At 39.2% G+C, this 72,089-nt stretch overlaps 1 protein-coding gene across 1 annotated transcript; it reads left to right on the plus strand.

Moving 5' to 3' along the window:
- Positions 1-19,359: 19,359 nt before the first annotated feature.
- LOC134497947 (prostatic acid phosphatase-like) lies at positions 19,360-48,391 on the plus strand. Its single transcript, XM_063303984.1, has 11 exons — positions 19,360-19,468; positions 29,452-29,547; positions 33,179-33,265; positions 34,174-34,326; positions 36,150-36,248; positions 38,861-38,965; positions 40,669-40,801; positions 43,546-43,625; positions 44,703-44,809; positions 45,993-46,159; positions 48,004-48,391. The coding sequence occupies exons 3-11, from the start codon at positions 33,185-33,187 to the stop codon at positions 48,222-48,224; spliced, it is 1,146 nt and encodes a 381-aa protein (XP_063160054.1). The 5' UTR covers positions 19,360-19,468; positions 29,452-29,547; positions 33,179-33,184; the 3' UTR covers positions 48,225-48,391.
- Positions 48,392-72,089: the final 23,698 nt, after the last annotated feature.

The raw sequence follows: 72,089 nt of genomic DNA on the forward strand, positions 1-72,089 counted from the left end.
TTTTAAAACAGCTGGATGCATAAACAGTTATATAGCTATAATTAAATTCTCCCTCTAGACAGAGATATGAAATATTGTATGTAGACTCCTGAAAAGCATTGTAAAAAAAGCCCACAAAAGTCACTGATTTATTGATATATGCCATCAAGTCAATGCTGACTTTTAATGACTATATGAATAGGCTTTTTCCACAATGATCTGTAGTTCTGGGTGTTCCACTGGAAGATTGGTAAAGAGGAATTGGATAATGGGGTGAATCTCTTCCCTTCAGGTACATGGTACATAGAGTTCTATATGATTTGCTGGTTCAGTATTGGACTGCAGAATTAAGCAAGCATTTTTTTAGACACTGAAGGACCACAGTTGGGTTATACTTTGTACTGCCTTGTCCTTGGTGAGACGCCTGTGTAGAATAAGATTATCTTTCTCATGTTCAGTCCAATTAACCTTGAGAAACAGATACTCTTTAACTTTGAGATGGACTCATCACCATCTGCTATAAACAAGGACTCCTTAACCTTGATGGCTTTATTCTTGGCAGGACTCCTCAATCTTGAACCTTGATAGTCTCATTCCTGGCAGGAAGGCAAAGCTTTCCAATATAAGGTACACTTATCCTCCTTGTCCTTGGTAAAATCCAGTGAAAGGAGTCCATTGAAAAGCAGATTTTTAAATTATGGTTCAAAGCCTATATAAGCTAGTCAGAAACCTCCATAGGATGAAACTATGATGCCAACCTCAATGGGAGAGTGCTGCATATTTGCTGGCTTTGAAAGGGTTCACTCATCGTCATCTGTTTGGGGTTCCCTAACTGGCATAAGGGGTGTAAGGTCTTTCTTTCTTTATAAGTATTCTTGAATGTTCTTTGGTTCTGCCTTGTATTATGTTGTATTGTTCAGTATTCTTTGATTGCTGTTGCATGTTATTACACTGTTTTCTTATACAGCTCCATATCCTAAAGAAACTCTGATCCAACCCTGCTTTGCTGGGGACAGAGCGGTATATGTTCTGACCCCAACCTGGACCTTCAGGTTTTCCAGCAATTAATATAATCAATCCTCTTCTTTTTCCTTCCAATTTTCCCAACATGATGGACTTGTCCAAAATATGCTAATTTGAGCCTTTGGGGTGATTTTTTTCTATGATCCATCTGTTTATTTATCTTGGTGTCCACAGTATTCTCAGGAGTCTTGTCCAATGGCAAGTTAATAGGTGTTCCTATCCTGCTTCTTCAAAACCCAACTTTCATTTCAACTGAGTGTCAGAGGGAAAATAATTCCCTACACAATTCTGATCTTTGTAGACACATCAGGGCATCTGAATATTTTTCCAAGGTTTCATTGCTACTCGACTGAGTAACAATAGTCACTACCCAGAAAAAAATGTAATAGTCTGCTAGGAGGCAGACCAGGCATTTCTAAAAAAAGAAAAGGTGCCTTTCACTTTTCCATCAGTGGTCTCCTAAAAAAGAAGAAAGGAAAAAAAAAACAGAAATCCCATCCCTTTCCCCATTTCACTGAGGAATCTGTAAGCAGACAGGACAATATAGCCATGGAAGGAAGCAAGCAGTAAGCAAAGGGAGAGAGTGTAGAGATGTTTGTCTACAATGAAATAAAATTCAGCAGGTGCATGGGACAGTATATTCATTCCTGGGTCTTCAAATGGCTTAATTGCTTTTTCTGTACTCTGTCCTCTTGTTTCCACTCATCCATTAATGTTACCTAAAAATAATTTTTCCCACTGGATCACAGGCATTCAAAATGTTGCACATTTTTTCCCCAAAACTCATCTCTGCTTCCTCCATTATCACAATTCACTGGTGTGTAACTTACAACTATCATCAACCTATGGATTCATACTTTCATACACACCCACAACAACAACCTAGATGACATTAAATCATACTCTTTTAGCCCTTTTATTTATAATTAAACCTACCCTTTCACCTCCCTGCATGTATTCATCAACTCTGTTCTGTAAGATCAGAGCACCTTCATTCAGATCTATCAGATCCTTTCCCTTAATCTTGTTTGCTTCCCTGACATAGACCATAGTCATTTTTATTTACTTAATTTAATTTGTTAATTCATAATTTTACTATTTACTCCTTTTACTTTCCAAGCTGCAGTCTTCCATATGCCATGGGTGTCAACAGATGCACTCACAATTATTAACCTGCATTGCCCATCATGATTCTGGTCAATCAAGGCTTTCAAATAATGTTTTTTAGTAATAAGGTGAGGGTATAAATTAGACCTCAGTCTAATTTTTAGTAATAAGGTGAGGGTATAAATTAGATTTCAGTCTTGATCTTACCCATGCTGCATGCTGTGTTCCTTTTTAATGATAGGTACAGTATCAGCAGTCTAAACACATTTTGGCTACTATGCTACAAACACAACCAAATCTCAATTTTACCTGAAGAATACTCATGCTTTTCTATGCCAGCTAGGATTCTAATCTAAAGATACATACTGCTGTTGCCCACATCACACCAGCTACAAGGTGCATGCAGCATACTGACACACTCACAGGATGCTAATGTGTTAACATGTTAATACACTAATTCTGAAAGGAGTACGTTCTTCCCATCTAATAGAAAAGGTCCATGTTATCTACTTTCCAACCTTCCAACAATAGCTGTGTTCAATAAACCATATGTGTTTATCTCTTTGATTTCAGATAAGTTCTTTCTGTATAAATGCTGACTAGTCAACATACTGTCTTCTCCACCAGCTCAGAGTTATATGCACTGTACGCTGTAGAAACAGCATGCTATCTATCAAATAAGCTGTGCTTTGCGAATCATTTTATATATCAGTAAAGTGCTTAACAGCACCCTGCTAACTGCTATATGGACTCTGTTTAGCTGTGAATCAACATGGTAATCAACATATTAATGGTGATATCAAGCAACTATTATGCACTTTGTGCTTCTTGTTATGTGAAGTGCAAATAGAAAAGTTGACGATCAAATCAGTGATTAAAATCAGACTGCTTTTCCTGATTCATCTCACAATTTAACTATTGCTTCAGATCACCTTGATATACATTAATTCAATCAATACTACAAAAAATATTCAGCTGTTAGAAGAGAAAAAGTAGCCACAAAGACTGGGGGAGGACAGCTCTCACATTTTCAATACTTTGACATACCATTGAAGATTCTTCAGAAAAAAAAAATACATTTTTAGGCAAAAACATTGGTGCATCTTAAATAACTTACAAACATTAAAATGGAATGAGTGTGCAGTTCTCCTGCCTCCTTTTTTATGGTTCCAGGCCCCCTCTTTAACCACAATGATGGCCCAAAATTGATGATGTATTCTGATAAAACCCAAGTGCTACCCAAGGGGAAGGGGGGATGGAGGGAGGTTTTCATAACAGAGAGATATTTTAAAGGTAGGCATTTAAATTAATTAAATGTAAATTAATTCATATTGTACATTGTCTGCCTGGCATGCTTATTTGTGGGATCAAAGAGAGAGAATTTTACCTCAAACATTGCCATGAACATTCCAGTCAGGTTGTTGTGCAGAAGCCACTGTTGCAGAGTTGTGTTTCATTATCCAAATGAGATACAAGGACACAACATTAAAGAAAGGGTAACATTCAAAGCAAAGCCTTTTAAGCCAATCAATCCTGGAATTATTATTTTTTTTACATCTCCAAGTTTATTCTGAGTATAACACAAAGCCGATGTCATGAGCACTGATGGTGAGCAGGAAGGGGCCCCTACCCAGGGGGAAAAATGCATGCATAGTGGAGAGAATTTGAGCTGTCATTCAAAGAGACACAGAACAGACCTGCCTTGACTTTTGGGGTTTATCTGTATGGGTTTTCCCATGCTTCTTCAGTTTGTTAGGATTTTCTGTCTACTGTAGCAGTAATAAAACACTAGAGACTTATTCCTCGTCTCGGCGTGGTTCCTGCTTGTCAGGACAGCCAAGTGGACCAGAGGAACCACAAGTGAGACGGTCAATAAAATAGTGCAGAGCGGAAAGCCACCCATTTTGTCTTCCCTTTCATCATAAAGACAGGCTCCCCATGTTTTCTTTGGTATTGTGCTACCAAAAACACTGATTCATTCTCCTCCTCCTCCTCCTTTTAGATTATACCCCACTACTTTAGGTTTCTTTTTTTCAGTGGTCATACTTCTGCCACACTTGGGGCACCCTGAGTCTGCTGACCTCCCTGTGGTGCTGTTTTGACTACTTGAGGACTAATACTTGGACAATGAATCCCCAAATCATGTATACCGACCTTCTCCAACTTGTGCCTTCCAGATGTGTTGAACTTCTTGATCTTTGGCTAGATGAACTAGAGACGATGGGAGCTATATACCCATGTAACAAGAAACACTAGGCTAAGTAAAGATGGTATGTAGGACAAAGAAACAGAAAGAGGGAAATCTTTTCATAGTAATGAAAATAATAATAATAATAATGACAATAATAATATCAGATTTGGGTTCTCTGTACAGAACTAAGTTGTAACTGTCATGTAATCCTTGGATATGTGGCTCTTTTATCCAACAGTGAGATAAATTACATCAAAGTAGGGCAGTCTATGCTCAAGGTAATTTGTTCTATTAACTGCAAGATTCATATATTGCTGTTCTCGGCTGTATAAGATTTTGAATGAAACAATAGTATCAATATTACTTCAGGAGAGGTTAGAACCCAACATGGTAAACATGAAAATACCTAAGTGATTATTGCATTGCATTTGCAATATATTTTTACAAATATAACAGAAAGGAACAATGTATTAATATTATTAATGTTCTTATTCATTTTAATTTAAGCACTGTTTAAAACTGTAAACATGAGCTTTTATACATCTGACATAAGTGAAAGGTGAAAGATATTGCTGTGCTGCCCCTGTTTATGTGAGAACTATGAAACTTCTCAAAATAAAGCATGTCTGGAAAATCAGGGCCTAATATTTTCTGCAGACCTCTACAGTCATCATGGAATCTGACTCTTTTCTCCTTCCTTCCTTCCTTCCTTCCTTCCTTCCTTCCTTCCTTCCTTCCTTCCTTCCTTCCTTCCTTCCTTCCTTCCTTCCTTCTATGAGTCAGTGTTGACTCCTGGTGACTGCCTGGACAAGTTCCTGCACTTTTCTTGGCAAGATTTCAGAAGTGGTTTGCCATTGCCTGCTTCCTAGGGCTGAGGGAGAGGAATTGGTCCAAAGTCATCCATCTGGCTTCGAGCCTAAGTCAAAATTAGAATTCACAGTGTCCCAGTTTCTAGCCTGGCATCTTAACCGCTACATCAAACTGGCTCTACTTTACATACATACATACATACTCTCAATTTATATCATGCCTTCTCCCCACAGGTAAACAATATCATTAAAACAATTAAAATCATAATAAAAACTCAGACTGAAAAGGCACAGTGTAAGAAAGAGGACTTAGCTTATTTCCTAAAAGAGGACATACTGGGAGCTCTGTCCATGCTGTAGCTTCCATTGCTGACTGTCTTGCATCACTTTCATATTGGCTTAAAGAAATATGAAGTTAGGTAGCCTCAGCTATAGGCTGAGAGGGTGATACCCTCCAATACACTAGCACACACATGTCAGCACAGTCAAAAAGAGATGGGAAAGGCACAAGGACCAAGGAGAGGAAAAAGATTTGTACTCGAGCAAGTGCCAAAACCTTTCAACACACAAGCATACTTTTTTTCATCAAAGTTGTGTCTTCCTTCCTAATAGATAACAGCACAAGAGGAATTTTGAACTTCTCATGGGAGAAGTATTTCCATAGGATTGTTTGCAAATCAAAACCAAAGTCGCTTGAGGTTGGTTGGGAGGAAATTAAAAACAGACTGTGCCCAAAAGCTATACTGTACAGAAAAAGGAATAGCCACTAGAGGTCAGTATTTTCCTTCACCTGAGCTATTATTAATGTAAGAGAGATTTTGGGCTATTCTGACTATAACAGAATTTGACTATTTGAACGCATGTCCTTTGGTCTGTATGCATGTCTACCTGTGCTAGTCTCTCTGTGAGTTAATAGTTTTAACATAAGTTTTTATTTCCCTAGGAAGAAGTTGAGCTGACAGTTCCTGTATACTGTTAGTGAATGTGACTGAATGGCATAGAGTATAGCTCATATGCATTAAATTCTTTGTGCAGACAATGGCTGATGATCAGACTTAGCTCCCAAGAAGAAAGTTAATGAGAACTGAATCCCTTTCCTTAGTACTCAATATCCCAGGTTAATGTAAGGCAGCAGAAAGCAGTCTGATGCCCTCAAGAGCAGTGTTTGTCAAACTTGGTGACTTTAAGATGTGTGGACTTCAACTCCCAGAATTCCCCAGCCACCCATATAAGGGCAATGAATGGTTCCATGCTGGCTGGGGAATTCTGGGAGTTGAAGTCCATACATCTTAAAGTTGCCAAGTTTGACAACACTGGTCTAGATAAATGGGACAACTAGTATGGCCAATGTCAAAGAATTGCAGGTGAGATTCAAAATCCCCGGAGGGCATCAGACTGCCTTGCCCCGACTTACAGCATCACGTCATGACTTGGTAGTCAAATACATATACAGTTGACTCAATGTGCTACAAAAATTCTAGCTGTGTCAAATAAATTAATAGTTTATTCATGTACTAATGAGCTTTGAGACATTTCTTTTTAGATTTAAAAGACCTCAGAAGGAAATTAAAATAGAAAGACTTCTTGAAGAAAAAGGCAATCCAGTAAATAGACATAAGAGGCAACTTCTAACATTCATCTGTTTACTAGAGGATTCTATTCAATTTTATATATGTTCTGAATGTTTCCTTCCTGTACCTGGGAAGGGAATTGGGAGTGGGGTGGGTAGGCGGGTGGTTTCATTTCAAACCAATCTCAGGTTGGAATACAATAGAATGGAGAGAAGTAGAATGGAGAGAAGCATTTCAGATTTCATGCATGGTGGAATTATGTTTGTGAAGGATTCCCTTTAAAAATACTTTGCAAGAAGATGTACCCAGTACCAACTACCCTAGCAGTGTTCTTCATGATGTACCTTTTTAAATTTGATGAGGGAGCTATAACTTGAAGGACATTCTAAAGTGGTGACTCCAAGAGAAGGTCTGAAGGGTACTATCCATGTGTACTATTTCTTTCTATGACAGCTCAACCAAATAAACAGGTTTTTTTCCTCCTTGGAGAAAAAAATAGTTTTAAGTTTGCTTATAAAGAACTGAGATCCTATCACACTAAAATGTTACACAAATACACATACACACACACAGTGTGTATGTATGTATGTGTGTTTATGTGTATGTATGTGTGTGTGTGTGTATGTATATGTGTGTGTGTATATATATGTATGTATGTACGTATGTATGTATGTATCCCTCTCTCCTGATCTTCTGGAAGAAGCTGAAGACCTGGCTCTGCCACCTTGCTTGGGGCAGGAAGGGGAGTCGTCATTCCTGGGGATGGCTGGTGCCTCAGAGTGCTCCTCACAAACATATGAACTGAATTAGATTTTTTACTGCCATCTGGATTTTATTTTTATTTTTTTATATTTACATTTTGTATTTGTATTTATATTTTATATACTATTTACGGTTATCGTTTTTAACTTGTTAGCTTTATTGTAAACCGCCCAGAGTCCCTCTTCTGTGAGGAGGTGGGTGGTGGCAAAATTTGAAAAAATAAAAATAAAGAGAGAGAGAGAGAGAGCACTTCAAGAGAACACACACACACACACACAGATACATTCTGTACCTTGAAGCTCAATATTAAAAAATATATAGTTGATTAAATTTTTTCTGTCACAACATACATTCCATGTCTGCTGTAAATGTTGACTATTTAAGAATCTTGCAGGCATATGGGGCATTGCAACTTTGGGCTGTTCACTTCCTTTGATCAATCTTAAATGTTCTTGATGGCTCTAATTAACTTTTGAAATAAGCCAGTTTAGCTTTGATACCAATGCCTTACTGGGAAAAGGCGATAGGTGAAGGAAAGAGTCCTTCAGCAAAAAGCTGCTAGTTGTCAACCTATTCAAGAGAGTATAAAGCACCTAAATTTAACTGAAACTTCCAGTAGACTAAAGATAACCATGTCTAGAGTTATTTGCTTAAACTATGGCAAAACAACCACCACCTCCACATTGTCAGGCTTTCAGAAACTGCCTGAACTACTTTTTTTTCCCCCACCAAGCACCAATTCACAGAGTTGGCTTTTCTAAGATACATTAAGATAAAACCACAGTGGTGCAAGAATTCCAGTAAGTGCCAGAACATCTCAGTCTACATTAAGGTAGATTCTTTTTCTCACAGCCTCCAGAGGGAGGGGAGGGGAGGAGAAGCACTTCCATTCCCTGATAACAAGGAAGTTATCCATTGAACAAGCTCAAAAGTGATGTCTTTTGGGATTGGGTGTTCTTCGGTGGGTCTGATATATTTCTTCAACTTTGCAGACCATGGAACAAAGGAGGAGGGGGGAACACTTATGACTTTCCTTTTTTGAAACAACAGCAGCAACAACAACAACCAAAAGTGTTGTATGCCATCACTTCTTGTGAGATGGGCAGCTATAAAAATATGATCCATCCATCCATCCATCAATAAAAAAACCCATATCTTTTAGAGCTATGGACAGAGGAGGCAACACTTAGATGCATATGACCTGACAGGAGAATGCTGGGGCAGCTAAGTCAACTTTCAGCTGCAGCTGAAGGGAGTAACAGCAGCACAGGTTAGTACACCCAGCATGTTCATTGAGGAGGAGCCAAGGTAGAACACTGCCCTAAGTGTAGCCTCAGATATGGAGGTATTCACCCCCTTCTGCCTGAGACTTTGGTGGTAGTATAGGGGTTATGCAAGGGTAAACTGGGTCTCAGGCCTGAAAAGCACTGCTTTTGGCTGAGTGCTTCTGATGAGCATTTCTGGTAACTGCACAGCATGCAAGGAGGCTTCATGCTGTAACTGGTGGAGCTGGCTGTGGCTTGACACAGAGCTAACTGTGCTATTCGCTGATGGTGATTATAAGTGTTGGGTACGCTTGTCTTCATGCCTCGGTCACCATCTCAGTGGCCACTATCTGGCCATGCTATTGCTCAACTGTGGCTGGAAGTGTGGGTGTTGAGCAATAAGCCTGTCCAAATCTTGTCAAAATAACTCAACTGCATTGCCTTGGCCGGTGAGCCCACATCTTGTGCCTTGAATGTGAGTTCTGGAAAGTGACAAAAGACACATTCATCCCTGCAAAGCAGCCACATGTTCAATCCGACTGAACAAGTTCAAGTTCCCCATTTGAAGCACCACAGTTCCAGCTATATGAGCTGATCCATAATCATTTCAGTGAATACATGCACTGCTTTGTGTGTGTAAGAGAAGCTTGGCAAGGAGTAGGAGAAGGTGCACAAAACTGAATTGTTTTTATAACCGTAACATACTTTATGGAACACTGATCTAGTAGCAACATTTTCAGATTGTCATATCAGATACTTGAGCTTTGCATGGGAAGGGCATTATCACCAGATGGATGATCAAAATGGGACTAGATATCACCTGGCAGCAGTTAATTTTGCTGGGCTGCAGAAAGTGGAGAAATGAGGAAAAGGGCTATTCCATCAGTTTTTCTTCTTTTTCTTCCATTTGGCTGCTCTTTACCCTAAATTGTTTCTAATTTCCTTAGTATAAGAACTACTAACAGCAACCTTATTACTTGCTTTGAACTGTCAGAGAACTGCAAAATTCCACCTATCTCATGGGCAGAAATAAAGAATAGTAAATAAATATTTCTGCCCTTTTCTAGAGCTTTGCTTGGACCAGTTGGCATTTCTTAAACCTTGAAAGAGCTACCGGCCAAGGTGGTGGAAAGACAAGAAGGGGATCTGATGTCAGCTTCTCCTCTTTAAGATTAGAGCCATTCTCCAAGTTTTGAAAGGAGAAATGAAGCTTCCCAGGGTCCAAAGATTTGTATTTCAATCTCTCTGGGAAAATACTATTTTGTTACATCCCCTCTTATTTGGAAGATCCATGGATTGCTCCAATAAAACTTAATGTCCAATGTATCATTCTGTATCATTCAAAACACAAATATACTGTATATAAGGTAAAGGTAAAGGTTTCCCTTGACGTAAAGTCCAGTCGTGTCCAACTCTAGGGGGCGGTGCTCATCTCCGTTTCTAAGCCTTAGAGCCGGCGTTGTCATAGACACTTCCGGGTCATGTGGCCAGCATGACGACACGGAACGCCGTTACCTTCCCGCCGAAGCGGTACCTATTGATCTACTCACATTTGCATGTTTTCGAACTGCTAGGTGAGCAGGAGCTGGGACTAGCAACGGGAGCTCACCCCGCCGCGCGGTTTCGAACCGCCGACCTTCCGATCGGCAGCTTAGCGGTTTAACCCGCAGCGCCACCGCGTCCCTGCGTATATAAAGTGGTAATTAATATATTAAACACACTGTCCTATTTCATATGAGATAATGTCATTCAGTCATTTTATTTCGGTCATTGACCAGCAAAACAAAACAAAAGGGTCACAGTTGATTAAATTACAACAAGCTATAAATCATATAACAGTACAAGTAAAATGGTAATCAAAGAACATTTTTATTACAAGTCCAAAACACTTTGCATATATTATTGTTGTAGCATTTATCTTATACCAGCTTGTAAAATAGAACTTAAATATATTTATCTCCACCCCTCTCTCTTTTTCTTAGCCTTTTCTTTGGCTATCTATTCTGGAAAGATAAACGTTTTCCTCTAGACATAAGATTCAAATTACCTATAGCTGGCTCTTATTTCAGCATTTCAGTAAGAAAAGCAAGTTTTGGCCCTGAAAATATGCAATAATAAATTAAACAATAATAATTTGCTGCCCTTTTCTGACACTCAAAATCTGAAAAGCCCACCACATTCTGCCCTACAAATCTCTTTCTCTTCAGCATATCATAGAGCAGAGAGGCCCAACCATCTGGAACCAAAGGACACATCTGGAATATTGACAAACAGTCAAAACATCACAAAGGAACTTGGGGGAGCCCCTCAAGATTTTCCTTATCCTTCCAGCCTTTTTTTTTTTTTAGGATAATATGGGCATATTTTCATACAAAGCATTGGATTGCATATAACATCAGTATGGGAAATCCAGATATATTTCTCAGAAAAAAGATTATGTTGAAGGCTGGTGATTTGTTTGGCCACCTATTTGATTAATAACAACAACAGTTGGCTGGCAAGTGCTAAGGAAGCTGTGGGCACGCTGATATCCACAGTGTCCATATTCAGAGACTCAGGAATAGAGGAATGAAGTTGTTCCTGCTTAAGGTCATCCAGTAAACGTACAGGTGAGCTATTTCCACAGCATTATTATAGTGGGGTGTGGGGGAATGGAAGGAGTACAATGTATGCTGCTTGGAGGAATAGTGAGAGGCAAATCTAATAAACAAATAAATATTTGGGCCCAGAGTTCATGGTCAGAAATGCCATACGGAAACATTTCCTCCCTTATCTGAAAGTCCCAAGGCTGTTGCTACCTCTTTCAACTGAAGTGAAAGCCTGACAGGGCATGAACCCAAGTAAATTCAGACAGAGTTAAATAAATGTATTTTAAAATAAAGTAAAATGTGGGAGTTTCCTATGGCAGGAAGAGCTTTGTATGTTTTTAGATAAGGATCAGGTTAGCTGCTAAGTTAAATGAAACCTCTGTTCATTATGAATCACAGTCTAAAAAGCAGCAATAGGGCTTTACAGAATGAAGAAAATACTTTTACTTCCTTGTGCCTAGGTGAATTATATGGTGACTGCACCCCAGATTTTCTGCTTGATAGGATCCTTGTTTGTTTATGTCATAAGAAAATAATTAGAAGTCTCCATGAAGAGATCCAGAAAAATCTAGGTTGCCATCTTGTTAAATGCCACAATGGAGTACCATGCAAAAATGTCAATTTAGCACAAAAAGCTTCTAAGTTGAAATCTTATCAGAAATCTGGATAGAAAAACTGGGCTCCCAAGGATTTCTAGACAGGACAGAGGATTTGGCATTAAAAAAAAGTGTTGCAAATCAGAAATACTAAGAACTATCGCTGTAAAGGAGAAACAGCCATCCTGAAACTATTAAACTTGATCTTAATATTTACAATTAATGCAACTGTGAATGAAGTTGTAGAAAAAGATAGAAATCAAGACTTCCAGCAGAACTAAACATTTTACCAGAAAAAGAAGAGCAATATCAAAGACCTTCCTCTTTGAAATTAAAATTTCAATGAAAATGAGAAATGAGTTTTCCAAATAATCCTAACACAATTTGGGATTCTGTTCTCAGTTACAGTACAAGGTAAACATCTAGGGCTTATTTAAAAGCTTGTAATGATGGGACCTGGTGGGCATCAGTAAGAACATAGGAGCCAAAAGGATCTGTTCCTTATGTCTCAGTGACTTTTGATAAAATTGATCATGGTATCCTCCTGGACTGACTCCTGAGGATAGGAGTAGGGGACATGGTGTTGCAGTGATTCTATTTTGTCCTCCAGGACTGGTTCAAGTTGGTGTTGGGGGCAGCAGGAGAGGTCAAGCACTAGGCCCTTGCTCTTCAGGATACCCCAGGGTTCCATCCTATTTAACATTTACATGAAACCCTGGATAAGGCATTCCACCAACTTGGGATGAGATGTCATCAGTGTGCTAATGATACTTAGTTATATATCTTCATCCCTGGTCAATTAAGTGATACTGCCAAGGTTCTTTTTCAGTGTCTAGAGCTATTGGATCTGGATGGTTAGGAACAGGCTTAGACTCAACCCTAGTAGGTTGAGTGGCTGTGATAGTAGAGTGGCTGTGTGTTTTAAGGTCTCCCCGTACTGAGGACTTTCCATCTTTAGTTTTGGATGGCGTGGCACTTCCCAGGCAGAACTGGTGTGCATTTGGGGAAACCTCCTGGACTCCCAGCTCCTTCTGGAAAAGCAGATGGTAACCATGGCAAGGAGAGTCTTTGCACAAATCCATATCGAGCACCAATTTTGCTCATTTCTGGATCAGGAGAGTCTGCTCAGAGTCACTCATGCCTTAGTCACTTTGGATTACTGCAAAGCACTCTACATGAGGCTGCTGCCCTTGAAGACCACTTGGAAGCTGCAACTTCAAGGTCAAGATGGTGGAGTGAGCTAGGTGTTGAGCACAGATATGGCCAGAAGATCAGAAGCTGTCTACATGTGCCTGTGATGGACACCAAAGCCCTTAGTTGAAAATATTACAACCTAGATTTTTGGTTGTTCCATCAGACTCCTTTCTCCCTCCCTCCCTTCCATTTTTGTGATTGTTCAAGAAGGCTATTGCTCCTAGGCTGGGATACTGATTGGGTGTCATTGTTTGATTTATTTATTTTTTACCAAGAAGCATTTGACATTTTGCCTAATGCCTCTGAGCATTCTTCTTTAGGGTGTAATTAGGGACTGTGATTAGGAAGCTGTGACAGTTAAATTAGCTGCCAGAAAGAAATAAAAAGGAATATCAAGAACCAAACAAACATGAGGCCTACTAAAGCAAGCTCCAGGTTGCTGGGCATGTGCTGATTTTTAAAACCAGATTAATTACTAAAGAATTACCAAAGAAGCCAGTCCCAAGAACTAGCTATGTTCATCTGTGGACAACTAAGAAAAGCTTTCAGCTAGGCTGGCAAACATCTGTCTTCTGCTTTGCTCATTCTTTACTTACTTTTTCATTTAATTAATAAGTAGACAGGACTGCCTTCAAAGAGAGGATACAGAATTAAGCATTGGGCTTTTTTAGATTTATAAAAAGCTTCACTTGTCCTTTTACTTCTATCCTGTGTGCTTATCAGTAGAATTACATGAAAAGTCAGCAAGCATAAATGAGTGATCTAAATGTCTTTCCTCTTTAACCCTGCTGGGTTGGTAACCAAAAGTTACTAGGATTCACCTTTTTTGCTTTTCTCTCATAACTCAACAACACATATCCCTTAGGGAAAACCACCCGTAAGGGAAAAACAAAAATACTATGATAACTGAAGAAGTCCACAAGTTCCACAGGCAATTCAAGCACCCCTATAAAGCCCTTTATGGAACAGGGCGGGGTTGTTGGCAAGACCACCTGCCTCATACTAATTCTGCCAGAAGTGAAGATCTGACAGAGTTCATATACTCTGGGTCCCTTCTATTAGGCAAAGTCTTTTGATGGGATCCAGGAAGTGTTTGGTGTATAGATAGTCCTCGTTTAGCAACTGCCTCATTTAGCAGCCATTCACAGTTACAACAGTGGTGGAAAAAGTAACTTTATGACCAATTCTTGCATTTACAACCTTCACAGGTCTGTAAAGCAAAGGAAACCTGAAGTAATATCATAAGCACAGTTGTAGTTTCACTTAGTGACTGCTTTGCTTAATGACTGAGTTGCTGGTCCCAATTGTGGTCACTAAACAAGGACTAACTGTAGTGGTTAAGAGAGCCAATTAAGGCACCAGGCTAGAAACTGGGAGACCGTGAGTTCTAGTCCTGCCTTAGGCACGAAGCCAGCTGGGTGACCTTGGGCCAGTCTGTCTCTCTCAGCCCTAGGAAGTTGGCAATGGCAAACCACTTCTGAAATTTTGCCAAGAAAACTGCAGGGACTTTCCAGACAGTCACCAATAGTCAACAATGACTTGAAGGCATGCACATAGACTGGAAGAATACCTACTCTGTCATGGCAGCTGCCCTGTGGAGCAGCTTACTCCCTAAATTCAGATTGTTCTGACCCTGTTGGCCTTTCAAAAGACACAGAAGACTTGGCTGTTCCCATAGTCAGTGGGCCAAATATTGAGTGATTTCAACTCAGAGAAAATTTTTAAGAATTGTTCTGTGGAGATTGTCTTTGGTTACTTTGTTTTGTTTTTGAGGTTTGATGTTTTTATATTGGTTTTTAAATTGCTGTAAGCTGCCCAGTCATTTCAAATTGGATAGCCATATAAACTGAAGAAACAAAGAAATATATCTCAAGCCCTCCAAATAAGTTGGGCTCAAAACCATATTGATAACCCAATCCTATTTCTTTCTACTCAAAAGTAGATTCCACTGAGTTTAGTAGGCATTCTCCCAGGTTCCAGATTAGTGGGTGTAGGATTATAGCTTTAAGTCTTGAAACCAACTCTTTGGATTAATTGCATTCAGAAATAAATAGTATTATCTTCTTATTGTGCCCATGCCGGTACTGTAACAATATTGAGTCACCTTGTAAGGTGAGGTGGCATAACTTACATCATCTTAACCACCATTTGTTTGCAATATGTATTCAGAAATGATGGATTGTAAATCTTTTGTTGTATTAGAAATATAAAACCACACCCCCAACATGAATTTCTGAATGTATATGTGGGAGTGACCTGATTCACATATCATATAGGGCTTGCTTATCCACCAGTTGGTTGGATTCACTAAACCATAATTCAGAAGTGAGCAATCTATAGCCCTCAAACCTTTTTTTTTTTGGGCCCTTTGATTTCCTCTGGCCATACAAGCAGTCTTCACTTAACGACCACAATTGGGACCGGAATTATGGTTGCTAAGTGAAGCAGTCATTAAGCGAATCTGACCTAAGTTTACGGCCTTTTTAAGGCAGCCGTTAAGTGAATCACGATGGGTTTAATTGAACCATGTGGTTGTTAAGTGAATCACATGATTCCCCATTGATTTTGCTTGCCAGAAGCCAGGTGGGAAGGTAGAAAATGGAAATCATGTGATCACGGGATGCTGCGACGGTCATAAATGCAAACTGGTTGCCAAGCACCCAAATTGTGATCATGTGACTGCGGTGACACGGTGACGGTCGTAAGTGTGAGAACCAGTCTTAAGTCAGTTTTTTCAGCACTGTCATAAGTCCGAACTGTCACTAAACGAATGGTTGTTAAGCAAGGACTACCTGTAATTACTGAAACTAACAGAATTTTCTAGTATTTTGAGATGACTCAATTATAGTGCAAGCCCTAAAATAGTGCCAAAAAGTCCTAATGTTCCAAAAAAGAAAGAAAAAAATCGAAATTTTCTCTGCCTAAAACCCACAGGTGTTTCCCACTCACTTTGCAATCACCAGTATGCACATGTCATATCTTAAATACAACTTAATTATAGATAAAATTCTGCATGTAAATCAACCTAGATGTATTCCAGTTACAGTTGGTGGCTGCCAAGTTATGGTTTATTAACCACAATGGCTAGCTTCACAGAACACACTAAAGCTAAACAAACCATACTATGGCCTTTTGTGGTAGATAATTCTTGCCACTATGTACTCCAGCCTGGTGGGGATTAGGAAAATTGTAGTCCCAAACACTTGGACAATCTCTTTTCCCATCCCCTAAAGGCTTTACTGTGTTAATAAAACCACCAGCATCTCTTGTCCAATATTAGACTTTCCTATTTTACTTTCCTGCCATCTGGTGAACATCTGGATTTGTGTAGCACAAATACGGTAGCCATACAGTCCAATTCTGTTTTAAACAGGATTAGTTGAAAGCACCATTCTAGATTCCTCACAGCCCACACTCTAATTACTGGCAAAGGAAGTCCTTCTAGGTCTATTAGTTTCGGGTGATCAAAGAAGGCCAACCCCAAAGGGATTGTAGTTTCTGGTTTCTTTGAGGCCAATAGCCCTGAGAGGTTTCATCCAGAACAGCTATGCAATACTTCAGTTTTGATTCCAAAAACATGCTCCATGAATGCAGCACCAGCTGCTGACTTACTAAAACAGTTGTGTGACCTGAAAAATAGGAAGCACCTTTCGGTATTCTGTCTGGAGCACTGCACAGCCCTCTAGTTTATTAGGATAACACTGGATGCTCACCACTCTATTGGTTCCCTTTTACCTCCATATAAATCCATAATTATGCGTCCTGACTAAGCAAAGACCACGCCGAGACGAGGAGAAAGTCTCTAGTGTTTTATTTACTGCTATTATAGACAGAAAATCCTACCAAACTGAAGAAGCGTGGGAAAACCGACAGATAAACCCCAGAACTGAAGGTGGGTCTGTTCTGGGTTTCTTTGAATGACAGCTCAAAGTCTCTAAACTACGCATGTGTTTTACCCCCTGGATAGGGGCCTCCTCCTGCTCACCATCCATATTCATGACATTATGTTTACCCTATACACTATATTTTGGCCTACATGACGTAGCTATTTGTGGTTTATTCACCATGATTTAACATGTTTTTAACATGTTTTTATTAGACTTTTTATTATTATAAATATGATCTGATTATAAATTTGATTATATTTATAATCTATTTATCTTTATAACTTATAATCAGGGAGCAACAGACCTTCCTCTGAAGAATCATCCTCCAGTTAGATCATCTCCCAGTTTATAAATTACAAAATATAAATATGATTTATATTTATAATCATACTTATAATATGATTATAAATATATTTGTGTCTTATGCTTTTTTAACTTTTTAATAATGACTGTTTTTGACATGTTTATTGTTTTATATCTTTGTTGTACACCACCTAGAGTTGCTTCTTGTGAGATGAATGGCCATATAAATTGATTTATAAATAAATAGATTATTCCCCTTTTTGGGCCTGTTTAGGGAGCATGTGTGTAGTTCTTTGACTTCTTGTTTTAAAGCCCAGATATACTACCCCAGGATCTTCTTTTCATGCTTTGAAAGCTGCCAGGCACATTTGTTTATTATTAGATAAACAATGACATTTTGTTCCCAAATCACATGAAAAACTGAGATTGTGGAATAACCCACATTTGAAAATAGCAGGAAGGATGTTTTATTGAAACATTTAGGCTAAACAAAGAATCCACCATTTAAATCAGTTGATTTCTAATGGCTGTTTTAAAGATTTTAAGAGATTGTGTGTTGAATATAACTTATTCATAATATTGGCTTGGCAATATATACAATTGAAAAACATGTACTAGTTAAACAGTAATGGTCCGGATGCTCCAGCAGCATGTGAGGTATCTACAACTTTTGGCTTCCTTGAGAGATGCAGAACTTGAACAGAAACCAACAATTCAATTTCGTAAGGAATGTAGGAGTCTTATGCAGTTATAACCTTGTTGTGGTTTCAAATGGTTGCACATGTCAGTACAATTTTGGGAGAAAATATTACAGTTAAGGATCTCAATGTGTTGTCAAACTATATACCTAAAATATGGAATTTGTCATGTCACAAAGTGCATCGTCTCTACTGGTTCTGGAACATGGCAAAGAGGATAATTTTATGCAACTGGAAAGAAACTCACTGCCCTGACTTTAAGGAATGGATCCAAGACATGAATTCATTATCTATTTTTTTGAAAATTCTGTGTTATGAGAATTAGAAGATGATGTTGGTATATGGTCTAGATTTAATGATAAGCTTAAGAATGGAATTAGCGTTATATTGTTATCTATAGTTATTATACTGGATGGAACTCTTTTTTCTGTAATTGGGATTTTGTTTTGTCATGTTTAGTTTATTTTAATCACTATAATATATTTAGGTTTTCATTCTTCACTGTATAATCACTATTTACCTTTTTTCCTTATTGGCAATGTTGCAAGTAGTTTTGCATTTCACTATTAATTTTTTTTAATGATTTAATATGTTACACAAATATGTGTCGCATCTGTCAGTTTGGCTCCAACATACTTCCAATAAAAGATTACCTTTTTAATTTATGTTGCTACAAATTAGAATGGAAAGGTTGATAGTAACAATATGTGCAGTGGGCACACTCCATCTAGATTCAATAGCCTTGTGAAGGTCAAAGTGGAGGTAATTTACTTAATGGCCTCACCTTAAAGAAAGAGGCTCCCACGCATGTACAGAATGTCCTTTTGTTGGTTGAGAAGCAGTAAAGTTCCTGATCTTCTCAAAAGAGACACTTCATAGTTTTGTTCTGATGATTTTGCTCAAATCATCATCAAAGTAAAGCACTCCCTTAAACTTCCACAAAGCCCTAATAGACAATCAGTGGAGAACAGTGACCTGGTTCATAGAATTGTCCTAAGCTTTGGTTTGCTTAATCATAGATGAATAAGGAGTAACTGACCCACTTTACAAAACACGCTAAAGCCATGATTTACAAACCACAAAGATAGATTCACACATGCTAAACCAAACAATTACGGCTTACTGCAACGTGTAAATCTGTCCACCTCTCCACATCATACAGAAGCTGAATATATTTTGGAAAGAAGTCTGATTTCATCAATTCTGTGTCTGTGGTTTTCCAGGGCTGCAGCTGACTAGAAAATCCTAAGTTAAGAAATAGATCTATATATGTAATTGTCACTTCCTCTTTGAATTACCAGTTAGGTATCCACCCTTTAGAGTTCCTTAAAAAGCATGTGGCCTACTGACAGAGTGTTTATATACAGTATCTGTTGGCAGAATGGGAGGAACATGTCTAACGAGAAGCTCCAAGAATCTGCACTTTGCGCTGCTGGTCCTCATTGTTTCTCTTCTCCAGTCAGCATTTGGACGGGAGTTGAAATTTGTGATTTTAGTAAGTACAGGAAGGGGAAGGGGTTCATGTATGTATATGGTTTAATTTAAAATGAGCCTGGCATGATTAATCTATGATCCTGGATATTTCAAAGCTTCCCATATTTTTCCTTCCTCTGTAGGATTATGAAATAGATGCAGTTTGTTCAGGCTCATGTTGCTGGGCTCTGTGTAAATATTCAAGCAGATATGATAAAATCCAGTTTCCTCAGAATGTTGTCTTTATAAGATTATCTTCTATATCTGACTTTTATTAAGGGATTTTTCCCTCTTCAGTGGAGAACTGTTTATAACCCTTTAGAAGCATAATAAGTGTCAGCCCCAGCCTACAAGAGTTAAACATTTTGTGGCCATGTGTAAGAAGATCATCTGTAATGAACATGGCTAGTCATGACATGTAAACAACATTCCAAAAAGGATATCTTATTTGATAATTAGGAAATAAATGCTACATCAGATAAGAAAAGATGTTGTATGTACACTTAAGTGTACAGTGATAGAAAAGACAGACGATCAAGTTTCCAGTGGTTTGTCAAGCAACATAAGAGACTATTGTTCACAAAAACAAAAAAATCAGAGGACAGTATTTCCTGTATTACTTATTGTTGTATAATTGATTTTTATACTGGATATTAACTGGATGAAGTAGCTGCTTTTACTGTATAATTTACTCACATGTGATGGATATATGGGGAGAGAAGTGATGATCTGTTGCATTAAGTAGGACTTGTGCTTACAAGTACTTCATTACTCAGAGGAGTCCAGCTATGTGCTCTCCATGAGAGCAGGGAGGGTATCTGAGGGTGAGGGAGGAGCAGTTGTGAGTAATAGCAGTATGATTGCTGCTGTGATGCTGTGGAGGAGGCAGTGTGCTGCATCTCCAGCATGTTCGCCATCCTCAGCAGATTATGATGTCACTGGCAATGCACTGCAATCTCCACTCTGCTGTGGCACTAGTGAAAGCACCAGTGAGTTCAGCTGAAAAAAACACAAGTCGTTTACCCTAATATGTAGTAATAAATAAAATCTGAAATCACAATCATGGAGCAGTATGACAATGGAGTTGAATACTTCAGAGAGGTGGGGGGATGTCCCTCACAGAAGGTCTTCAGGCAATAGCTTGCTCATAGTCACTCATGCCTTAGTCACCTTCCTTTTGGATTACTGCAACACTGGTTACATGGGGCTGCCCTTGAAGACCATCCAGACTACAACTGGTCCAGAATGCAGCAGCATCCAGTTTTGGATGCCTGGCAGTTCACCACTGCTGTGTGAGCTGCCCTGACTCCCGTTGCTTTCCAGGTGCAATTTAATGGGCTGGTTATCACCTTTAAAGCCCTACCATAGCACAGGGCCAGGTTATCTGTGGGACTGCCTCTCCCTGAGGGTATCTGCCCATCCTACTAGGTTAGGGTGGGTGCGCTCCAGGTCCCCTTTCTTAAATGTTGTCACCTGATGGGACCTCGGAGGTCACCCCAGCCCTTTGGAATAGCTTCCCAGTTGAGATCTGAGGGATCCTACGCTTTTAGCCTTCTAGAAGGCCACAAAGACTTGCTTTCCCCCCAAGCATTGGACTAGGATGTGGGTTTAGTTGGGAGTCTGTTTGGTCTGGCGCCTGAGGGGAAGGTATTTATTTTTTATCTCTGTGGTTATGGATTGTTGTGATCCGCCTAGAATCATTATGTGAGATAGGCGGCCATATAAATCCTGTGGATGGATGGATGGATGGCTATCTGTTGGGGAATTATGCTTAGCCTCTGATTCTGCATTAAAGATTTAGCACCCAAGAAGACCTCCTCCATCCTGGGTTTGGCCTAGCTTTGTATGTAACACCAATTATTGGGTTTCTAAGCCAGGTTTGTCATTCGTGTTGTATGTGGTAACTATGGCTTATTAAACAAACCATGGTTCAAGTAATAGTTGAGTATAAGAGTCAGCCTTCTACTACTAATTGGCCAGTTAGTAGCAGAAAGAACAAGTACCGACAGGGTGATCTTCAGTATGCAGTGATTACCTGAGATGCTTTCTGTGGCTCTAGTCATATAGCTAACACCAAACTGAAAGTATTTCCAACCTACAAATGGTGAAATCAATATGGAGAAAATGCAAGTTGGACTTAAAGTGATTGGAAATAATTAGCAAATTGAGAGGCTGGTTGTGTGACAGACCTCAGTTTCATGGAATCTCAGCATTAATAGAATTTGATTTTTTTTAATCATATAATATTCTAGGCTAGAAAAACCATTACAAACATAACTGAAATGAGGAACATCAAGATTTAAAAGGCAAAAGACACAGCATTCATATACTACTTATTATACATAGATTGGTGTACTATACTCATTTTGTAGCCTGCTTGCAGACATTTACTCAAGCTAAAAATAGGGAAAGGCTCATAACTCAGTGCTACAAGTGGTTTTCAGCCTTTTGTTACTCTTCCACAGCTGTATTCATTGTGATTTAGCAGTTCACCCTTATCAGAAATCCTACTGAGTCTCATGAGTCTTATTCAAAAGTATGTGCATAAGATTGCAGTCTAATTCCCTTGTAGCTGCTTTTTTTATATCTCATCCTTCTAGTGCTAGAACATCAATCAGAGCTGTTCAGCACCATTTAAAATTACAATACAATATAACATTATACATACATTAAAAAAGGTAATAAGCCTATAAAGACAAAGACACACATAAATCACCTTCACATCAACACATTCTACAGTATATATCAAAGATCTAATCATTATCTAATTATAAGAAATATAAGAAAAGGGGATCCCTAGTTTCTGCTCTAAGATTTCCTGAAAGCTCTCTTGTCATTATCTGGAGCTAAATCTAAATACTGTACATAATAACTAGCCAGCTGAAATAGTATCATTATTTCAACCATCTTTAATTCTTTCTACCTACCAGTGACCTCAGAAGCTCACTTGAGAGTAGAAAAGTGGGACTGAAAGTTAACAAAGCCTATTTATCCACATCTTAAAACAATCAGCTAAATATTCCATTGCCTTTAGCACAAAAATTACCAGCCCAACATTACACCAGATAATGCTGAATGAGAAAAAGACAAAAATTCTTATGGTGAAACTTTGTTACCATCACAATTGCAGCACATACTTTGGTAATACAAGAAAGGCAGGATGGTAGAGTTGGCGGAAGAGGTAACATACAGATTTAAGGAGCTCTTTGTGAGGACAGCTAGCCTCCTTGTTGCTTTAATTAAACATATATGTGCAAACTTGCTTTCTGAGTTGTTGTTAACACAAATTAAAGCAGAGAATAGCTGGAATTTCCCAGATAACACTATTAGTAGGACTATGGGTAGAAGGCATGAGATGAAGCAAGCAAACTTGCTAAAAGGAAGCAGGCCTATGCCTTGTAAACAAAGGCTAGGTAAGGGAAACTATTAGGGAACCATTTGAAAAAGCTGGATTGAATATTTGTTGTAAGCAATAGACCAGGCACATGTCCAAACCAGTGAATCTTGGTCACGGACAAGTGAAAACAAAGGGTAAGAATCTCAGACAATGCTAACATGGGAAGAGTTCCTTGTTCTTGGGGCCACTAAACAAAACAATGGTTAATGACACCCCTAAAATTCAATTAACCAAATATCTACCATAAAATTGATCAGATAGTCAAGCTAATAGGGAAATCGGTTTCTGACAAGTTCCATGAAAGAGTTGGGATTATAATGGTGGGAGTCAAACATCACCAGGGAAGACACCAAAGACAACAGGCTGGCATTCCTAGACTGTGAGGTTCTTATTGGGACTGGTGGTAAGCTAGAAATAGGGATTTACAGGAAACCCACACACACAGACCAATACCTGATGTTTAACTCCCACCATCCACTGCAGCACAAACTAAGAGTCATCAGGACATTACTTCACAGGGCAGAAACCCCACCTCCATGGATGCCAGAAAGAAAGAAAACCAGCACCTGAGGACAGTTCTGAAGGCCTGTGGGCATCCAAATTGGGCCTTCATTAAATCTAAGTCTACCCCTAGACCCAAAACAATGGCAGACAGGGCTGAGACCCAGAGTCAACGGAAGAACCTGGTCATTCCTTACATGGCCAGCATGTCGGAAAGGATAAAATGGATATTTGGAAAACACCACGTACCGGTATTTCTCAAACCCACTAACACACAGAGACAGAGGCTTGTACACCCTAAAGATCCAGCACCAAAACATAAGAGGAGCAACATAGTATATGCAATCCAGTGCAGTGAGGAGTGTTCTGAGCTCTACATTGGGGAAACCAAACAGCCTTTACCCAAAAGGATGGCCCAACACAGGAGGAGCAACACCACAGGACCAGAATCAGCAGTTTACCTTCATCTAAAAGAAAAAGGACACTCATTTGAGGACAACAATGTCTACATTTTGGACAGAGAAGATAGGTGGTTTGAGAGAGGGCTTAAGGAATCTATTCATGCCAAAGTGGACAATCCTTCCCTCAATAGGGGCTGAGGCCTCAGACACAACTTGTCCCCCATTTTTCATGCTGTTCTTTCATTAGTCCCCAGGAAGATTAAGACCACTTCACATGTTCACCAGGAAGGCAACTCTTCATGATCCACTTGGGGATGAACAAAGGATCCAGGAGTAAGACATCCCAAAGACAATCCACACCTCCATGGCACAATTAACAAGCCATTCAGGTGTAGGGACGATGCAGCTACCCTGGAAGACATATATGGGGCCCCCTTACCAACCTTCGCCCAGACTGAAGCAGCTCCTCGGACAAGCAGCGAAACGTTTCAACCAAAAAGAAGGAAGTCCAGTTGCCATGACTCAACCTACAGACATACCTAATACTCCTTCCTCCTCCTATTTTCCCCACAACAACAACCCTGTGAGGTGGGTTAGGCTGAGAGAGAGTGACTGGCCCAAGGTCACCCAGCCAGCTTTCATGCCTAAGGTGGGACTAGAACTCACAGATTCCTGGTTTCTAGCCTGTTACCTTGACCACTAGACCAGACTGGCTCTAGATGATGATGGGATATGGAAAGAAGAAATCATTTGTTGTATTTTAAAAGGAGGTGATAAGTTACTAAAAATGTTTATAATTGTGATGAAGGTGGGAAGTCACTTCTTTATATATTTCTTTTCTTTTTTCTTTACTATATTCTTACTTTTATTTTCTATTTCTATTTTTCCTTCTTTTTCTGCACCTTCTATTCTTTCTTTTTACTCTTCTATCTTTATTTTAATTTGTATTAATTTTTCTTTTTCTTTTTCCTTTTTTTCTTTCTTTTCTGCACCTTCTACTCTTTCTTTTTATTCTATCTTTCTTTTACTTTGTATTAAACTAAATAAAGATTAAAAATATTAACAAGGTTTGCACAACACTGTAGACTAAAGAAAAATGGGGTTGGGTAGTTCAGTGTCTTATGGGACCATAATCATTGCTTTAGCATGGTGTATGAACTAGGCCATCTTTTTAAGCCGTAACATGGTTATTCATTTGGGCATAACTAAACATATGAATGCAGATATTGTGTTTTGTTAACCCTGGTTTAATATTTATTACGTTGGTAGAAGACAACCTTTGTATTTGAATTAATAACTTATCTTTGATGCCTTTTTCAGAAACGCTCCAGCAAAGAGGCACTAACTTTTAGATATTACTGATTGCAGATCAATGTATTTTTATTGGTATACAATCATTACTTACATATGTGGTTTTAAAATAATAATAATAGAATTGTTTCAATAATATATTGTTAATATGTTATAATTAATATATTATAAATAATGATATATTATTAATTGCTGTTTATTTGTTCAGTCACTTCTGACTCTTCGTGACTTCATGGACCAGCCCACACCAGAGCTTCCTGTCAGTCGTCAACACCCCCAGCTCCCCCAGGGACGAGTCCATCACCTCTAGAATATCATCTATCCATCTTGCCCTTGGTCGGCCCCTCTTCCTTTTGCCTTCCACTCTCCCTAGCATCATCATCTTCTCCAGGGTGTCCTGTCTTCTCATTATGTGGCCGAAGTATTTCAGTTTTGCCTTTAATATCATTCCCTCAAGTGAGCAGTCTGGCTTTATTTCCTGGAGGATGGACTGGTTTGATCTTCTTGCAGTCCAAGGCACACTCAGAATTTTCCTCCAACACCACAGTTCCAAAGCATCTATCTTCCTTCTCTCAGCCTTCCTTATGGTCCAGCTCTCGCAGCCATATGTTACTACTGGGAATACCATTGCTTTAACTATGCGGGCCTTTGTTGTCAGTGTGATGTCTCTGCTCTTAACTATTTTATCGAGATTTGTCATTGCTCTTCTTCCAAGGATTAAGCGTCTTCTGATTTCCTGACTGCAGTCAGCATCTGCAGTAATCTTTGCACCTAGGAATACAAAGTCTTTCACTGCTTCTACATTTTCTCCCTCTATTTGCCAGTTATCAATCAAGCTGGTTGCCATAATCTTGGTTTTTTTGAGGTTTAGCTGCAAGCCAGCTTTTGCACTTTCTTCTTTCACCCTCATCATAAGGCTCCTCAGTTCCTCTTCGCTTTCAGCCATCAAAGTGGTATCATCTGCATATCTGAGATTGTTAATGTTTCTTCCAGTGATTTATATTATTAATTATATATTGTAATATTATAATTAGGGAGAGGATTCCTATGACATGTCATATTTTTTCTGGAACCTTTATTTGAATCTATAAGTAAGTTAAAACATGTTTTAGAGTAATCTGGTGAGAATTAGCTTTTTATTTTGCCTGAAAAGTCGTATTTTGACTTTTTAAAGGTGTTATGTCATATTTCTGCTTAATTTTGCAACAAACATCATATTTTGGTCATATTTTGATCATATTTTGGTCATTGGCAACCCTCCTGATAAGCCAGCAAGTTCGAGCCAGCAAAGAAAGTGAGAATTTGCCTGTTTGTTTTCTTTTTCTTATTCACTCCCCAACTAAGGGAGGTGTGTGTGTGTGTGAGAGAGAGAGAGAGAGAGGTGGGAACAAAGGCCCTGACCAGGCCTGAAAAAAAAAAAAAGGTGAGAATTTGCCTGTTTGTTTTCTTTTTCTTATTCACTCCCCAACTAAGGGAGGTGTGTGTGTGTGTGAGAGAGAGAGAGAGAGAGGTGGGAACAAAGGCCCTGACCAGGCCTGAAAAAAAAAAAAAGGTGAGAATTTGCCTGTTTTGTTTTCTTTTTCTTATTTGCTCCCCAACTCAGGACTCTGAGTGTGTGTGTGTGTGTTTGTGTGTGTGTAAGAGAGGGAGAGCAACCTTTTTTAAAATGAATTCAGCAGGCAGAGGCTTCTCCCCTGACCTGACCTGAAAAAAAGAGTGAAAATTTGCCTTTTTTTTTCTTTTTCTCATTTGCTCCCCAACTCAGGTGTGTGTGTGTTTGAGTTGGTGGAGTCACGTGAGAGCTGCAATCTGATTTCAACATGTCTAAAAGTAGATGTTCAGCGAGTGTGAAATTACAGTGTCTTGTTCAAGAATCTGGGGAGCAAATTTTCAGTAGCGATGGTGATATTTTGTTTTGTAAATTGTGTGAAGTTAAGGTATCGGCCCAAAAGCATTTTGTGACACTGTGAAACACAAGAGTTGTTTAGCAAGATTTACCTTCACTGAGAACAGGCAAGTCTCCTTTTTGAGAGAGCTTCTTCTTCAACTGCAGGTTCATCAAATACCCAGTCAGAATTTTGTAAAGATCTCTGTACAATGATGGTTACTTCAAATATTATTCCCTTAAGGAAATTAGGTAGTGGTAGCCTCAGGCATTTTTTGGAGAAGTACACCAGTCACCCGATTCCAAATGAATCAACTATAAGGAAAAATTACATCTCTGCCTGCTATGAAGAGGTGTTAGCAAAGATAAGATCTGCTGTTGACAACAATAAGATATGGGTTTCAATAGATGAAACAAGTGACATAAACAGAAGATATGTACAGTAGCCAATGTTATTATTGGCACTCTGAAATGTGACAAGCCTGGTGAAGTATTTCTTCTAACATGTGAAACTCTACAAAAAGTAAACAGTTCCACTATTGCTATGCTCTTTGATGATTCTATGAAACTATTCTGGCTGGATGGTGTAAAAAGGGGAAATATCCTTCTCTTTGTAACAGATGCTGCTCCATACATGACTAAAGCAGCCAAGGGACTTAAACTTCTTTATCCAGAAATGATACATATCACATGCCTTGCACATGGTTTACACAGAGTGGCCAAAGAGATTCCTGATGTAGATAGTTTCAAATGGGGAAAAAAATGTTCATTAAAGCTCCACTTCGAGTACAAAAGTTCAAAGAAATTGCTCCTACTTTGGGTCTCCCTCCCCAACCTGTCATGACAAGTTGGGAGACTTGGCTGGATGCGGCTATGTATTATTTCACAAATTATGCTTCCTTGCAGTGGACAGTTAAAGAATTTGACTATTGTGAATCTTCCTCCATCAAGATCATGCAAGATTCCTTTTCTGAAACCTTTTCTGGAAACTTAGCATATATAGGATCTAACTTCAGTGGATTATCAAGAGCAATCACCCGCCTTGAAACTGTAGAAATGGAACTTAAGTGATGCACTGAACAGTGTAAAACAAATGGAGAGTGATTTAAAGCAAGCAAAGGGGAAAGTGGCTGACAAAGTTAGTGATAAACTGCAAAGGGTGCTGCAGTCTAATCTGGGTTATTCAACACTTTGCAAAATAAATAACATTTTGAATGGACTTGAAGCAAAATTTGAAGACTTCGAGCCAGAATTTTCTCCAGGTGAGTTTGCTTTTTTCAAATTTGTTCCTATAACCTCTTGTGATGTCAAACGGAGTTTCTCCAGATACAAGAACATCCTGGTGGACAACGGAAGGAGTTTTGAGTTTGATAACCCCAAGATGCATGTGGTCATCCAATGCAATTCTGCTGTTAATGAAAACTAATCCGGGGATGACCATTTTACTCTCAAAATGTTCATTTGATTCCTTCAATACTAGGACTTCTGCACTGGAAGTGAAGAAGAATAAATCTTTTAATTTGTGTGTGTGTAAGTACAGATTTTTAAAAATTGGGTGCTAATTTCAGAAAAATTGTAGTCATATTTTTGCTTTAAAAGTCATATTTTTGGTTTAATTGGTCACATTTAAACGGTTTTAAGGTCATAAATGCACATTTTTAGGTCATAGAAATTCTTGCCCTAATTATAATATATAAATAATATTATACTATAATAATATAATAATATATCTTAACTATAGAATAGTTAAAAGTATTTTAATAAACAAGTGATTTAAAAATCCTACTGCAAGGAAGGATATATAGATTACTGACTCCAAACTGAAGGATTCTAAAATTATGTTGACATTTTTCAGTTATTTGGCTGCTACCTTTTTCTTACGTATATAGTGTGTTGAAGTTACATATGAGTGATGTTTAACCGAAATATTAAGTTTCATTTGCAAGCTTGTTTAGATGCTTCTTCATATTCTTTCACTGCTTATGAAATATTAATCTAAAACAAGGTGGGTAAAGTCTGCAGAGTATGGCTTCTGGAATTTTTTCCAACGCTTAATAGTAGCTCCGCCCTCCATCATGTGACTAGTAGAGGTGAGGGAGGGGGCTTAGAACGGAGGAGTTGGCAGCATGCTGGGCTGCTGCCTAGCTGCTTCTCCCTTAGGGATGCATTGGGGGAGATTATACACACATACACACACACACACATTCTGTTTGTGTCTTTATTCATTTATTCATTTCTATTTCTATTTCCCTGGCCTCCTGAAAAGGCACATTATCAAACTCAATCTTTCAGTTGCTGGCTTCTCCCCCTATCAAATTTGGTCCTGTTCTATTTTTGGAGAGTTATACTATTGATGAGCAGATAGAGTCCTGAGCCCATTTATATGCTCTTTCCAATGGTCTGTTGGGTTGGAAAGAACAAAAAGGAACAAAACTAAAAATATATCAAAAGGCTTATAATGAAAGAAAAAAAAACTAGAATGATGCAATCTTTATAATCTTTTTTCCTAGATTTATCGACATGGAGACAGAAGTCCTATTGAAAACTATCCCAATGACTTACACAGTGAAAGTGAATGGCCACAAGGATTTGGGCAACTGACTAAGGTTTGTTGGTTTTCTGTAGCAGGAAAGACAATAAACAGTACATATAATAAAGGCATGTGATCTATAACTAACTTTTATTTATTGGCATGTAACTGTGATATAACCTTCTCCAACACTGCTTTTCAGATGGGTTCGACATCAACTCTTAGAATCCCTCCTCAACATTTATTGTTTTGTGCTGTTCTATTAGTAATTTGTTCAAAGTACAAAAGAACTAGGGCAAGATTGAGAAAGCTATTTTCAGAACATAAATTCGTATTTTTAAAATCTGATCTCAGGTTAAGGAAAAGCATGATATAAAGAATTAGCCCCAAATTAATCAAATCTGAAGACTCACAGAGAGATCTAACCCTTTTAAACATCCAGGAAAGAAGAAGTAAAATTGTGGGACTAGACCATCCAGTCTGATTCCGTAAAACTTCATCTGTCTGTCAGTCTGTGTGACTATCAGTCTGTCTATCTGACGTTCTGTCCATCTGTTCATTTCTGTCCATCTGTCCATCCATATGTCTGTCTGCCCATCTGTCCATCTGTCAGTTCATCTGTTTGTTCATTTGTCAGTCGATCCATCTTTTTTTTTTTTTAATGTAGGTATCGTCTGAAATATCCCTCCAAGTTCTACTGTGCTGCCTCATCGTGGTGGTGGTGGTGAGGGTGTTCCCAGCAGGGTCACCCAAGGTGTGAAGGTCATCCCAGCTTCCCACAGGCACTTATATTGGGCAGCAGTGATACAGGAAGATGCCAGAGGCAGATTATCACTTTAGTCAATTCATACTGTGTGGGAGAAAGCAATGGTAAACCACTCCTGTATTTTTACCAAGAAAACCACATGGATAGAAAATATAAAATAATTGATGATATAGTGCCAGATGATGGGCCCCTCAGGTCAGATGGCACTCAACATGCTACTGAGGAAGAACGGCAGATCTTTCAGAGTACTAATGGTGTTTATGACGTGGCTAGATTAAACCCTTTGGAACATCTAGTTGCTGATATTGCCAGACAGGAAAAGAAAATCCAAAGCTGTAAAGATAGAATTACAGCAGGAACATGGAACATAAGGAATATGAACACAGGAAAGCTCAACATAGTGCAAGATGAAATGAAATGACTACAAAATAACCTCTTAGGCATCAGCAAATTGAGATGGACTGGGATCGGACGCTTTCAGTCAGAAGAGCACACCATTTATTACTCAGGACATGAAAAACAAAGAAGAAACGGTGTTGCTTTTTTAGTTAGAAAGGGTATAGCAAGAACATTCAAGTTTATGAGTCAACTACTGATGCAGAAGGAGAGGTTGATGACTTCTGTGTCTATTTGAAATCAACAGAACATGCAAGCAAGATGTGCTGCTTGTGATTGGAGACTGGAATGCCAAAGTTAGAAACATGAAAGAGGAAAAAGATCGGAAGCCCTTCCTTCCTTCCTTCCTTCCTTCCTTCCTTCCTTCCTTCCTTCCTTCCTTTCCTTCCTTCCTTTTCACTTTTTCTTTTCTAATATTTGAACTGTTTTTATCTTGTTAAAAATTTCTTCAATAAAATTATATTTTTTAAAAAAGGAATCACTTTGAAGTCCTGAACTTCATTGACAGAGAACCAGAGGAATTATGGAATGAACTTAAAGAAGTTGTTATGGATGAATGTGAAAAGAGACTGCCAAAAATGAAGTAAAATAAGAAAGCAAACTGAATGTCAGAACAAACCATGGAAATTGCCAAGAAGAGAAAAGAAGCCAAAGCCAAGAAAGACAAAAAATCTCAGAAAGGTACTTAACAATAAGAGAGCTGTTAGAAGAGACAAGAAGTCTTTACATATTACAACAACATATGTAAAGACACTAAAGATGGAAACAGACATGGAAAAACAAGGAAAGTCTTTCAAAAGTTCTCTGAACTCAGAAGGAGGTTCCAGTCTTGAATTGGTATGCTAAAGGACTTCAATGCTGTTGAAAGTGCTCAGAAAAATGGGAATCCCAGAACATCTTATTTTCCTCATGAGAAACCTATATACAGGTCAGGAAGCCACAGTACAGACAGAACATGACAAAACAGACTGGTTCCAGGTTAGCAAAGGAGTGTGACAAGACTACATACTCTTCCCTTATTTACTCAGCCTATATGCTGAATATATATTAAGGGAAACTGGATTGGAAAAAGATAGGCATGGTTTTAAAATTGGAGGAAGATACTTCAATAACCTGCACTACTGTATGTTGATGATACTACCCTGATAGCTGAAAATGGATAGGATCTGCAAGCCCTAGTACTAAACATCAAAGAGTACAGTGAAAAAATGGGACTAAAATTAAATATAAAGAAAACCAAACTAATGACAACAGGTAGAACAACCAACCTTAGAACTGACAATGAAAATATTGAAATGGTGGATAGCTTCTGCCTTTTAGGATCAACCACCAACAGTAAAGGAACAAGCAGTCAAGAAATACATCGCAAACCAGCATTTGGTAGAGCAGCGATGAAGGCCTTGGCAAAGATATTCAAATGCCATGTACAGGTAGTCCTCACTTAACAACAACAATTGAGACCAGAATTTCAGTTGCTAAGCAAAATAGTCATTAAGCGAATCTGACCCGATTTTATGACCTTTCCTGCAGCGGTTGTTAAGTCAATCACCACAAGCATTAAGAAAACCATGTGGTCATTCAGTGAATCACATGGTTCCCCATTGATTTTGCTTGCCAGAAGCCAGCTGGGAAGGTTGAAACTGGAAATCACGTGACCACAGTCATAAATGCAAATCAGTTGCCAAGCGCCCAAATCATGATCACGTGACCACAGGGATGCTACAAATGTCGTACATGTGAGAACTGTTGTAAGTCAGTTTTTTCAGCCCTGTTATAAGTCTGAACCATCACTAATGAATGGTTGTTAAGTGAGGACTACCTGTAGTCTACACCTACAAAGATCAGAATCGTGCAAGCCATGGTATTCCCTGTGATACTCTATGGAAATGAAAGTTGGACTTTAAAGAAGCAGGATAGGAAGGGTATTGATGCCTTTGAACTTTGGTGTTGGAGAAGACTCCTGAGAACACCATGGACAGCCAAGAAAACAAACTGATGGATCATTGAACAAATCCGCCCAGAGTTCTCACTCGAGGCACAGAAGACCAGGCTTAAATTATCCTACTCTGGACACATTATACAAAGACCCAGCTCTCTGGAAAAGGCTCTAATGCTGGAAAAGGTGGAAGAAAAGGAAAGAAGAGGATGACCAGCAGCAACTGAAATACATCACTTTGGGGGAGGTGTGACCATGTGACCAGACCAGCTTTAATTAGTCATTGGTGATTCCTGGAGGAGGTGCCTGGAGATAAAGGATAGAAATACATGCCACTGACTTTTTATCAGCTAGTAAGCACGCTCAAAATCTTGCCCTACCCCCCAAAGTAGTCCCATCTTTAGTGAGCTGTCCAGGGCAGCAATAAGAGTCAGGACAGAATATCACTATTCTGTTACATCAATACTGCAAGGGCTGAGTTACCTTAAGGTGCCCTATAAATAAAAGCTTAAGATATGGCTAATGCTTAGCTCTTCACAAGGACGGGAAAGTGCATTATGATTGGATTTCTCTTTCTAGAAAACTCATGATTGTATTGTCTTTCCATAGATTGGAATGAAGCAGCAGTATGAGCTTGGACAATACATAAAGAAGAGATATTCAAACTTTCTGAGTGCCAGTTACAAAAGAGAGGAGGTGAGTACGGGAACGTTAAAGAATTTTCTCCAACTCTAGTCATATATGGCTCAAAACATCAAAGACTCAGAATTCTGATGCACAAAGATAAATCATACAGGTTTCCTGAATAACTGGTATCACACCTGCAGCTAGTATAGGAGATCTGAGAGCCAGCAATTTATGGGAATTGTGGATGAACAAATTCAACTTCCTGGATATACTATCTATTTAATGTACCTGTTTGTTTGCCAGATTTCTATCTCCAGGAGAGCTTAAGACCTCATCCATTGTTCCCCTCAACAGCAACGCTGTAGGAAATGTTGGGCTCAGAGGTACTAATTGACCCTAAGTCATTCAGAAACCTTCTATGGTTGAGGGTAGATTTGAACTTGGGCCTCCCCAATCCTCATTCAAAAATTTAAGAACTGTCACAGTAGCATTCAGACATTTTTAATGGATGTCTCAACTCACTTCATCTTTGCTGGAAGCCTCAAGAGAAGGTTGCTTAAAGTAGAGCTCTCTTTTTTCTGTTCTGAGACATATTTGAATTTTTAAGGTCTCATCATGCCCATTTTCATAAAATGCTGCCATAAGGGGCATACCTATTCACAAAATGTCACTGTACACATAAACAAGCTCAGCACACTCACCAGAAGAAATAAACCAGTAACACCATTAAAGCAAGCACATTTGCTTTAATGTGCTTGCTTTAATGTGATAAAACATATCACATTAAAGCAAGCACATTAAAGCAAAAGAAATACACTCACTACAAACCAAACACTCTTGTCTCTCTACCACATCTCTATTTCCACAGGATGTTCTCCACCACCCTCAAGCTTAACTTTCTTTTCCCTAGGTGGGCAGGCAAAATTCAGAACAAAACACCGAGTTGCTGTAACACAGTGGCCTCTTATTCCTTTTAGATCTTAATCCAAAGCACTGAACTTGATCGAACCATAATGAGTGCCCAAGTAAATCTTGCTGGTCTGTTCCCCCCTACTGGTGATCAAATCTGGAATCCTGAACTCCTGTGGCAACCAGTCCCAGTACAGGTAGTTCCAAAGGCAAGCAATCCAGTGAGTATCAGTAATATAAATAGTTCTTCCTGGTTTTTAGGCACTTCTTCTGTCACTAAGTGTGTGCAGACATTTTCAGTTTGACAAACTCATCTCTCCAAGCAGAGATTTGTAACAAATGCAAAGTTCTCCTGCAATAGACAGCAACAAACTCTCTGTTCTAGTTTATCTACAGTCCTCTATCACTCTCAGTATCAGTTTCATTACTGCATTTGAACGTAGGAGTTGCATTTCAGGCTCCTTGTGCCAACACAAAAGGAGGAGTTGACTACTAGCAGAGGAATTTCCCTGTCTGTCCAGCCACATTATCTGATTGGCTAAAGATCTGAATGTAGAATAACCACACCTTGGGCTGGATTAGTTCTGCTCTGTTTGCTATTTGTAAAGATACATGGATCCACCTGTTTCTGGTCCATGTTTCAACTTCACATGTGTTCATTCATAAATATATTCCGTCCCATTTCTGCATTATACCAAAATATTTAAATATGCATTGAATTATTATTTCCCATGCATTTTGGCACAGAAAAAAACATTCATCAATATCTGAAATATCAAAGTATTCATTTCTAAATATCTTTATCATTTAATATGCATTTTTTATATTTGTTATAGTATGCTTTGAGCCTAGAATTGTACTACGGAATTTGAAATTTGAAATCTGGATATTGACTGGGTAGAGGAAAATTAGGCTGAGTTCCTCAGGCACTCCAAAATCATAGGTGTATAGAATGTTTATATACTGTAGTCTGCCTCCGGTAATGGAACATTTTAGTGTTTGGTTAAAAACAACCCAGAAAATTATAATTGACTAACCATGTTGTATCCTGAACTGTAACTTGACATCTTATGCAGTGCAAGCCACTTAATGTATCTACAGTTATATGCACGTGCATTAGAAACATGCCTTGAACTACTATACTGATTACAGGTAGTCCTCATTTAGCGACTGCCTAATTTAGCAACCATACAACAGTGATGAAAAAGTAACTTTATGACCAATCCTCGCATTTATGACCGTCGCAGCTCTGTAAAGCAAAGGAAAGCTGAAGTAAGATCATAAGCACAGTCGCAGTTTCAATTAGCAACCAAGTTGCAGGTCCCAGTTGTGGTCACTAAAGGAGGACTACCTGTAGCTTTGATAGAACTTAGATGAACTTAGAAGCAACATGAAATACAACTAGTGGCTTTGCTTCTTTTTCCACTCCCCTGTGCCTTCCTTCAAAACTCCTTGGTTCAATATCAGAGGAAGCCATATAGTGTAATCAGACCTTGGCTTAGCCCAGCAGTTCTGAAACTGTGGTTCTGTGACTCCCCCACAAACTATGACCTCCCTACCTACATTAATCATGAATCCCTGAGAAGTCACAGCTGAGACTTTCAGAAACCCAGACTCTGAGATGTGGGAACCCAGATATTGTGGCTTGCAATCCTTGGGTTTGAGCAGGGGTATCTCCTTTTCCAGTTGCTGGATGCAAAATGGTATGAACAACAATTGATTTTTTTTTAATGGCTGAAATTTTGTTGAAGTGGGTGATCATACAGCAATTCAGCAATTACATAATAATTTGGGGGATCCCAATGATGCCATTTAAATGTTTGAAGCATCTTGACACCGTTGGGCATCATGAGGCAAACCCCTAATTTATGATGTATTATCTACAAACCAGGGTCACTGTGTAGTTTTCAGCAAGACATTGCTAAAGCAGCATGGTTTGATGCAGTGCCTGACCCCAGTGGAAAGAAGAGTGATCAAGAAAAACCTTAGGTATGAAGACAAAAATGAGTTAGCAGCATGTCACAGTCTCATTGTTCTATTTCAGAAATTACGCTATCCAATTTTCCAATGTCCACGCTACAGAGAACTTTTGAAGAAAACAGTAGCATCAGATGAATTCCAGGAAAAAATTAAACCATATGAGGTAACAAAAAAAAAAAGAATGATAAGGATGAAGATTGTCTTAGAATACTACTTGAAGTATTTTTTTTACAGTTAAAAAAAAGGAGAATGTTAGACTGCAAATTAGGCTGTCTCAGCCTTACCAATAGAAGAGAATCTCTGTAGCTCAGGGTTGGACTGTGGAGTCCTTGGTGCTCCCTGAGCTTGGTTGTTTGCTTGCAGACATTTCATTACCCGACTAGGTAACATCATCAGTGCGAGTGAGTGTGGGGTTCGCTCCCTGTTCATATACAGCAGCTTGCCCTGCCAGTATTGGGGGGGGGGGGGTTTCCTCGGTAGTCCCTTGATTAGGGTATTGTTTTCTGCTTGATTGCTTGTTGATTGATTGTCTCAACCTTCTCCAACAGGGCATCTATCCAGTATGTTTGCCGTACAGAATGTCCATGCTGGGCATTATTGTTGCAACACGTCTAGAAGGCTTTGGGTTAAGGAAAGCTGCTCAAATAGTTTTTCAATAGTTTGTTCCACCCAGACTGACGCTTCATTCTCCGAGCTGTTAGGATCAAATGCAAAGGTCTCGGTGCTTGCAGTAAGCATGCAAAAAATGGAGTGTTTACTACTGATAAAGATCATTGCATTGGGGAGTAGCTGTACTGAGAGAGGCCTGTCTCTTCCACTTGCCATCCGTAGATAAAGTGCCATCTTGTCATAAGAACTCAAGGCACTTCTCTGCTTGCATTTCTATAGAGGCTCTATAGGCCTGAGCTGTGTGAAATTTTCTGAGCATCTATTGTTTAGAAGAGGACCAACAGTAATTGTGCTAGTTCAATAGTATGCACGGGCCCGCATGCACACACACTGAGATCTGTGTGGCTCCCATCCTGATGGTGTTCTGGAAATCTTTAAAAATCTGGCTGTTCTTCCAAGCCTTGGGGTAGAGTGACTACTGAATCCTGTTGGATGTGGTTTTTGTAGTGTATGGAGTTTATCTTGTCCAAACATATATGATTTCTTCTGCTATTGTTTTTTAGTCTTTTAAAATGTAGGCAGACTAGCTCTGGAGTCAGGTGGGCTTTAAATCTAATCAAATAAATGAATAAATAAATAAACTGTGCAAAAATAAATATTATAGAGAGACATTACTTCTATACTACAAAAAGGTATACAATACAACTGTTTAAAATGGGGACAAATGGATTAATAATACAATATGCTAAAAAAAATACTGGCATTGAATGTTACCTAAGACAGAATTAGTTTAATAAATCGTATTATGGCTTTGTAGTTGGAACAGAAATTAACATGTAATATTACTCAACTATGGACCAAATACCTAGACCAGCCTTTCTCAACCTTTGACCCTGGAGGAACCCTTGAAATATTTTTCAGGCCTCGGGGAACTCCTGCACATTCAGGCTCAAATATAAGCCAGAAGTTATAAAATTATATTTGTTCCACGTGTAGGCCTGTATATATGCATTAACAGTGTTCCTAAACGGAAAATAAAGAATGAAACTTACCTCTTTAATGTGAAGTTGCCCAAACTTGAAATGACTTGTTAAATAAATCATGATCTCCTGTGGAACCCCTAGTGACCTCTTGTGGAACCCTGGGGTTCCATGGAGCCCTGGTTGAGAAACCCTGTCCTAGACTCTAGAACCATGGTGTATTCTACTGCATAAGGCCAGGCAATATTTCTTTTACTTTGGTTAATTTAAATCTGTTAAGGAAATACTGCATTCTTTTTTTTCTCATAGATATGTCTGGTAATAGAAACCTGCCATTTTAAAGGCAAAAATGCCCCATTATAATGCTGTATCCTGTTACTCCATCAGGAAAGAAACTTGAAGTTTAGGAGAAAAAAATTACTTCCTGATGTTGACATACTGAGGGACATCCAGCATTTTGGGTTTGAAGAAGCTGAAAATATCCTTTAGAGCAGGCATGCACACTACACTGTTGGCACCACACTGTCTTTTCTTGGGCTTGTCTGATAGCTGCATATTCCCGGGAGAATAAGCATGTGAGTCAAGGTAGAGCTGATGCCTACTCCAAAGTACCTTTTTCTCTTTGGATCTGAAGCAGTGCATATCCCTGATGCACTGTTTTCAGCTAGACTAAAATATAAATCAAACTTAATGTATCCAACTATTTGATTCGCCAAAGAAAAGTGATCATTGGATAGTTATTTTCACTAGTTTTTCCTCCAGTAGGCCACTAAAAATAGCTGATAGGAAATGTTTTATTTGCTTCCTTTATATGCTATACCAATCCTTGCTATCATGTCCAAGATTCAAAAGGGGCGGTTCATTGTGAGGCATTGCTATTATGCCATCTAGACATCTTAGCCTTCCACTCCCATAATTCCCACTTTGAATTGTCTTTGGCTAGGTATTATGGGAGCTAAAGGTGAGCTTGGCTGGAAGGCACTCTGTTGGAAAAGACTATCTTAGAGACCACATAATTGCAACCCTGCATGTGATTAGATTATTAAATTCCAGGCACTATAATCTGATCTGAGCTTATCTGTATGCAAGCCTGTTGTGGTCCTGTACATAATATCACAACCTGCATGAACATGTACCTTGGTGTCCTGCTTTGCCTTTTAAGGATGCTGTTCTATTCTCCTTTCAGGAATTCATCCAAACCATAGCTTACTACTCAGGATATGACACTCAAGTTCTCAAATATCCCGAAAATTTTAAAATCTGGCATGTACAGGATACACTATTGTGTGAGGTAAATTACTTTTTTTAATAAATTAATATTACAGCTACTTACTTGTGCTGTCTCAATAGATAGAACTAAATATATTTTGAATTATTTGGTAAGATCTAAAATGTACATAGGAAACAGGGATGAGGTTAAGAAAGTATAGAATATTCTGATGAAGTGTAAGAGCATGATAGTTATTTTATCTGGAAAATGGATTGGAAAGGTAGGCATTAACTGCAGTTCATTACCCTGTTTGCCTGAATGGATCAATGGGATGAAAGATAATAGTTAAGCAATACAGCTGAGCAGAGTTTTGATTTGAAGGTAATTAAATCAGCTGACTTCATCAAACCGAACTGCCTGCTTGTTTCAGCACATCAAATCAAATCAAGGGCCTTCAAGTCAATTTGGCAATTCGACAGACTTTTGCATATGTACTTATACACATACACATTTTACCTACTTGAAACCTTGAACCAATTAGACAAACTGAATAGCCCTGATTCAGGGGGAATTCAGATAATAATAGAGATGCCCCCATCATGGTAAACCATAAGCTAAAGTTTACAAACCAGAATGGCTGGTTTCATCATTATTTTATCACTATCATATTTATTATATTACTTATGGATTATTATATTATTCATACATTATGGCTTATCATTATATGAACACAATAAGGGTGGAAGTATTGATTCAATACCAAACCACGGTTTAGCATGATAAGAATTAGTCCTGTTTGGGCTCATAGAGACCTTTATCTCCCATCATGCCATTAAGAGTATATGAGAGCTCATAGCTTAATGCAAAAACTTAGGTTTGCAGTCCTGGTCTTCAGCAAAGCACCACAAACCATAGGTTGCTTATTCAGATCATAAATCAAAATCAGAATTTTCTAATTGTGACAAGAAAGAAGCAGAGAACATGACATGAGCTTGAGGTTCTCAAGACTCATTCTTATAAGTAAACATGCCGCAGCATTACAACTCAAAAAATGTTGCATCGATTGCACCAGTGTAGCCTGAATTGAACGAGAAGTGTCTCATACTGAAGACCAAGGCCAAAGGATTTTCAGATTGCTTTACTGGTCCTTCACTTTATGTGACTCTGCTGAACTTGAAGTTTCTGTACCTTCCCTGTTTACTGCAGTGATGCCTTATGCCTAAAATTCCTATTGCCTGATAATCTGTATGGGAGGCAAAAGTATTTCACCAAGCCCCATTGCCAAAGAGAAGGGCATTTGGTAACCATTTAACTTGCAACAGCTACAGTTTGTTTTGTGACATGAAGTTATTGAGTTAGGGAACAAAGTCTAGGATTTCCCAGTTAGGGGGCTGCTGGCATTCTGCCAGAAATAGAAAGCAAACTCCAAAGCTAGGGAGACAAGGGAAATTAAAAACTGATCATATGAAAATGTGATCTGAGGAAACTAGGCCTCGAAATTTTTTTGGCCAAATAAAAGAGCGTCTCAGGTTTAAGTTCGAATTGCCATGGGATATACTAGATGCAGAAACATTCTGCTTCACTTCAGGGCTCCAGAGTAAGTAACTGAGGTTCCTTCTAAATCTGAGATTGATCATGGACCCTGATGTGGTCACATATTACAAACCTAGCCATTGATACATGTTTTGAACAACTGCTGAAGACTAAAGAGAAGGGAAACCAACCCAAACATCCCAAGTGTCTAATAGACAAAGGACTTAAGATCATATTTTTTTTAATTGCAGTCTATTCACAATTATACATTACCTGAATGGGCTACTGAAGATGTAATGGCAAAGTTGGCAGAGCTTACCGAATTATCCTTGTCATCACTGTTTGGTATTTACAAAAGAGAAGAAAAAGCACGGTTGCAAGGAGGTAACAAAGGCACCATGATCACTGAGACATCTTTATGTACAGGGTATCCTTGCTAAAATAAACAACAAACATTTGGGCTGGAAGTTCTAATTAGTTTCGATCCCTTAATCAGCAAAAGCTGCAGCTGATGGTTTAATCAATAGAGGCCAATTTTAATCAGCAAGGAAGGATTGAGCTGGCAGAACTGTGAGCCAAATTTATTTTCAAGGCTATTTCAGGTCTGCTGTTCCAATATAGTGGATGTTGGAGATGTCCCTTACCCTCCACTATTATAGATGAAAGATGCAAGTTCTCAAAGTTTCTAGGGTGCCAATGCAACACTATGCTTTCCAAATATCTTCCAAAGTATGATCATGTCATGTCATCAAAATGATGCTCATGTCATCATTTTGATGTCAGAATGATGACATGAGCATCATGACAACACAAGTCACACAAGTGCAAATAATACAATTCCATGTTGCATTTTGACTTCTAATGCAACTACATACATTACATCATTTGTGTGATAGCATTATGATACATGTGCTAACTGCCTCCCCTTGCCCCCCCCTCTAGAGGCCCATGGTTTCAAGAGAATTAGAATTTTATTCAGACAAAAGAATATTTTAAATTTGATGAAATGCAAACATTAAAAAAGGATTAATTTTAAGTAGCTTATTTACCTCCTGCCTTTTTTCCGATGCTTGCAAAAAACAGGCACTTGCTTCATCCTTTCAATAATAAACAGCTTTTCAATTATTGAAAACTATGGTTGGATCACAACTCACATTTAACCTTAGTGTATTTTAACTCTGGTTAGTTAGCAAGCCACTAGTGTGGCTTGATTCACACTTAATGCAAACCATAAACCATGGTTTATAAATCATACCCATAATTAAGTCAGTTTGCTTACCTATGGTTTAATGAGTGGGTTAACAATATCTCATTAAGCTGTAAGCCATGGTTTACAAACTACAACTACTGGGGTTTTATTCATGGTACTAAAGTGTAGTATGGATTAGCACACTGTGTGAACCCAGCCTAAGAAGCCCTGCTCCCAACCAGACCTTTTGAATCCTGCCAATGGCTTGCAGAGTCATTTCCTAGAGCAAGTAAATCATACCAGAGTCATCCTGAACCGGGAGGCCTTGCTCACAGTCACCCATGCCTTAGTCACCTCCGGTTTGGATTACTGCAACACACTCTACATGGGGCTGCCCTTGAAGATCATCCGGAAGCTGCAACTGGTCTGGAATGCAGGGGCACACACAATTTAGGGTGCCCCAGAGTTCACCCGAGGAATACCATTGCTGTGTGGCTTCCAGGTGCTTTCCGGTGCAATTCAAGATGCTGGTTATCACCTTTAAAGTCCTACATGGCACAGGGCCAGGTTACTCGCAAAACTGCTATTCCCTGAAGGTATCTGCCTGAAGGTTAGATAGTGTGGGTTCACTCCAGGTCCCCTCCCTTAAATGTTGCCACCTGATGGGGCCTCAGAGGTGCACCTTCCTGGTGGCCATCCCAGTCCTTTGGAATGGCCTCCCAGCTGATATCCAGGGGATCCCCTGCCTTTTAGCTTTCCAGAAGGCTGTGAAGACCTGGCCCTTTCCCCAAGCATTGGGCTAGGATGGGGGTTAAGATGCAAGAAGTATTGGTCTGGCACCTGAGGGGAAGGATACTTTTGTTTTTAACTATTTTTTAATGGATTGTTGTACAGGACTTATATGGCCGCCTAGAGTCATCATATGAAATAGGCGGCCATATAAGTCCTGTAAATTAATTAATTAATGCTGCAAACAGCAGGGCATATCAAACAGATGCAATCTGAGGCACTAGTAAGACAAAGGGTTTTTTTTGCAGATTTTGCTTTGCAGATTTTTTTTTTAATGTTTTCCTATCCACATTATTTGCTGTCAGTTGCAATGAAATACAAAAAGTGTGAAAGAAAAGGAAGTCAGCTATTTTTGCAATTGCCAAAGAACAGCTCTTTCCTGGGTCAAGAAGCCAGTAGCAGCAGACATAACTTCCTGCCTGCCTGCCTTCCATATAAGGCCACTCAATTCAAGACTCATTCCAGGGGCTGTATTATGTATAATACATAAAAATAAATAAAAGTAAACATAAAAGGGGAAAACAATGGGAGAGAGGCAGATAGCCAGGTCCTGTGCCATAAAAGGCTTTCTGCACCATGAATTACACCCAGAAGTTCATTGGTAGCTAGTGGAGTTCACATAACTGAAGTGCTACATGGGCCTTTGCAGGTATGCCTATCACTGCTCATACCATTGCATTCTAGACCAGCTGTAGTTTCCAAGTGGTCTTCAAGGGCAGCCCCATGTAGTGCCTGTTGCAATATAATCTACATGTGAGGTGACCAAGGCATGAGTGACCATGAGAAAGGACTCCTGGTCCAGAAAAGGGCACAATTGGATCACTAGATGAATCTTTGCAAAGGCCTTCCTGGACACAGCTGCTACCTGTGGTTCATGCAGGAGCTGGAATCCAGGATAAGTCCAAATTCTGTACCACTTCTGTATGAGAAAGTGCTTCCTCATTCCGAATCAAAGATAGAAATTCTCTAGCACTGAAAACAATGCATCCATAGCTACTTAGTCTTTTAAGGTTTAAGTCTGTTCCTTCTTATCCAGACCTTTACAGCTTCCAGGCACTGGAACAAGACTCAGCAGCATTTCATGGCTGACCAGGAACTGAGATATACAGCTAAGTACCATCAGTGTACTAATTATACCTCATGTTGACAGGTCTCCTTGTGAAAGATATTCTACAAAAGTTCTCAGAAGCTCAATTCCCACAGAAAAGAAAGATGGTAGTCTATTCTGCAGTAAGTATCTTTAAAAATCAGCCAGCCAACCAACCAACCAACCACTGGATACAAACACTGATACAGTTTTGCTGCTCAGACTAAATGAAATTTAATAATTGAAATCTGGGGACGATCACAGCCTTTATCAAAGTGATTTTAAAGTGCTGTCTGATCTTTAATTTGGATGAGAACATCTGAGAATTATGATAGAGAATAGTACAGAAGATTGATTGATTGATTGATTGATTATGTTCCATCAAGTCAGTGTCAACTCTCAGAAACCACATTAATAGATTTTCTCCAGGACAATCTGTCCCCAACCGGGTCCTCTTTGAATACTGACACTATCAGTATTCAGACTTCCTTGTGGCTTGTTCCAGCTACATCACCTCCAGATCTTTTCAAGGAAGTTCAACATTCTTCTCTAATCACTAGGGGCATGCTTTCCAATGGAGGAGCTTCTTTACCTGGCTCCCAAATTAGTCTTAAGTGTTTCACTTATGCTCATACAGTTTTCTTGGCAACATTACAGAAGTCTTTTGCTTTCTTCTGAGTTTGGGTTTGATGTTCCCTCTTCTAGGTTCCCCCCAGGCCTGCAGAAACCTGCTCTCGCCTCCATTACGAATTCCTTTAAGCAATCTCCCTCCCCTTTTGACCTTACAGACAAGGGTGACCCTGATCAGGAGCACATGTTCCTGCCAGTATCCTTTCAGAATCCCTGGTACTACTGAGCCCTCCTTTCACATCAAGGTGGTAATTCCCCAGTAGGGATGCTCCTATAATACCTTAGGTTCTATAATGACATAATATAAAAATACTTCAAAAAAGGTGTGCGACCTTGTTTTAAAGACACAGGAGTCCTACTTGGAAAATGCATAAGATAACCTGTAATTAATGTATATATGCGTGTGCATGTGGAGCAGAGAAAGAGAATATTTGTTATTTACTGCAGAATCAAATAGTTGAAGGAAGATGTATTCTCAGATTAACAATACTAGGCATTTACATATCAGTATTAAAAAGCTGTAATTAGCCATATCATTCTATTGTTAATATTAATAATATTAACATGTACCTTTGCCCCCCATTTTACAGCATGACACTACTCTTGGTGCCCTGCAGATGGCACTCAATATATACAATAATAAACTACTACCTTATGCTTCTTGCCAGATTTTTGAACAGTATGAAGAAGAAAATGGGCAAGTATTTTATCATGATGATGATGATGATGATGATGCTATCCATTCAATTGTGTCCAATTCTTGGCGATTATTTTATTTTATCATGTACTTTATCATATTTTATCAATATTTTCTCATAGCCAATATTTTATCATAGGGGAGGACATAGTTGTGAAATCAATTCCATGTTTTGCCAGAACCTGGACCTGCACAAAATAAGCAGCTCAGATGGGCAAATATGCACAAAATTTTAGGAAAAGGTTATTTGTGATCAGTATCAGGTTCACAGATCCTTTCACACACACACAAATCCCACTCCCTGCCCCAAACTTTCTTTTTCCGCAACCTAATTTAAGTGCAAACGGCTTTGTAGTTATCGCTTCTGTTAAAGAAAAAGAAATGAAAATCCTGTGGTTCACCCAGAAATCTACAAGTAGATCCTGACCTACCTTCTTTCTATACATACTATGATCTTCAGCTAGGTCTAACAGATCCAAGCTGCAAAATAAATTTAAAAAAAAGTTTTCTGCTTCTACTTCATGGTGATGCAGAGTTTTGCAGCAGATCTGGTAGCTTTGTCCTTAACAATCAGTAGACCTTTATTACCAAATACAGCATCCATTCGTTTTCACCAAGAGTAGGCAAATGTTTTGAGCTGATGGCCACATTTGGAATTTTGAGAGCAAGCCGTGGCTTTGCATGCAAAACTGCTGTATTAGAGAAGAGGAGCTTGCCCATTCACAAAATGGAGGATGTCACAAACATTAATTTATCAATAGGCAATCTGGTGAGATTGTCTCTCTGCCCTTTTCTTCCAGGATCCTCCCTTCCATCTCATCATCCTATAGGGACATAGAGTACTTTGAAGCTGCAGCTTCCTGTGGCTTTTGTTCAAATGGAAAGGCAAGAGAAAACTAGAGCTTAATCTTCAAATATCCATGAGTTAATAACCCTATCCTAAAGCAGTAGCTTTCGGGGCTTTTCTCTTTTGGAGCAGTTCAGACAGTGTCTTGAAGTAGTGCCCCTCACCATATCAGAAAGTTTAAGGGTCAGGTAGACATACAATAGTTCCATATAGTTGAATTGTATTCCTCATTTCTAGAATGAATTTCTAGATCTGTACTGCATTTCTGAAGAGGATTCCTCAACCTGAAAGATTCTCTCTCCCTCTTGTTTTTTTTTCCTGGCTTCTGTAAATCAGAGTTCACACTATTGAAATGTATTTTCGAAATGACACTTCAAAAGAGCCCTATCCAGTCACTTTGCCTGGCTGTTCACCTGTATGTCCACTACCACAGTTTGCAAAACTGGTTTCTCCCATCCTGGTGGACAACTGGGAAAAAGAATGTGAGATGGACAGAGATGAAGGTAATATTATTATTAAATATTATTAAACATTATTATTATTATTATTATTGCTGTTGTTCAACCTTAGCTAACCATATAAGATGCTGCAAACAGAAGTGACTACAAAATATTATAACTACTATATTTTGACCTCCAATTGGAAACCAGATGTGACTTTTAGAATGTTGTTAAGGCACATCCTACATCCAAAGAAAATGTATATGCACAGTTTTAATATCATATAATATTAACATTATGAGCAGCCTCATTCCCATCAGTGATTGACACAAGCAGCTTCCCCACTGAGGGGAGATTAAGTCAGACTGCTGACTGGTTGTTATGGGCTTGAATGTTTTCTTCCAGTTCTAGGAGATCTCAGAGAACCAGTTGCTAGGTCTTTTACTGAATTCATTGTGGAGTTGCTCAAGAAAAGCAGATTTGACCTTCTCACCAAGGTCATCAACAAGAGTTTGGATGACATGTTGGAATTTCTCAAACTTCTGGGCCATGGTGGGTTCTTTCCCTACCTCCTGAGTGGAGGCTATCATGTCTACAGGGAAAGCTATCAGGATCACCACAACAGAGTACAATTTGCATGATTGTCTTGTACTGCTTATACAGTAGGTGGAGTGGAAAACCAAGGTGCAATTCCAGCTTTTCCTTCTCAAATGAAGTCTATCATGCAAGTTACCATTGCTGATGCTACATTATATTGTGTTACCGCACTGCTTTAGAAAAATATTTCCTGGAGCAAAGCTTGCTCTATTATTTTTTCAGTTAATTAGTATTTTATTAATTAAGTTCATCTGATACTCTCTAAGTGGATTGAAACCCAGAATTCCTGTCCCATAGCCCAACACAGTCTTCAGCAATCAATTTAGAGACTGCTTCTGGCAAAACTATTAATTCATTCAATTGGGAAATGATATAAGTATCATCTTCATTCAGAACTGGATTTGTTTTCCAAGAATGATGTCATCATACAGTCAAGTATAATTGGTTATGTTTGGCTATGTTTAACCTTTTTATGGCATGAACTGTATCTGTTTGATGATTGCTTGGGGGAAAAACACATAATAAACAGAAGCAAGAAAAAGGCAAGCAAATTTAAAGAATAACAGTGAATAGCAGCACAAGGGACATGAAAAGACAGCTGTGTATATGAAAGCAGATAAAACAAGCATGTACTTACTTTGATTTAGTGGAACTATTCTATCACCATGAAAACAAAACTATGCAAAGCAAAACATAATAACATTTTACCAGTTTCATATATAGTCTGTATGTTCCATCTGACTGAAGTATACTCGGCACCAGCATTCAGTGGATTCACCCTAGGAAATTTCCTGATTCATCTCCAGGCTCATTAAAAAAAAAAAAAAGGATATGGCTTTCCAATCCATGTTTGCACTACTGCTTTTATATTGAGATGTTTTTAAAAGTAGAATGCAGCAATATGTGTATGCGCAGGTGTTTATTCCTAGCAGATAGTCAGGAAGACAAAGGAACTGTTTCTCATTATTTTCTCATTGATTCTTGGTAGCAGGAGAAGGACAAATTTCTGTGCTCATGCAGTTCCTTTCCAGGCAAGGGTCAGTTTTATAGTATGTTTCTGGGATATCACTCTATGGTTTATCAAATCTGGAGCTATCCCACAGCTCCTCACATGCCTGCCTGCCTGCCTGCCTTGACTGGATAACAATACTGGACATGCGATACGTTGCATTCTAGAACCCCAAGATCCTTTAAGTCACATAGCTGAAATTCAGCAGCATCTTGTTGATTTTTAGGCTACATACTGCATCCATTAGTGGATGTATAAGTTATTTTGATATTCTAAAATGACTCTTAATTATTTCCAACAGGAAAATGTCCCCAACCTACTGATGAGCCAGTGGTGCCAATAGAGGAGACGCAAGGTCCAAATCCCACTGCTGTACAAGAGATCCCTGAGACCCCGAGGCTTGAATTTCCAGAGACTGCAATCCCTGAGCATAGGACACTGGACAAGCCCATGCACCAACGCAAGACGCGCACCTGGCATCAGCTTTTGGAGAGAGTAAGAAAGGCTGAACTCTCCAGTTAAAGCTTCCAAGTTGTCAAGCAAGCAGAACTGGAGGGAGGCTTTGATGACAGCACAAGCTTTTATCTTGTCTAAGACCTGTTACAGTATGATCCCAAGACTGCTCTTCAGAACCAGAACACAAGTCAAGAAAATGCAGAAATGCCTATCTGGAAGGAAGCCAGCTGATAGAGAAAAAACAGCATCTTGTAATTAAGCTACTTTGTGTTTAATAACTCTGGCAGAGCAAACGAAAAATATTTAAAATGTTCCATTCTTACAGAAGGTAAACTCACGAGAGTAGAACAATTCATCATTTCTTTACTTAAAGCATATTTATAGAAAATAGAGCTGAGAAGCACATTGTTTAATACTCATGGATGCAGTTTATAATACAAATCAATGAATATGATGGTAGCGTTCAGTAGTCTGCAAAAAGCTTGATGTAATCCGTTTTGCTCTGCTTGTAATCGCTGTTGTAGTGTGCATCTACTGTAATTGCTTTAAGGTTTCTTTCCAATTAATTCAACAGATTTGTTTTACTGAGAGAATTCAATTTTTTTTTTACTATCATGGTTGCTAACTTATGATTTAGTGTGTTGTATAAAGTATGTTGTCTGTAAGTATTGCTGCTTTTTTAAAATATCTTCTGGAAGCCAACTTGAAGTCTTGGTATATAAACAGTTCTGTGAATGGCCAATATCTACCATATAAATCTCCTACATTTAAATTCCACCTGAACTGACCCAGAGTGTAGCTATGAACGTTCATACTATAATAAATGCATTAGTCTTCAAGATGCTATAAGTGTGTTAGTTTTTGCTGCCATGCATAGTATGCATCTCGTCTAGAAATTATGAATAAAACTGTAAATAAGAAAGCAACTCAACCTAATTACTTTGGCAGTATATCCCATTATACAGTATGTCATGAACAAGATTAGAGGTAGAAAAATAAGTGGCGGGAGTAGTCAAACCAGAACTAGCACTGGCATGTGTTCCAAACATAATCATGCCAAAATGATGAAATAAGTGTAGACATGTCATGATGCAAGTTCTGCAACTTTGTACTTGCATTGCAACATCACACACAAGTACAATATATAAGAAATGGAGTTTTCCTCTCAGCCTTGTAATGCGTCACTTGCCCCCTCCTGGATGCGTATGAGAACAAGCAACAGCCCAAGTAATAAACTTCAAGAATGTGTATTGCTGATGAAATAACAGTTCTCTTCTGTTTTTCATCCTTGTTTCCTCCATGCCCACACACCACTTCATACACTGCCTGTTGTTCTTCAAGCTTCTCAGCTTCCTTTCTGAGGATCTCATCAACTTCATCCAATCACAACTTTCTTGGCCTTCCCCTTCCTCTCAATCCAGTCCCTCTTCCTTCTTTTGTTTTGCAATTTATCCTCATTCATTTTCTCTGTATGACCAAACCGCTTCAATGTTCTTCACTTGTACCTATTTTTGTATTCAATCCACATTCATTCTTGGTCATATTTCTTCTTGTTTCAGCATACATATTTCTTAAGTAGCTCTTTCCTACTGTACTCACATTATTTTTATATTTCCTCTGATATACTGTATCCAACCCTCACTTTTGTATAACAAAGTGGGCAGGAGCACGCTCATACAAAGCCATTTTTGCTTCTTTTGAAAAACATTCATCCCTTGTGCTAGACCTCATACTCTCTTCTATCTTTCTACCAGCATTTCCATCTCCTAACATTCTATATCCACTTTCTCACTGATTATTTTTGAATATTCACTGTCCTAACAGTCAGGAACCACGCTGAGAAGAGGAATAAATCTCTAGTGTTTATTACTTCTACATAAGACAGAATCCTAACAAACTGAAGAAGCATGGGAAAACCCAGACAGATAAACCCCAAAAGTCAAGGCGGGTCTGATCTGTGTCTCTTTGAATGGCTGCTTAATTCCTCAGTACTACGCATGCGTTTTCCCCCCTGGATAGGGGCCCCCTCCTGCTCACCATCAGTGCTCATGACATTCACTAAGCATTCCATTTATTTTCAGGTAGGTTTTACTTCCATCGTATACCACTCTTAGCACATTCAGCCACTAATCTTCAGTTCCATATTCATGTAAAATAGTCTATAATTTAAGCCTATTCGTTTTATCATACACCTTCTCTGACTCAATAAATGTACAATAAACCTTATTTCACAGATTTATATGACCTGCTGCAGAACAAAATCTGGTTGCATACCTCTTGCCTGACAGACAGCCCCACTGTATTTTGCAAGTTTTGCTTATTGTCATCTCTTGCACCTTATTGTCACCTCAGAATTCTTCCAAATAACTTCCAAGACAAAATCATTACACACATTCAATAAGTCACAGTGCCACTCCATAAGCAAACTACAGCCACATTGTAATATTTCTCCCGTTGCACCATCAACACCTGCAGCCTTATCATTTTTCAACATTCTCTCAGCATTTATTATCTCCTTTTCATCTTTTTTTTTTCTTGGACACCTTTACATTAGTATTTCTCAAATGTGCTCATATCATGACACCCTAAATAATAAATGAACTTCTGTGATTTCCCTCTCTCAGATATAGGGTTGATGTTAAAACTGGGAAAAAAATAAATATATTACTCTTAATTATTTGGTTTTTGTTTATTTTATTTTGAAAACACACAGAGTTTTCCAAAGTGGGTGACCATAACAAATGTGATTACATAAATAAATAAACTGCATGAATGCTATTACAGTCTGAAACATATACTTTCAGACTTACAAGATTGATGTCAGTCTAGAGAGTCCACAAGTCCACATGAGAAGCATACCCAGAGTACTAGCTCTGACTTTATTGTAAGGTTGCATTAACAGAATCTTGCAAGTTTGAAAGTACATCTCTCCCCCCTCACCTTTACAGTCCAAGAAACTTGGGAGAGTCTTTTCTGAGACATTTGCCACACTCCCAATCCTTCTGCAGACTACGCTGCCTCTTATCTGACCATTGTCTAGTCTGAAGCTCTTCTTCCTGTCTCCCAAGGTCATTTTCACATACCAGTATAATATCCATATTGAAAAGTAGTCTAAAACTAGAGGGACTTCTGGTGAGGAATGGCAAGCTAGCACGTCTCCAAATGAGCAGAAATGATGCTATGGCCACAACTGAAGGACTGGTGAGTAGACTGGTTCCACAGAAACTCTCCAGATAAGTAGAAGATGAGAGATTGCCCACTTGTGCTCCGAATGGCTGCTCCTTGCAAGGAGACAATAGGATAGTGGTTTCCCATGGGTTTGAGTGCTGGGAGGTGAAGAGAAGCCAGCACGCTCTCAACTATGGCAGAGCCTTTTAAAGGACACTGGGTTCACTAACCTCACTTTCTAATCACTTTCAGAAATTACCCATTTAACTACCTTAAAGTCATTAGAGATCTTCAAAACGACAAGTTTGCAAAGCCACCTGGTGAATTTACCTTCATTCCAGAATAAAAGATAGGATGTCATGAGTGAGGATGGCGAGCAGGGGGCTCCCATCCAGGCTGTAAAGCGCATGCGTAGTACTGAGGAATTAGGTGGCCATTCAAAGAGACACAGATCAGGCCTGCCTTAGTATTTGGGGTTTATATGTCTGGGTTTTCCCATGCTTCTTCAGTTTGTTAGGATTCTCTGTTATGTATCAGTAATAAAACACTAGAGACCTACTCCTTGTCTCAGCATGGTTCCTGGCTGTTAGGACATAGATTAACTATAAGCTTAAGAATTTAAAGAATTTGAAATAAATGGCAAAAAGCTAAATAAGACTTAAATCCATACAGATTTGGGTTATTAGGACTTTCGCTATAAGATTTTGGAAATAATTATATAAATAAACAGTACCTTCATGGGAACTAAATTGTTGAGTCTACCTTAAGTTATAACAGAAATTCAAGACTTCATGATTTCAGAAATTGGACACTAGAAGGGACTAAAGTTTCCAGGCATAAAGGAAAAGGGGGGGAAAAAGAGAGAGAGAGGCTTGCCTTTTTCTTTGGTTAGCACTGATACAAAATGACAGAAAATGGTATGATATTAGAAATACTCCAGGAGATATTTGAAGAATGGGGACAGAAACTAGCAGCTACAGAGTCAATAAAGATAACTGCCTCTATGAATAAACTATGTCCAAAAGATATTAAAGAAGAAATGACAGATATCATGACAGATGTGAAAGAGAATACCTTGGAAGATCTACAGGATAAACAGCTGAAATAAACCTCATCTGATACACAGAATATAAAGAAATTGTTGAAATACTGGAAAATAATAATACAAAAATGGATTATAAGACAGAGATGACAGTTAAAGTAGAAATACAAATGACAAGCCAAGAGAATGGTCTGGATAGTAACTACTTTCTGGATTTACAAAACACGTTTACTAAAGCTTTTGAGATGGGAAAAAGAAAATTTGAAGAGAGATCAAATCCTACAGCAACATCTGAGTGAATTAAAGATCAAGATTGCTAGAAGCAAAAAAAAGGAGTACAAAGTTGGTTTGTTTGACCAAGGTTAAACTAAGACATGTTTCTACAAAATTCTGGGAACCCTTATGGACTTTTTGCTGATACCAGGACTGAAATGTTAATAATTTATGGATTTGAGTTAGGGGTGGGTTATGGGAAGAAAAGATGTTTTCATGAAACCTTACAGAGGGTGAAGAATTGTTTGTGCTTGTTGTGATGAAGATTGGAAGTCATTTTTCTTTTCTCTTTTTCTTCTCTTTTCCTTTTTCTCCTTTTTCCCCCTTTTCTCTTGTACTTTCTGTTCTTTCTTTCTTTACTTTACTTTTCCTTTCTGAATTTTGTTTCGTATTGTCTTTTATTATGTTTTTTAAAAATTTCAATACAAATTATTTTAAAAAAAGGAAAGTTGTCTGAAACTATTCTAAGAACTGCCATATTTTTCTAAAAATGGTATATTAAAATTTATTTTGGGACTCATATGCACTGCTGCTATCCTCAGAAATTCAGAACTTTACTCCACTGAGCAACCGTTATTCCTCACCCGGTTATACTTGTCTAGTCATGAATATCCTGAATAGGCTGTTTCTAATGGAAGATAATTTAGAATCTTTATAAGCCGTAATAATCCCCACCACTACCCCCAGGATGACATGTTTTATGCATAAAGGAATCGGTGCTCAAATTCCGAATTGAAAAAGTTGCAACAAGCAATGTAGTCACTAGAGGGCTCTCTGCTCTTTAGAATCTCACCCATTTGTCAGAAATGTGTTTACATGACTTATTCATAGGCTGTGAACACTTTGAAAAGGATTTGGAAGAAGCACTTTGAATCTTGTTGGGGTGTACTACCTTGCTGCTATTCATTTATTCTTATTATAAGTTAGTATACACTACATCTATTGATACGTCTATTCTAAACGGCATTCGAGATGGTAAAGACAGAGGTTTCCTGGGCAACATATCACGTCTAAGTTGCCCTTATTGCTTCTATTGTGGGTTTAGAAAAAAAATAATGCTATTATTTTTGTGTGGCTTACTTTGGATAATAATTGCTCTGTCAGAAATGGATTGACTGTAACTTTAAGTTTAATCAGTTTTTTACTGTTGACATTTTAAGGTTTACGTTATTCCTGCATATTATGATGTTTTATGACTGTAAACCACTGGAAGTCCTTGGCTGATTCAGTGGGTTATAAATGTGATTAAAGAAATACATGTGCTTGATAATGCAGAACTAAGGATTAGTATGTTCTGTGTTCATGGAGAAAATCTATCTAGGTGGTCATTAAGAGTCAACACGGTACATAAACAATCTATCAGTGTTCCATATGACCTAAGCACTTATCAGTTCCAGACCAGGATCAAACCCCAATAAGCCCTGTTATGCAGGGTTGTTGTTGGACAACTTACCTTTACTAAGACCTGCTGGATTCTCTATGCCTGGATGACAGGTTAAGATGAATTGTCTCCAGTACCCTGACAGAGAGAGAACAGCCTAGAGAGACCCTGCAAAAGTGGAGCTGCTCTAGGCTCTTCATCTTTTCTTTCAAGCTTGACCCCCTTGCAGGTAAAAAAAGGTATGAGTGATGAGGCATACATGGGGTAGAGGTAGCAAAGACACCTACACTCCATCCATGGCAGCTCCAATGGTAATTGGACAGATCGTGCACTATACTTACAGTGGCCGTATTTTCTCGGAAAAAATAAAGGACAACCCTGAAAATGGGGCAAATCTGAAAGAGATTCCTAAGGATAAAAAGTTTTAATTGTTTATGATTATAACTTTGCTTTACAAAGGAAAATTCAAGAGCAAAACCAAGAAAAACTTTACAAAAATGCGTATTCCAATAAAAATATCTAAAATCACAGTATATGTGAATTTATTTAGAAAAGACCATTCAATTTCCTTATTTTTCACATGAATGTGAAAGGCTGTGCATTAAGTGGTACCATTTGTAGGGTAAAAGTTAAATGCCAAAATAAAGGACAAAAGCGAGTTTTTGGAAAATAAATAAATCTAAAAGATAGCTTTCTGAAATAAAGGACTGTCCTTTGTAATAAAGGATAATTGGTGACTGTAATTATACTGCATGATTATTGTAAGGAAACAGAGTGGATCTAGAAAATGACAACTGTGAGGAGGAAGGAGGCTCTGCTTCTCGCTAAGCCATGCTTTGCTTAATTATGGTTTGCTATAGAACTGATTGGATGGGGATTATGATTTGGCTGGGCATTAGCCTTTGCTAGAAGAGGACACTGTAAGGATTGCCTACCCTAATAGACTCAGACTCACAAGCAGGAACTTAATGATATCTGATTTATTAAAGAATAGTATGCAAATACAGAGAAAGCTGAGAATGAGCAAAAGCACGCCAAATACAAACTAAAAACCCTCAGTTCAAACGTAATCCCTCCCCTCGCCCTGCCGTTGCAAACTCCCCCTCCCCCCCAGAATTAAGACTATTCAGAACTGAGATCTTGGCTGTGTGCTAGAGGTCCTCCCCTACCTACCTTATGTAGCAATGTAAATAGGTTTCTCTGCACCTTCATATATCAGTCATGATATTTTCTATAATTTTTAGCTGAAAATCCACAGAAAAATTCAGTGTAAATGTAGACTGCCTAACCAAAATTGGATAGTAAAACTGGCCAGACTTGTAGAAATTGACACACATTGCTATGCTATAGTGTTAAAGCCACATTCATGAGCTAGTCCAGGATGATTTTGCACATAGAATTGGAGAACAGCCTAAACTTATATACTGACCTTGGTCAAAGGCACAAAAATGTTGATTAAAATGTGGGGAAGTTTGATGTTGTTATACTTACGTAGGAACTTTAAACATTAAAACAAGTGTTTCTTGTTAATGTGGCCTCAGCAATACATCAGGGACAGCTGTATATTTATAAGTGCCTCATTTTCCAGTCAGATTTCATAAAGGCATATTTTCCAGTCAGAAACACAAAAGTGCCAGTTGACTTCTTTTTCCTCTTAGGTATAACAACCATTGGGGCAAAAATGGATCCCTAGTAGTTCATCAATGGACAGATGATGGACCTCATTGGCTTGCCAAAGGCTCTTTAGAGATTGGCTCTGAAACTCTGCAAATCACTGTGCTCAAAGTTGGATATTAAAATGCAAATCAGACTTCCCAGCTTGTATTAAAGCTACTTGGTTATGGGAATATTAAGCAAGAAAAGAAAGAGACAGGATTCACAAAAAAGGATATCCGTCTCCTGACTGTCTATTGAGGACTTGATGAGTGCATAAGTGCTGCATCACTATTGAATTTTAATTGACTTCTTGGTGGTTTTGTGCTATAAAAGAGAGAGAAAACTGCACATAATGGGGCATTGTATTTGACATGATAAAGGAGAAAATACACTTGAGCGATACTCAAGTCTTTACTCCCCTCCCACAATTATAAATGCTGAAAGAGGTATAAAAACATTTAGTTTCCTTGCAGAAGACCCTGAGTTTCTATTCCACTGTCTATAGTCAGGAAAAGGCTGGTCTGAAAACCTTGAGAGAACCACTGGCAATCATGCAGACATTACTGAACCCTGGAACTCATTTTCCTGTGTTCAGATGCTAAGGAGTTGAGTGAGGAAGTGAGGAGGTCAACAACATAAAAATGGTGGGTGTGACTGAGCAATTGAAGGGCCATCCCTATTTACATGCCCATGATGGGTGCAATATGGATTTCTCAGAGGTTTCTACAATAGCTGTTTTTAGTATGAAACACTGGCATTAGTACTGAAACAGAAAAATATCTAAAAAGAGATGGAACCATTTTAGCAAGGATGCCCAGCTTTGGTAGGGAGGCTGAAGGTCATATCTGATCTCTGAGTGGAATATGTTATACAGTATCAAGAATGTAAGGTAGTCCTTCTCATTTTGGTGAACTAAAATCTTGAATCATTTATGTACTGGCTAGGATCTATAATATAAATCTCCTGTATTTTATCAAGAAGTACTCCTTCACTCTCCTTAGTGAAGCTCATTCTCTGATAGAATTTAAAGTTTTGGTTTCTCTAAGGTTCTAATTTTTCATCTTGAGCTCATTCTGTCCTGCTTTTTACATGCAATTTTTATTCTTTATTCCCCAATGACAGTGAATTTTTGTGCATAACTCCTTTAATGGGTAATCATCTGACATGGGGTTCAACAGCTACAGGTGTCCAAGCACCTGCTGGATCCCTAGCTATCCTCAAACAAAATAATATAAAATTAAATTACATTAAAATTTGCCAAGATCTCATGAGATTTCATATGAGAATGCTAAAATCTTATACAATTTCCTTGAAAATTATGATTACGGATAGTAAGCGTAATGGTAGCAACATACCAAAAAAGGTTGCTGACCCTCTGGATTGAATGTTTTCTCTTCCAGCTCATAAATCTGGGGAAACTGGCTGCACATCAGCTTTTCTACAGGTGCTGGTTGGTAGAGCCATTTCCTGTTGGATGCGTGTGAATCATTTGGTTGACAGGATTACTGCAGATATGTTTAATAAGAATCAAGAATTGCATTGAATAAAACCCAAGCCATTGTGTTCAAATCTCAGTGTTGTCAGCATGCTTTCCACCTAAGGGAATATTTATTCAGCCTCTAGAATGCTGTTCCATTGTTTATCTGCCCATAATAGGGCTTGAAAATGGCCAACTTCAGTCTCTTCTTAAGAAGAAGCTCATTTAAATTGAAATATGCCTGCACTTATGGCTAACCAGCCCTGCCAGGAAACTATCTAATTAATTTAGGCAACCCAGACCTTCCAAGTGATTGCCGGAGATAAATGGCAACCAAAGGTTACTACTACCAGTTAAAAAGACAGATAGAAAGACAGAAGAAAAAAGGAAGGAAGGAAGGAAGGAAGGAAGGAAGGAAGGAAGGAAGGAAGGAAGGAAGGAAGGAAGGAAGGAAGGAAGGAAGGAAGGAAGGATCACTAGAAAATCTCCAACCCAGCCAATGCTGTGCAGGTTTCGATTAAGACAGGGAAGAGCAATCAGGAAAGAAGTCTGGCTCTGCTCTCATTAGTCGTTACACTCTTCAGGGGCTACAAAGAATTCCCTTGTTGGTCCCACAAAACATGGCAGAAATATGAGCAGCCTTGGCAAAGAATAGAATCAATCTGTTTCTGCCTAGTGAAGAAGCCTGGAGGAGGCATGCCAGGGTGAAGTAAGTCAGATATCAAATCATCTAAACAGGAGGCTGTCAAGGGCTGGGAACTGAGCCAGTTTATTGAACATGCAGTTGTAAAGGGGGGAAGGGGGCACAAATGGGAGGAGACAGAGGGAGAGATGGAACTGAAAGAAAATTGAGGTTACTCTTTAATCACGTCTCTACTACATGTCTCTGTCAGTGTCTGAGGGTGGTTTGAAGTATATCTTACATTTTACAGCACTGAAGCATAAAGCCCCAAAAGGAGCTAGTAGATAAAAGGAGGGTTTTGTTGTTGTTGTTGTTTCATTTTTTAAAAACAAGGAAGCTCATCTACAAGCTGCAAGATAAGCACTTTCAAACTCCCAGGTGGAATCCTTAGAAGTTTATTCAATCTTCTTGAAGTTTTGGAAAGATGCAAGACTTGAACATTTGCCTCTTGTCAGCAAGGGTGTGTGTGTGTGTGTGTGTGTGTGTACCTCTGTGTGTCTAACAAAACTGGTTGGTTTGTTGCTTGTTACATTGATTGTTAGGATCTATGTCTTCAGGCTTGTAACTAATGGCACCTTCACAAATATTTGTGCAAAATCATGACATTGGAAGTTTTGCTCTCTAAGGGACGGTAGCCAGAGCAAGTGGCCCAAGTCTTCATAAACCAGTGAGCCTCCTGCTTCACCTCCTATATTTATTTTTCACCTTGGCCAGTCCCAGAACAACTATGTCATCTCTACAGTAGAAGTCTACCTTCCATATGAGTCCTTGATGGAGAATGACAGGACCTCTAACGCCAAACTTGTCCCAACCCCCTAGGGAAGTATGAGAAGTGGAAAGAAGTGAGGAGAAAGAATTTATATTTTGCCAAACAAATGCAAAGCAAGGTTTGTGTGTTTGGAACAGCGTCCAGTCACTGGGTCAAGATCTTCACTATATCTCTGGCTGGGCCCAGAGTAGGGACATACAGTATAATTATGTATTGTGAGCATGTTGAAGATACCTGTAAGGATTGCCTACCTTAATAGACTCAGACTCACAAGCAGGAACTTAATGATATCTGATTTATTAAAGAATAGTATGCAAATACAGAGAAAGCTGAGAATGAGCAAAAGCGTGCCAAATACAAACTAAAAACCCTCGGCTCAAACGTAATCCCTCCCCTTGCCCTGCCGCTGCAAACTCCACCCCCCCCCCCTCAGGTGCTGGTAACCGTTTTTGCTGATGTCCTGGGAAAGGAACCTTGAACACACAAGATAACCCAAACACATTCCAATCCAGCTGCTAACATACAACAATCCCACGAGACGGAATCCTCCTCCCCTCCCAGATGAAACACACATCAGCCAAATGACATGCGAAATGTTATGATGTAACGGCAACATTGGAATGGTGAACATGACATACCGCCCCCCCAAAAAACACTAAGGAGCAGGTTTCAGAGGATAAGCTAGATGAAAGCGTCAAACTAAAACAGAAGAATGAACATCATGGGCAGACACCCACTCAGGGTGGGGAAAGTGCTTCCACCGAATGAGGTACTGCAGGGTGCCACGAAGTCGGCGAGAATCAAGGACCTCCTTCACCTCAAAATGTTGCTGTCCGTCAATCATGATCGGAGCAGGAGGTGGGGGTTGCGGATGCCAATGATTGGAGTGGTTGACAGGCTTGAGCAAACTGCAATGAAAAACAGGATGTAAACGTTTCAGATTGTGTGGCAAATCCAGTTTAAACGTGACAGGGTTCACAACTCCCACAATGGGAAAAGGACCAACAAACTTAGGAGCCAACTTCTTTGAGGGCTGAAGGGACTTAATGAACTTGGTGGAAAGGTAGACCTTATCACCAACTTTAAAATCAGGTTGAAGGGCTCGTCGCTTATCAGCGTGCAGTTTATAGGCAGATTGGGCATCAGCCAACGCCTGCTGAATCACTGGCCACGAATCTGCTAGTTGATCAGCCCAATCAGAAGCAGAGCAGGGCTGCGTGGGGGGTTGAGGCAACTCAGGAATGGGGACAAAATCCTGTCCAAAACCAACATGGAAAGGGGTGTGTCCTGTGCTCTGATGGACGGCGTTGTTATAAGCCACCTCAGCAAAAGGTAGCAGATCAACCCAATTATCCTGCTGATAGTTGACAAATGCCCCCCAAAATTGCTCCAGGGTCGAATTAAGAACCTCCGTAGATCCGTCAGTCTCCGGATGCGACACAGTGGACAACACCTGCTTGGTGCCCACCAGCTTCAAAAATGCCTTCCAAAATTGGGAAGTGAACTGTGTCCCGCGGTCCGTGATCAAGCGGGAGGGCTACCGTGAATCCGGTAGATGTGGATTAGAAAAAGGCGGGCCAACTGCTGAGCAGACGGAATAGAAGCACATGGAATGAAATGGGCTTGCTTGGAAAAGTAGTCCTTCACCACCCAAATCACAGTCTTTCTCTGACTAGGAGGCAAATCCACAATGAAGTCCATCGAAACCTCCTCCCAAGGACGGGAGGGACTGGCCACCGGCTGCAGCAGCCCTTGCAGTTTACCCCTCCTTCCGTTTTGACATGGCACAGACAGGACAAGAAGCAACATAACTTTTTACATCACGTCTTAATGTGGGCCACCAAAACTGACGCCGCACCAGATGCAAGGTTTTGACAAACCCAAAATGACCAACCACTTTATCATCATGAGACCTATTCAAAATTTCCCTTCGCAGACTTTCAGGGACATAGAGGCGGTTTTGCTTCCAAGCTAAGCCTTGTCAAATGTAACAGTGTCACTACATCACCTTCCTGTGAGCGAAGGTTTCATGGGCATGCTCAGCCTTCCCTGCCGACTGTATCCATTCATACAGTGTATTTGGGTCGTCCCTACCGAGCGACCACCTCAGGACCTCCGTGTTCAGACTGTCCTTAAAAAGTTCTATTAGGGTAGATTGGGACCAATCCTCAACCTTCCCAGCCAGAGCCTTAAATTCCAGAGCATAGTCCGCTACCGATCGTGGCCCCTGTCTAAGCTCCCTCAGCACCCGTTTTGCCCTTTCTTTAGCTGACGGGTCTTCAAAGTGTAACTTCAATGCCCACAGGAATTCTTCAAACTCCTCCAGTTCAGGAGCATCTGATTGACATAACTGCACATACCAATCGGCAGCCCGCCCCTTGAGCTTAGTGGCAATGGCATTAATCTTGGCTCTTTCTGAATGAAAATACAGTTCCCATTCATCCATATAACTCCTTGCATTGGTAAGGAAGAATGATAGCTTAGTTGGATCTCCATCAAATTTAACTGTAAAATCCTTAACCCCCACTCCGGGTGGTCCCTTCACCACAGCTGGGTGGTCAGACTTTCTTTTAGCTCCCAGGGATCTCCGCTCTTGAGGAGGGGACCTTGAAATTCGCACCCTCAGCGCCCTTGCCTCTTCTCTATGCCGGGTCCTACTCCTCATCCCCGAAGGGGACGAATGCCTATTACTAGACTCCCCTCTCCTCCGCTCCCAGGGACCCCAGTCCATTGATATTTTCTGAAGCATAAATTCTATTGACTCCAATTGGCCTCCACCAGTCTTATACGGTCAGGGGTTTGGGAATCCTCCTTTCCCTCCTGCCTCACCACAGTTGGGGAACTGTTGGATGCTGAGTGCAACTATCATCTAAATGTTGTGTCATAGCAAGTTTGGCCATAGGGCACAGGATTCAGATTCCCCCAGCAATTCTAAAGGGTGAAAATATCCATATTAATGGATATTTGCAATGAAGACTTGGGGTGGCTTGTTAGTTGTCTGTCCATGTTAAATAAATAGTATCCGTTTCCAACATACTGAAGTTGTGCTGAAAGGAAAAGAGGGGGTTGCTATCAAATTGCAGACCACAGACCCAGGGGTTACAGGTACGTATCCATATGTATGTGTCTCTCTGGGTATGTCTGTGCACACAGCCATGTAGCAGATGGAGCAAGCTAGGAATAGAAACAGCAAGGCCAACCAAAGATAACTAGCATGTACATGGAAAAGTGTCAGTGGTTAATCTTCCGTGATCTTCCTGATCCTTACAGATTCAGCATGTTCAGAATTCCATCCCATTAGACTGGCCAAGTTAGTTCCATTCCATTAGACTTTTGCCAAGATAGATGTTTATTTATTGGTGTGTTTGTTTTGCATTTAGCAAATGAAACTTTTTCCTGCCTTAGAACAAAATGATGGGGAAAAGTTAACCTTCTTATCAAGCTTTTATTGCAATACTTAGCAAGCATTATAAAGGTGAATAACTATGCACATCTCGAAACCACACAGAAGATTATGAGCGTGCTACCCTAACATCAAGAGGTTCCATCAAGGTACAGCAACAGCCTTCTTTTCATCTTCTAAGTTGATCTAGTATATGGAGGGCGGGGGGTGGGTGGATGACAATATGGCTATACTAGTACTTACTGTCCTGTGGCTGACTGCCTAACTTGTATTTTTCCCCTTTTCCCCTTTTCCCCTTTGCCAAATCCCCACCCCCACCCGCGCAGAAGGGAAAGATTGCTTAAACAAGCTATCTCTTCCTGAACTGCTTTTCTTTACAGCCCAGCACTTCCCTAAAATGTGATAGCTACAAGTTAATTAGTACCCTGGGTCAGCTTGCTCTGCTATCTGAACTTGACAAAGACCCTAATCAGTTTCACCCAAAGGCTTTCTTAAGTCTCTCCCGGATTGCAGCCATCAGCATGCCAGTGCCAAGGTATTCCTTTCAATGTGTTTTCCACCATTGTGTACTCAAAAGTATTCCTGTTCATGTGTAGCCTCCCATTGTGTACTTACTTACTTCCTTGTAATCTCTTCCTCTTCAATGAATGTAAATACAAACATTAATTTCCCCTTGCTAGTCATCCCAGGACTGGGGTGAGGATTCCAAAGGATGGGGGTGTGGGGAAAAGGGCTATAAGGTCTGCCCCATTTTCCCAGCTTCCTTGTGAGTTGAGTTCCAGAACCTGAACCTTCCCCGCCATTTGGGCTCACCCTGCTGTTTGGGGTCATATCCTCCTGATGCTGTAAGTATTTGGGTGCATTTCTTAATAAACCTTTTTAAAGATTTATCTTAAAGAGACACCCTCCTGGCGTCTCTCTTGGTGGTCTCATTCTTTGGTATCTGACCTGCAAATCCTAAATTAAGTGTCGACACGCAGATTAGTGGAGATACTTACTCATTCTTACCCATGGTTTAACTTAAGTGTGGTTTATTCAATCCTTTTTCTCTGGGCTTCTATGACACAGATCCATAAACGAAGCATAAATTAACTACAGAGACTGGCTGACAACATGCTAGACTAAAATGTAGTTTGTTACTTTGGGCTCAGGATGTTGTACAAATGCAGGGAGGTTCACTGATATTTCATTTACTGAACAGCATGAGGTTATGAAAGGCAATGGAAATGGAGGTTGCTCTTTTCTGTTAGAAACAATTACAGACCTTTCTTCTTATTTAAACAGGGTAAACAGGCTTATAAAAGAGGCATGATTTCAGTTAGGCTCCTAACAGTTTATCTCAACAATTTACAACCCCATCTTCTACATGGTCTTTTGGAAAATAACTCCCACAGAGTTTATGATGGCAACCTTCCTCTTTCAGGAGCAGAGGCCCAGGTGAAACTCACTTTATAAAACTTCCATTTGGGAAAGGATGAAAATCGGCTTTCTGCGAGTGAGGCTCAAATGTTGTACATGAAGCAGACAAATCCAAACAGAGAGAATATATCAACTCTGATTTTCCAGTTTCATAGTGTAGGAAATACGATGCTGGGCTAGATGTCTGATCTAGCAGAGCTATTCTCTGGTGCATACAGCAAAGAGGAGCAGACCTGCTCATTTTCTACATTTGAACTACAAATGATTGCCTTACACCCATAAACGTTGCCCTGTTAGGCTTAATGTGAGTGTGAGCCCAGCGATCCATGGCTTTAAAAAATCATGGTTTAGTGTGAAACCATGGCTTTCAAGTCAAGAAACATAATATACCCAATCTTAGCTAGTTTCCTTCTTATCCACAATTTCCTTGTGAGTTTGTGTTCACAGAACTGAGAAGTTATGGTAATGCTAACAATAACATACAGTAACTAACTGCTGATTAGCTTCATGAATGCACTGTTCAATATTCAAGAAAAACTCTGTGTAACCAATTTTAAGCTGTTTGTGACCATTGTTGTACTAATGCGCAACTAATTGCCACAATATTCACTTCTCAATGGATTTAGTATACTAGATGTATTAAGATAATGGTACTTTTGTCCTATGAGAGAGTTCGTTTGGTGTAGTGGTTGTGGCACTGAGCTAGAAACCAGCTGACTGTTCTAGTCCTGCCTTAGGCACAAAGCCAGCTGGGGGACCTTGGGCCAGTCACTCTCTCTCAGCCCTAGGAAGAAGGCAATGGCAAACCACTTCCAAAAAACCTTGCCAAGAAAACTGCAAGGACTTGTTCAGGCAGTCACCAGGAGTCAACATGTTTTTGCAGTCCAAATATTGCAGCCATACCTATAATCATATATCTTACACATTCAAATTTAAATATTTGTAACTACCCATTATAGGATTGAAGCTTTCTAATATAAACTTGCTTGAGAGTTAAGATCCATTCTAAAATACTTTTTTTTCAACAGTGGGACTCCAGATTCAGAATGGCATTCCAAGAGATTAATTTTCTTTTCAATAAATGATTCTTGTGTTTTTATTTCAGAAATACTTTCTATAAATGTGATCCTAATGCAAGATTTTTCTTGGTATTGGTTCTGGTAGAGTGGCTGGGATATCACTATGATCATAACATTTCACATGTCATTTTGTTATTGTTTCTGTTATAAATTGCCTTAAAGGCAGTAGAATTATTTAAAGAATTTTGTGGGTTTTCACAAGTATTTTCACAGCCTGCATCTCCTGCAGAATACTTCTAATTAAGTAAGCTGTATCTGTGAATGTGTATGTTAAAATTGATCTGTCAGTGTAACGTACTCCAGAGTTCTGTAATTCTTTTGCCTGCATGGATTTCTGTGTAGAAAGATAAAACAATAAATAAATGTGCAGATTTCAGTAAAATATTCAAATATGTCTGGATATCTCTGGAAGTGTAAGGTATCATATGCCGAAGTGTAAAGTATCATATGCCATGAACAAATATCAAGGGTAGAAAGGTACGTGCAGAGAAGTCTCACTAGAACAGCCAAGAAGCCAAGCCACAAACTCTAAGAAACAGCACAAAAAAGCAACACTGCTGGTGATCAAACACAAAGTAAAATTGTCTCCCCATCCTGTTTATTTCCTGTATTTATAGTCTTTGTAAAGAAAAGCTTGCTTTCCTGGTAAACAGTGCAACTTGCAGGTGGAATCCAGTTTAATGCAAAGATTTTTTTAAGCATTAAAAAGATTGAAGTATCTTAATGGATACACACACACACATATATTTATATATTTAGAGTACATACAGTACATACAGTACATACACACACACAAAGAAAAAAGAGCTTGTATCCAAGGAATTAAACTACACCAAACACAACAATAGTTGTGTATTGCCTCCCAATAGCAATAGCTGAGCTTCTTAACGCCATTCTTTCATGAAATAAAATTCTCATCTGCTTTAAAAGCCCTTGAGGATAATGGCTTGTGGGAAGAACAGAAATGTTCTACAGACCAAAATAGCTTACATTATAGTTGTGCATATTTTAAGGGTGAAGGGCATTACTAGATTAAACCAAAGGTCCAACTCATCTAAAATCCTGATATAAAATATTAGAATAGTACTGTTGGATCAGAAAACCTAGGACTATGTATCCCAGCAATCTGAACTCACAATGGCCAGATAATCAGAGAATGAATTCAGCAACTATTTCCTGGAATCAGTGTTAAGGAATTGACCAGCCTTCAACTGTTGCTTCCAGGACTACAGTTGCTAATGGCACTGTACAATGCCTGGCTTGACAAAAAGGCATTAATGTGGTTCTTTTATGGTTTTGGCTTAGTGTAATGTGTGAAGCTAATATGTAAATATGTAATATGTACGTAAGCCATGCTAAACACAATAAAGTAAATAACAGCGTAGCACAGAAGTTAAACTGGAGCTTGGTGCCACATGTACCTCATCACCAAACCTTTTGCAGCCCCAGAGCAGAAAAAGTAAAGGTCAGGGACTGTATCCAGATTAGGAAGTCAGTTCTGCTTGTTCAAGGGTATTTTCTTAGTTTGATACTTCTGCCCTATTAACATCTCATTTGAACATAACAAAATTACTCACTAAGGATACCACCAATGGAGGAAGGTATTGTAGGATATAGGGATTATAGGTAAAAATAGGATAACCTCTAATCGAAAGTGGTGATGCCCCCACCCCACAGCCTGGCTTACCTGGTAAGACTCATTAGGCTTCGCTGTAATTGGCATTATGATTCTACAATGTAGAGGGGAAGAGGAATACTCTTAGCACATTTGAGGGAATCCCCATGGCAGTCCAATTAGTTTGTAAGGGGAAAAGTCTGGGGATAAGTAATCCAGACATTTCAGGCTTCAAGAGATCTACTCCCAGAACATAAAAACCCTAGAAGGCCCATTTGCTGCTGCCAGATATGAAGGATTTCCATATTTAATTGCTGTTAAGGTATGCGACTTATGTAAACTAATCTAATAAGATTGCTGACAGGCAGGCAAGCCCATCATTGTAGAATGACACTGATTTTGAAGTTACTGCATTGCTTATCAATAAGCTTTCAGACCCAGTTCAAAATGCTGGCTATAAACTTTAAAGAGATTTACAGCATAGTGCTGAGTTACATTAGCACGTTGCATCAATCAGACTTGCCAAATAGAATCTGCCTGTCCAGTATAGTTATGTCTAAAGGGCCTATAGAGGATCCTCACTTCCTATATATTTTATCTGAACAATTACTACATGCCATAGACATTCATATCTTTGTAATATTCTGCAAATAGTAGTGTGAATCAGATTCAGGCAAACTGGGCTTCTGTGAGAAGATTCTGTGGCAAGATCACCTCACTAAGAACTGATGGCTTGAAATTTCATCATTGTCACTAACTTCTTAACAGCCACTGTGTTTATAGTTTCATAAGTTTAATGGTAATGGTCAACTTAAAAGCTTATTCTTTGACTTCAGTTCTGATGACTTATTTTTCTGGACTACCAGATTCTTTAACTTACTAGTTGAGAATAATATTCATCTGTAGTGTTAGGAAGTCCATGAAAGTTTATGCCATTGCATCATTGTGTTGCAAATCTAAATCTGACTCGTTTTTGGAGAAGGCTAGTTGAGATTTCTGGCCATAAGTGGTTACTAACATTTTATTCTTCTTAAAAACTTGCTGATTCCCTTCTGCTTTAGAATCCATGGGCTAGAATCTCACAATACACTAGGTGAAACATGATTAGCTAGTTTCTAGCATGGTGTGTCATGTGAACTCAAGCAATTGAGCTACATATAGGTAAGTATGTTATGTGAACAGCCAAAAAAAAAGCAAGGGGGATTATTTTAACTGTGGGCCAAAAACACATGCCATCTTTATGTATACTTAAAACTGTAGCTGAAATTATATAATATTCTCATCTTCACCAAGGTTTACTCAGTGAACCCAGTTTCTGGCTATGCATAGTACATTAAACATGAAATAAACAGGTTCAACTTATACAACACTCCAGGCTGAAATGAGATAGTTTTCTTTGTAGTTTCATGTGTAATGTGAACATAGCTGTTTGTATGGAGGATGTAATTCCTTGCCTTTACTTGGATGAGGAACCATCTCTTAACCCTGAAGGCTGCAGGGAATTATCAGAGAGACTGAGCAGGAACCGAAGAAGGGAAGGAGGCCAGTAGCTGAAGTAAAGGCTTATATACTTCTGACACCTAGTGACTCTGATATGACATACTTTTTTGACTGTACTAGACACCTTCAAGATATCTTTCCATCAGAGACAACTGCTACCCTCTCTTAGCCTTCAATCACAATTTTTAAATTTTCTGGATATGTGTGTGTGTTTTATTGTACACCACCTAGAGTCTCTCTCTTGTAAGATGGGAGGCCATATAAATTTGATGAATGAATAAATGAGAGGCAGAGATACATTTTGCCCTGTTCAGACTATGAGACGGCCAGGCAGAGCTACTAATAAAACTCTTTATTGAACAAACTATTTACAATCATAAAAGTTCTTGCAATAGATTAGAGCATGTAATTCAATCAAGTCCACCAGGTGGCAAAGGACACCCAGGCAACACTGCAGTCAGATGGAGGCAAGGCAGCAAGGCAGAACTTGGACAATCCTTGGTTCAAGGTTGCAAGACTGGAAGGAACTGTGGTGCATGGCAAAGGAGAGATGGAACACTCAGGTAGGTGCCCTGGCACACAGGCTAGATCAGGGTGGCACACACAGGCTAGACAATGCTTGGCTGAAGTATCTAGGCAGAGCTTGGTTCTGGAAGCAAGGCTGGACTGGACTGTAGTGTTCAGGCAAGGCTGTGAGCTGGAGGCAAGGCTGGGCTGAACTGAAGCATTCTGGCAATGTTGGGGTCTGGAGGCATGCCTGGATTGCACTGGAGTGAAGCAACGAGGCTTGGAGCTGGACACAAGGCTGTGCTCAGCAGGGACAGCAGAGAGAGGCTGTACTGGAGCAATCTGTGCAGACGGAGGTTCCGCGAAGGCAGAACCACTGGCACTGGTTCCACACTGGCTACAGGCAAGGCTTATGACACTGGAAAGGATTCTCAGGCAGGTGCTGTGAGCTCAAAGGATCAGTTGTCTCCAGCAGCTTGCTCTTGGCACGCCTATCTTTTTATTTGCTCCTTTTCATGCCATTTCCCCTTACTGGCCAATCAGGCTTCTTTCTCTTTTGCGCACTTCTCTGCTCTTCTGTCTCCAGCACTGATTGGAGCTTTCAAATCTCCCTCTGGAGTTTGTCCAATCCTCTCCTGCGATTTCTCCCGCTCTGCTGAGTCACTTCCTGGATTAGATTCCTCAAGTCCTTGCTGATAAGTTTCGTTTTCCCCTTCTGACCCCGAATAAGTTTTGTTTTCGGAGTCAGAAGCAGGCTCAAACCTCACACATCTAGACTCCGCCTAACTGATCACTGATGGCATCCATTTGCTACCACCCACTCCTGTGGGTGAAAAACAAAGTCCTGCTTTCGATGGGCACTGATGGCCTTACACAGATGGTCTAACATTTGTTGATGACTTTGACATAATCCTTCCTTCTGTATGTAGATTACGCATCATACCTACTGGTTTTTAGTTAGTGAATATAAAACATGTGTGTGTGTGTGTAATATTTACTTTTTCCAAAGTTACATACACAGAGCTTTTACTCAAATATGCCAATGCTGGAAATACAGGAAGTCTGAAAAGGATACATGCCCCGAAGACCTGCCCATTGCCTGATCTTAAATAAGCTCAAAATACGATCACTTATGCCCTTAATATTGCCATGATTGCTTTAGGCTTTAATATGCTGTGGCTTACACAAACCATGACTTTGTATGAAACCAAGGCTTCCAATGAATCATTACACATCTGTACTCTTAGCAAGTTTCACTCTTTCTCCTCAATTTCCTTATGAGTTTGTATGCACACAAATGAGAACATATTGTAATGTTTACAGTAATATATGCGACCTCTTACTAGCTTTGTGAATACTGTGTTTGATATTCAGGTAAGACTCTGTGTAACCAGTTTTGGGCTTCTTGTGACTGTTGTTTCAGTACTATGCAACCAATTGCCACAATGTTCAGTTCTCAATGCATACAGCATACTTGTTCTATTAAGATAATGGTACATTTTGTCCTCTTGTCTTCTCTCAATGATCATGCTGCAGATCAATGATTTTTATCATTATTCTGGACCATTGATTGCTATGCACATTCTTAAACTTTCTTTGGAATACTCTGTAATTCTTTGCTGCTGTTCAGTGCTTATGTACATATAATCCTGTAATTACAAGTAAAAACATAAAATCATTGTTTCTGAGGACCCGTTATAACTTAGGACCTTTCAAATATCACCTTGCCTGAGGGTTAAGATCTATAATCAAATATAGATTTTTCAGTCATGGCAACCTAGATTTAGAACAGTATTCAAAAAGAGCTTGTGTTCTTTATTCAGCAATATTTCCTAGATATGTGATCTTTACGCAAGACGTTTCTTAGTATTAGAGGTGGTAGAGGAACTGGGATGTCATCATGACCACATGGTCTTTGCCAACTCTCTTCGTCTTTTGCAAAGTACTGATAATCTTGCATTTCTCCAGGCATTTGGGTAAGGGGGTAGATATGCTGTGCTACTGTTGGTGGTGAGTGGAGTTAACAGTTTATCCTTGGGCACCAGGAGATTATGTTTGGTGGGTTTGTTTGTTTTAAGCTTGTGAGCTGCCCAGAGTCTCTTGTGTGAGATGGGTGGCTATATAAATTTTATAAATAAAATTAGATTTTTTAAAAAAATAATCTGCTGTAATTTGCCTTGAAGGCCGTGGTAAAGAGGCAATAGATGTATATAAAGAATGTTGTGAATTCCCACTTCAAAGTAATTTTCACAGTCTGCATCTTCTACAGAACACTCTTAATGAAGTAGACACAGCTATGAAATCAAATGTTGAAATCATCATAAAATTATGTTTGTCTTTAAGGTGCTCCAAATCTTGTCTTTGTTTTGCTTCCACTGACCCATATGGATTCCCCTGTAGAAACTATAAATGAACCCATAAATAAATATGCAGCTTCCTGTAAACTATACAGAGCTGATAATTTTTGTCAGTGTAAGACATTATATGTTATAAGCAAGGTTAATCTTTTAAGAATCAGCTAAGTAGTGTATAATAGGATAAAGTAATCTATAATAGGAAATACGATTCTACCACCCCTGATATACCTGGTGGGTCTCATTATGCTTAGCAGCAATAAGCAGCAATAAGCAGAAGCCTGTGTGTTAACTGTGGGCTGCTAATGGGATGTCAAACCACTGCTGCTACACTTGATGGAGGTTCATCATAGTCCAACTCTCTCGCAGAGGAATGGGGTGGGGCTGGGAAATACAGAAGCTTTGGGCCATAAAAGACAAGGATATCCCTGGTAGACCATTTTTGCTGCCTGCTATGATGTCTTTCAACCTACTAATCTGTCTTTTAATTGTTTTGAACATGCATAACCTTTTGGGGGTGGGGGTGGGAATGGAATTGAAGCAGGGGAATGGAGTCCACTCACATATACATTTGGGTTATTGGGTTGGATCCATGGATTATTGCTGTAAACAATGATATGACTTTCGCATGTGCTGAGCATAGGCTGGGCTCACAACTGCATTAATCTATAATGTGATTTGTTTAGTTTAAGCTTAGAGAGTTATATGAATCCAGCCAAATGTAATTTATTGAATTGATTATGTGTCATTAAGCAACCACATAGATTTTATCCAGAATGAAGTTTATTGAATACACATTATTAAGTGAGACATACGGCAATATGATAAATAATTTGTTATTATACTCTACCACTGCATCCTACTGAGTGAATAGATTTAGGAAAAATATGGGAACAAACTAGAGGCAGCCTCAAAAGTGAAATCATTCTGCCCCATTATAATTCTTCCCTTTTTCTTCATAAATAATTAAATGAGGAAAAAAAACAGATCAGAAGACTATTGTCAAATTAAATTTCAATATGAAATATACAGTGCGAATCTATACTCCTTTGTTTCCTCTTTATAAAGCAATGGCAATTTCTTTTCACACTTGAGGGAATTCCCATGGCAGTCCAATTAGTCTATAAGGGGAAAAGTCTGGGGATAAGTAATCCAGACGTTTCAAGCTTCAAGAGATCTACTCCCAGAACATAAAAACCCTAGAAGGCCCATTTGCTGCTGCCAGATATGAAGGACTCCCATATTAATTGCTGTTAATGTATGCAACTTCTGTAAACTAATCTTAATGTCATAATTTTGGGGCTGAAGGAGAGGCACTCACATGGCCAGATGGCACATTGGGTTGGATTCATGCAGTTGAAATGTGTCCAAACAGTCAGGAATCATGCTGAGACAAGGAATAGGTCTCTAGTGTTTATTGCTGCTACATAAGACCGAAAATCCTAACAAACTGAAGAAGCGTGGGAAAAACCCAGACAGATAAACCCCAGAAGTTAAGGCGGGTCTGATCTGTGTCTCTTTGAATGGCTGCTTAATTCCTCAGTACTACGCATGCGTTTTCCCCCCTGGATAGAGGCCCCTTCCTGCTCGCCATCAGTACTCATGA

Source organism: Candoia aspera, chromosome 4 (genome assembly GCF_035149785.1).
Source record: "Candoia aspera isolate rCanAsp1 chromosome 4, rCanAsp1.hap2, whole genome shotgun sequence".
NCBI lineage: Eukaryota > Metazoa > Chordata > Lepidosauria > Squamata > Boidae > Candoia > Candoia aspera.

Bases quoted from the DNA above. Each gene is read 5' to 3' on its own strand.
- LOC134497947 (XM_063303984.1), top strand. From the start codon at position 33,185: ATGAAGCAGCAGTATGAGCTTGGACAATACATAAAGAAGAGATATTCA. The intron at 36,249-38,860 runs GTAACAAAAAAA...TTCTCCTTTCAG, and splicing joins AAAAAATTAAACCATATGAG to GAATTCATCCAAACCATAGC. The intron at 44,810-45,992 runs GCAAGTATTTTA...TCTGTAAATCAG, and splicing joins CAGTATGAAGAAGAAAATGG to AGTTCACACTATTGAAATGT.